Source organism: Puma concolor, chromosome E2 (genome assembly GCF_028749965.1).
Source record: "Puma concolor isolate L17-30 chromosome E2, mPumCon1.1.hap2, whole genome shotgun sequence".
In the NCBI taxonomy this organism is placed as follows: Eukaryota; Metazoa; Chordata; class Mammalia; order Carnivora; family Felidae; genus Puma; species Puma concolor.
Genome location: NC_141681.1, coordinates 53,362,971 through 53,428,742, shown reverse-complemented (window position 1 = coordinate 53,428,742; position 65,772 = coordinate 53,362,971). Strand labels below are relative to the sequence as shown.

Genomic DNA, 65,772 nt, shown 5'->3' with positions numbered 1-65,772 from the left:
TTTCATGAGAAATAGGAAATCTAAAAAAGAACGTTTTTGACTTGTCGTTCTAGTCTTTGAATGCTGGTAGAAAGGACTATCTTTGAAATGGGCTTACTTGTCTCGGGGGAGCAGCAGAACCCGCTGTGACTGAGCTCGGGTGGTGGCAAGCAATCCCTAAGGTGCAAAGCGATCATGGTTATGACACCAGGTACAGGGGATTACTTACTAATCAGATCCTTGGGAGAGGTTGACCAGAGAGACCAGTGGTTGACCAGGTGGTGATAAATGGATCGTAGGTTTCTCAGGAAGAAAATCAACTCACTCGCTGTTCTTTACACGGAAGAGCTAAAAGCGCCAGCCTTCTACCCAACTTCCAGGCACCAGTCGGTTCACAGCCTCAGTGTCCCTTGAATGACGAGGAAGCTGGACAACCATGAAGCCACACGCTGCTGTAACACCACGGGGATACACTCTCAGCCTTCTTGGTAGACTTCCCCAACTGGGCACACCGCTCAGTGTTCGGGAGAAAGGGAAATACACAGATCTTTCCAGGGGCTCCTGAATACCGGTTTTGAGTGCAGATTGATTTTCAAGGACTCAGACTGACCACTGGGATCCAGTAATCCTAGTCGAAGATTCTAGAAACACGAGACAGAGTCGTGATTTAAGTTCGCTTCGCTGTTGGCTCAGTGTGCTACCAAACACGCCTTGTAATGACGTCCCCAGGTCCCGGGAGTGATAGGGTTTGGGTAAATATTTTCAGAAAGGCTCACTATTCACATTGATTCCCTCACCCTTGGACTGTCAGCCTTTACAATAGGGGCTTTCCTCTGGTAGCTAGTCATCTAAAAACATCTCATTACTGGACACCCTGGTCTTGAGTAAGCAGCTACTTTGACAATGTCATTCCATGGCCCCATCTAACTGCAGAAGAAGCTGGCAAATACAGTTTGAGTTTCTCGAAAATGCTGCATTGTCACTGTCTTGCTCTGCAACTGCTTTGAGAAGTTTGAGGCCAGCCTGATGAACTTGCTCTTCTGTTTGTCTTCCAAATGTTTCTTTCTTTTTTTTTTTTTTTTAAGCAATCGCTACAACCAGCGTGGGGCTTGAACTCGCAACCCTGCGATCAAGCTCTACTGACTGAGCCACTAGGCGCCCCAGCTTGCTCTTTTAAATTATTTGATCTCGGGCACCTGGGTGGCTCAGTCATTAAGCATCTGATTTCGACTCAAGTCATGATCTCATGGTTTGCCAGTTCGTGTCCCACATCAGGTGAGTCTGAGACCCGCATCGGGTGAACTTGAGCCCTGCTTCTCTCTCTCTCTTTCCCTCTCTCTCTCTGCCTCTCGCTCACTTGCACCCTCTCTCTTTCTCAAAAATAAATAAATAAATAAATAAATAAATGGCGCCTGGGTGGCCCAGTTGGTTGAACTTCTGACTTCGGCTCAGGACATGATCTCAGGGTTCCTGAGTTCAAGCCCTGCATGGGTCCTGTGCTGACAGCTCGGACCCTGGAGGCTGCTTCCGATTCTGTGTGTGTGTGTGTGTGTGTGTGTGTGTGTGTGTCTTTGCCCCTCCCCCACTCACGCTCTGTCTCTCTCTTTCTCAAAAATAAATAAAAACGTTAAGGGGCACCTGGGTGGCTCAGTCAGTTGAGCGTCCGCCTCTTGATTTCCGCTTAGGTCATGATCTTGCAATCTGTGAGTTCGAGCCCCACATCTGGCTCACTGCTCTCAGTCTGTCAGCGCAGAACCCGCTTTCGGCCCTCCGTCCCCCTCTCTCTGCCCCTCCTCTACTTGCGCTCTCCCAAAAATAAATAAGTATTTTTAAAAATAAATACATTAATTAAAACGTTAAAAAAGAAATAACAAATCATTTCATTTTTTTTGCTTTGTGTGTTCTGAGGGTATTTTCTCTACCCTGAAAGCCTAAAAACTATACGACTATACGCTAGAAATCATTATTTCCAGGTAAGTTTTTCCAGGTAACTGGTGGGTCCTTTGACCATGTAGATTCCGATCTTTGATTTTTGCAGGTTTTCTCTGACTATATCTATAATATCATTTTTCTTCCTTTTCTTTGTTATTCTTTTTCAGGGACAGGCATCATATATGCGGTTCCTTTCTTTCTATCACAGTCTCTATTAGTCCTTTGAAATTTTTATCTTCTTTTCACCTTCCTGGATGTCCTGGCGCCTTTCTCAGATGACCCTTCTTGAGTCTGCGTTTGAGCCTACTCTCTCCCTCCCTTGGCCAGATTTTAATTTAGTTGTCACTTTGGATACTTGTAAACTTTTTCTCCATTTCCTGCTCGAGCTCAGTATTGTTCTATTTTTCCCTATTTAAAAAAAAAATCATTGGAGTTCTTTTTGAAATTTTTTAAAGTTTTTTTTAATGTTTATTTATTTTTGAGAGAGAGAGAGAGAGAGTGACTGGAGGAGGGGGAGAGAGAGAGAGACACAGAATTCGAAGCAGGCTCCAGGCTCTGAGCTGTCAGCACAGAGCCCGATGCGGGGCTCAAACGCACAAACTGTGAGTTCATGACCTGTCTTTTTGAATTTCTGATTCAAGATGGTTTTCCTATCTCCAAATACTTGTAGCATTTTGCAGACCAGGGTTGATGGTTTCTAGGATTCATAGCTCAAGGGCTCCCTCTGCCGTCCACATAGTGGGGGGGACAGTTTCTTTCCTGGCTGGCTTTGGGGGGGGGGGGGGACATGGGTGGGTGCTTGATGGCGGGAAGGTTTATGGTTTCTTCCACTTGGCGGGTTCTGTTTTATTTTACAGTGTCCTAAAGTGTGCCATTCTTTTCTCTCATCAACATCCAGCCTCCAAAAGATTTCTCCTTTCTGCTTTACCCTTGTCTCCTACAGAAGTGATGTTTTCCACTTTGCAGAGTAGCTTTGCCTTTTCCAGAATATCACATAGTTTGGATCATACAGTACGTTGCTTTTTAGGAATGGTTTCTCTCACTTAGCGACATGCATCAAAGGCTCCCCCGATGGTTTTTATGTGGCTCACGATAGTTCATTTCCTTTTATCACTGAATAATATTCCATTGTCTGGATGCACCAGTGTATTTATCTACTGACCTACTGAAGGGCATCTCGGTTGCTCCCAAGTTTAGGCAGCTATGAATAAAGCTTCTGTAAACCTCTGTGTGCAAGTTTTTGTGTGGACATCAGTTTCCAACTCACTTGGGTCATACTGGGTCATATGATAAGGGCATGTTTAGTTCTGTAGGGGACCGCCAAGCCCCTAAAGTGGCCGTACCATTTTGCATTCCCACCAGCAATGAATGAGAGCTCCTGTCACTCCATACCTTCCCCAGCATTGACGTTGTTGGTGTTTGGATTGGGGCCATCTTCATAAGAGTGTAGTGGTGTTTCGTTGTCTTAATTTGTAATTCCCTAGTGACATGTGATATGGATCAGTTTTCCGTAAGCTTAGTTGTCGCCTGTATATCTCTCTAGTGAGATATCTGTTCAGATCTTTTGTTCATTTTTAAAATTGGGTTGTTTCTTTTCTTATTGCTGAGTTGTAAGAGTTCTCCGTCCAGTCTGGTTACCAGTCCATTGGCAGATATACGGTGTTCCAGCACCATTTGTTGAAAACACTAGCTTTTCTCCATTGAGTTGCATTTGCTCCATTGTCACAGATTCGTTGACTCTATTTCTGTGAGTCTATTTCTGGGCTCTATTCTGTCCCATTAATCTATTGGTCTATTATTTCATTAATATTACCCTGTCTTGATTGGCTTTATAGTAATCCTTCAAGCTGTACCCTTTGGCCAACATCTCCCCACTTTTTGCTGTCCTTCTACTCTTGTTTCCGTGAGTTCAACTCTTTTAGATTCCACGTGTAAGTGTGTTCATACACTTTTTTTCCATGTGCGGCTTATTTAGCTTAGCATAATGTCCTCAGGGTTGATTCACGTTGTCACAAATGGCAAGACTTCCTTTTTTAAGGATGATAACGGTCCATTATATATATGTACATTATATATAAATTTTCTTTGTCTTTTCATCCATCAATGCACACGTTGGTTGCCTCCATATTTTGGCTGTTGTGAAAAATGCTCCAATGAACATGGGGGTGAAGATATCTTTTCGGGGTGGTGACTTTATTTCCTTTAGATATACACCCAGTTGGGGCGCCTGGGTGGCTCAGTCAGTTAAGCATCCGACTTCGGCTCAGGTCATGATCTCGCGGTTTGTGGGTTCGAGCCCCGCGTCGGGCTCTGTGCTGACAGCTCAGAGCCTGGAGCCTGTTTCAGATTCTGTGTCTCCCTCTCTCTCTGCCCCTTCCCCGCTCACACTCTGTCTCTCAAAAATAAAAATAAACATTAAAAATGAAAAAAAAATACAATGAGATCTCCTCTTACACTTGTTGGGATGCCTATCGTCAAAACGTCAAAACACAGCAAGCGTTGGTGAAGGTGTGGAGGAAACCCGACCCTCATATGTTCTTCTTGAGGAACCCACTAGGGGTCAGGCTTGAGCCCATCCTTGTTGAAACTCTGTGTATAAAATTAAGTTCTACCTCAGGGGACATCATCAACCACATGCTTGAAGTACAGCCTGATTCCCTGAACTTAGTCGGTCCTGTCCAAAGAAGCTGTGTCACATGGTGGCTTAGAGCGCCTTGGAATCCGACAACTTGGAATTTGAACTCCATCCCACATTTTTCCAGCTGTGAGACTTTTGGGGCCTTGGTTTCTCCATCCACAAATTGGGCTCATGCCATTGCTTACCTTATAGAGGTTTTGTCTGGGTTATATAATATAATAATAATTCTAAAATAAAAACTTTGTTATTGTTAGCTGTAGTAACAGTTGTGGTGGTAACAGCCATGATGAAAGCAAACATATGGCACTTTGTGCTAAGGGATTGTTTTCATTGCTTTGCACATACCAACCCATGTAATCCGACACTCTTACGAATCAAGTGCAACCGTGTCTCCGATTTACACATCAGGAAAGTGCGGTGCAAAGCATCAGGGTCACAGAGCTAGCAAGTGGGACAGACAAAAGTAGAATCGAACCGTTGGACATTCACCAACAGCATTTCTAACATCAGTAGTTATGAATGATGATGGTTTTGCGCCGGAGCAGAAGTGGGAATCAAACCTAGATTTACCTGACTTGAGGATTCACAGTATTTCCCACCAAATCAAATAGCTTCTGTCTAAAATAAATACCTGTATGCTTTTTCATGCAGTGTCCCCCACCTGTCGTGAACATGAGAACATTTAGGTGTGCTGACGATGCCTTGTGGCCCCCACTCACGTGGCATTGCTTGTCTTAAACAATGTGCCAGGGATGGTCACTGGACGTTGTTGTCACAACTGCCTGACATCGGCTCTATGCTCCTCAGAAGCAGAAATACTCCTCTCAAGAAACCCTTAGTTACCACGGCGAGCCATGGAAAAGACTTTGACAATCACTTTCGTCTACTCTCTGCCCAGCCTGAACATCAGAAATGACTTCCCAATGACGACAAAGCAAGGCTAGTAGGGGTGGCAATGACCCCCTGTCATGATTATGTGGCTTGTGCTATGTTCTGGCCTCACTGCTTTACCCACGTTATTTCCTAGAACCCTCACACCAGACCTGTGAGGGAGGCACACTGTGGTCCTCCAACAATGGCCGTTGAGCATGTGCTATCTGTCAGGCACTGTTTTGTTTTGCTGGAGATAAAGCGATGAACGGGAGGAAGTCATGGCTCCAGAGTCTGCAGTCTAGAGGGGAGGAAGATAATAAAGTCACGAACACACGCATTGATAGAAACGGATATGCGTGTATACATGGGTAAGAATGCTGGAAATTGGGCCAGAGAGAGAGAAACACCGCGTAAAAGATTATATCGGGTAAGAGGGAGACACAGAGAGTTATGGGGGTCACTGAGTTAGAGGGAGTGACTTAGAATGGCCTTTCTGGAACAGCTGACACTGAATCACGAAGACCTGAAGAAAGGGAGGGAGGGAGTCCCACCTGATGCCTTCCAGGAATGGAGTTTCCATAGACAAACACACAATGTCAATGCCTGAGATAGCATTGTGTTTGGGGTGGTGGAGAAAATAGCAGAGAGGCTGCTAGGTTTGGGTGAGCGATGGGGAGCATCCAAGGGCAGACAGAGAAGGGACTTTGGCATTTTTCCTACGTGTCATGGAGGTCATGGGGGATTCCCCTCACAGCAGCGACATGAACTTGCTCTAGCTACTGTGTGAAGAGAAGGAAGCAGTTCACCCTCTTTCTCTTTAGTGCTTGCCTGCGTGCCACCCCCCTTCTCTGGTTCTGTCTCGAAACTGACCACTCCCGGAGAGCTACCAATTAAAGGTATCAGTTGTCTACATGCGGATACGGTTCGACTTTTCCAAGAATTGAGACCTCTTTGCTTGTTATGTTGATTTTCAAACATATGCCCGTGATCTCAGATTTTCCTATGGTTCAGACCAGCTGAGGCCATAATCTCATTTTGCTGAGATAGGTCAGGGTGTTATGGGCAGAGTTAGGTCCCTGTCCCCGCAAATTTATGCATCGATGCCCTAACACCCAGTGCGACTGTATCTGGGTGATACACCTCCTTAGGACCCATAAGGAGGTGATAAAAGTTGAGGTCAGAAATCTGGGACCTTATCCCAATAGGACTGGTGTCTTCCTGAGAGGAGACACCAGAGATCTCTTTGTCTATATACAAGCACGAAGAAAAAGCCATGTGAGGACACAGTGAGAAGCCGGTCAGTTACAAGCCATGAAAAGAGCCTTCACCCAGAAATCTAGTCAACCAGCACCTTACTCATGGACTTCTGGTCTCCAGAACTGTTGAAAAGACATTTCTGTTGTCTACACCACCCACTCTGGGGTATTTTGTTACGGCAGCCTTTGCGGGTTAACCTGCAGGGTTGCAGGAAGATTCAGGCATCTTGTCTACAATTACTCAACTCTCAGAAACAACAAATTCTGAGGAGGAGTGAATACTGGGTACCCATCCTGTGTTGTGCAGCGGTGAAACCTGTCACTAATGTCCCCAACTAATAAGTGGGAAATCCAGGATTTGAAAGTTCGTCTATCCGACACGAATGCCCACACATTCTCCGCTGGGTCTAGACTGGAGCTCGGGTTGCAAGGAGACCCTCTGAATCCAAACCCGGGGTCGATTTTGCAGAAGGTAAAATAGCCCCACATAATCCCCTCTCTGCTGGGATCATTAACGATTTCTCTCTGCGTTTGCCTGCGTTTCACACGGAAGCACTGGAATCTTAAGTCCTGCTCGGCTACTTGCTAAGTTCAGGACCTTGGTGGGTTTGGGTTTATTGTTTTTTTCTTTCCTTTTCTTTTCCTCATCTCTACCCTCCCGGCGCCATTGGCCAGATACCAACTCCGGTCCTAAAAAATATTTTATCACAGTTGGTTGAGTGCCTTGGGGCATAATGACAATTCAGTTGAGCAAGAAAGGAATAATGGGTCCCCTTTGATGTCCATGCCGGCCCTTCCAGAGGGTCAGGTGTTCTGGGTCCCGCTCGGAGAGTTCCAGACATGCCTTTAGGGGGTAGGGTGAGGTGACTCTCCAGAATGTGCCTCACGAGCACTGTACGTATTGATCACCATCTCCGTGACCTCGTGAATATTCAGGAACATAACTTTCCATGACCTTCAGGAGAAGTTATCATGAGAACCAAGGGCATTTCTTAAAATGTACCCCCCAGAAAGAGAGCAACAAATCAAAGGTGCTCTCTTTCCTGATAACCAAAAGCTCAAATATCTGCCACAAACGTTAGCTTATTAAATAAGAGGTATGGAGAACTGGTCTCACATTCCCATTGATTTTGTTTGCGTGCGTCCTGGATAGTGATGGTTATGGATCAGAAACAATGGTAAATAATTAACTAGAATTAAGTCAAAAAGAAAGGAAGGGAGGAAAGAAGGAAGGAAGGAATGAAGGAAGGAAGGAAGAAAGGAAGGAAGGGGAGAAGGGAAGGAGGGAAAGGAAAGGGAAGGGAAGGGAAGGGAAGGAAAGAGGAAGGAAGGAAAGAAAAGAGGGAAGGGAGGGAGGGAGAGGAAAGGAAAGGGAAGGGAAGGGAAGGGAAGGGAAGGGAAGGAAGAAGGAAGAAGGAAAGGGAGAGAGGAAGGGAAAGAAAGAAGGAAGGAACTACTCATGGGGCTCTCCAATGGGATGTAGGTAGCCCCAAGATTTCAGAGATCTGGTGTGCAAACTCAGAAAGCAAAAGTAAGTTCCAGGGTCACTCAGCTAGCAAGTGTCAGAAACAAAGCCAGTTCTGCCTTTGGACCAGGAGAGAGCAAGTGTTGAACCGTGTGGCTCTGAAGAGACCAGGCTTCTCTTCATCTAGGAGCCCTCGCTGGCTAAAATGGCGGGGTTGAACAAGAAGGCTTCATGTCGGGCTGCCTGGAGTGAACCTGCACTCTTCCACTTGTGCCTCAGTTTCCCCAGATGTCAAGCCAGGGACAGGATTCCCACGACAAGAAGCTGTGTGAGACCCCTCCTAGCTTAGGGCCAGCCATGTTGCTTCCTTGGGGCTGACAGGTGACCTCCTTCTCTGCAGAGAGGCCAGAGGCTGGGTTGACATCCCTCTATTTCATCAAAATAACAAAAAGCTAAAGCCTGCGTGCCAGGGAGGTGAAACTCAACTTCCCCAGGCTCTGTGCTTTTATCAAAATTTCTTCACCTGCCTCCAATTCCATTTCCTCGTCTCTGTTTGGAAAGGGCAGATGTGTTTCTAACCAGTAGCTGGTCCCCACGGGTCTGCTAATGGGCCATACTTGCCTCTCTTATAAAGTGCTCTCGCCTCCCCCACGCTCCCCAGATCCCTTTCAAGATGGTGGCTGGGAAAGGCATTGCAAAGTGGGCCAAGCCCACACGTCGTCCTCGGGACTGGGGTTAAGATCTGACCTTCACACGTCCTGGCTGCCCACAGGCGCGACGCTTGACCTCTCTGAGCCTTACCTACCCCGAGGCGGCTAAAACTGGCTTTGCCCATCTCCCTGGACTTGTATTTAAAACAAAAACAAAAACAAAAATGAAGGGGGTAAGTGGTACGAAATGGATGTGGAAAAATCAAGCAAGCTACAGAGGAGGGGTTCCCAAACTTCAGGGGACATCTGATCACCTGGAAGGCTGGTTACAATGCAGGGGGCTGGTCCCATCTCCAGAGTTTCAGTGGGTCTTGTGTGGGGGTTAAGATTTTTTTTTTTAATTTTTTTAAGGTTTATTTATTTTTGGGAGAGAGAGAGAGAGAGAGTGAGTGTAAGTGGGGTAGGGGCAGAGAGAGAGAGGGAGTCACAGAATCTGAAGCAGGCTCCAGGATTCAATTTCTTTTTTTTTTTTTTCTTTTTAAAAAAAATTTTTTTAACATTTATTTATTTTTCTGAGAGACAGAGAGAGACAGAGCGTGAGCAGCAGAGGGGCAGAGACAGAAAGGGAGTCACAGAATCGGAAACAGTCTCCAGGCTCTGAGCCGTCAGCACAGAATCCCTCTCCGGGCTCGAACTGGTGAACTGTGAGATCATGACCAGAGCCCAAGTCAGAAGCTTAGTAGACTGAGCCCCCCAAGGTGTTCCTAAGGATTTGCATTTCTGACTCAGGTGCAGGTGAGGGGGGTGGAGGAACCCAGTGCAGGGAGCACATTTTGGGAACGCTGCTGCAGTGCATTCTCGGATGGATGTTCCTGATGCTTCTATGCACCCTGTGATTTAGGGCGCGGGAGAGCCTGCTGTGGAACCAGTTCTTGCCCCAGGAGAGCAGCTCGCATGGGAGGAGTGGGAGCAGAGAGTATAAATCAGAGGTGTCATTCGCTGGGGGGGGACAGGCTGTGTGCGGGTCACCGGAGGTGATGAAAACTCTAGCGAGCTGGCTGTCCCTGGCTGTCTGTATGAGTGCACTGAAAGCAGGTGAGATGGCCAGGTGGGTGACAGAGGGGAGCAGGGGTCATGACAGGGAGGGGAGACCCGGGAGGAGGCAGGTTGTGGGCCAGGAGGGGGGCGGTGAGGAGGCGAGGGAGGGGACTCACTGTTCAGCAGGTGCAAAGCTTGAGTCGTGCAGGAAGGGGGTGTTCTCCCTGCAGGGGGCCGTCCTGTCTTGTGCACTTAAACTTGGGTTCAGAAGGCAGATGTATTGCAGAGTGTCCTTACCACGATTTTCTTTAAAAAAAAAAAAAAAAAAAAAAAAAGGCAGGGGCGCCTGGGTGGTTCAGTCGGTTAAGCGTCCGACTTCGGCTCAGGTCATGATCTCACGGTCCGTGAGTTCGAGCCCCGCGTCGGGCTCTGTGCCGACAGCTCGGAGCCTGGAGCCTATTTCTGATTCTGTGTCTCCCTCTCTCTCTGACCCTCCCCCATTCATGCTCTGCCTCTCTCTGTCTCAAAAATAAATAAACGTTTAAAAAAAAATTTTTTAAAGGCAGAAAGAAGAGAAAGAGGGCACTTATTTTTTCAACATTAAATTTTTTTTATTTTATTTGAGAGAGAGAGAGAGAGAGCAGAGGGGAGGGGTAGAAGGAGAGAGAGAGGGAATCTTCAGCTCCACACTCAGCAGGGAGCCCAATTCCCCTAAGAGGCAGATGCTCGACTGACTGAGCCACCCAGCTGGAACCCACTCCAGGGTTTGGGGTCTGGTTAGGAGACTTGGGGGAGCTGGGTCAGAGAACCCGGAGACAACGCCTTTGAATGCCGCCGGGGAGGGGAGGGGGACTCAGTGCCTGGGTGTCCACAAACCCCCTCTGTGGAGGAGGCAGACCAGAAGGAGGAGGAAGGCATAGTGGGACGAGAAGCAGCACCCAGAGGGTGCCCGGCCAGCTCAGTCGGGTGAGCGTCCCACTCTTGCTTTCGGCTCAGGTCACAATCCCACAGTTCGTGGGCTCCAGCCCCCGCCTTGGGCTCCACGATGACAGTGTGGAGCCTGCTTGGGATTCTCTCTCTCTTTGTCTCTCTCTCTCTCTCTGTGTCAAAATAAATAAGTAAACTTAAAAAAGCACAGCCATTTGAGCCAATGGGGAGGCGGAATTGGTAATCTGTGGCACAGTGGCCTTGATTTTGCCGGTGCTTACGTGAAATTCCACAGCGGTCTTGCTTTATCTCACTGTCCCAAGATCCCAGAATAAGCCTGTCTGAGGTCGTGACTCTGGGAGCTGGTCGTGTCCAGCAGGAGAGTGACATGGCTTAGCCAGGGGGGTCGGGGGCGGGTGTTCAGGTTTTCAACTGTGTTTTCCCTTTCTTAGAACATGGTGGGTACACTGCAGGCCTTCAGTCAGTGTCGGTGGTGGTTTCTCATGAGCTGCAGGGAGAGGAGGAGGAGGCGGAGGGGGAAGGGGGAGGTAGGCGGGGTCAAAAACATTTATCAAATGGTAAAAATAGTAACGTTTGGCCGGAGTTAGATGTGACAATGACCTAAAGCACCATGACAGCAGATCTGTAAGGACTTCGTCGTGTTCGGCAGAATCGGTGGATGAGAATGGGCAAAGCCATTTCTGGGGGCACCAGGGTCTGAAAGAAATAGCCTGTTCCCTGGACACAGACCGAGCCGGACGTGAGCCCAGGCTGCAACCATTCTTGACTGTAGACAATGTTTGGGTGAAACTGTCCCTCTGCTCTCTCACCTGTAAAATGAGAAGGCTGTGGGGATTACAGACAGCGGAGAGGAGAGGTGGGTGAACATTGGCCACCACGTTGGCAAAGCCAAGAGCACGGTGATGGACGAAGCAGAAAACTCACCCAGCGGCAGCTGGCGTTTCTAACAGAATGTCGGCACCCGTCTTTTTATCCCACAATTTTCCTAAGTCACCAAGAGCACTCGCGGAGTGGGGGGCAGCTTTGTGGCAGCTCCTAAAAGGGTTTCAGGGGTCAGAAATAGTGGCCCCCCAAAGGCAGGATCATTTTAGAGGCTCAGTTTCTGGAGCCTGAGTACCAGAACTGTGTACTTTTGCGGCTTCGGAAGTGATTTCCCTCTCTTAGCCTCCATTTCTCATATCTACAAAATGGAGGTCGTCAATAGCCAATAAATATAATATATGATAATCCCAACCTCATAGGATCACTGTAAGCATCAGTGTCAGTGAGATAAATGGCATAAGGCACTAAGTAGAAAAGTGGGTGCCTAAAAGGCTACCCCAATAGCCATTTATTTAACCCACGCCCTCAAAAATGTTGACATCTTGGGGGCGCCTGGGTGGCGCAGTCGGTTAAGCATCCGACTTCAGCCAGGTCATGATCTCGCGGTCCGGGAGTTCGAGCCCCGCGTCAGGCTCTGGGCTGATGGCTCGGAGCCTGGAGCCTGTTTCCGATTCTGTGTCTCCCTCTCTCTCTGCCCCTCGCCCGTTCATGCTCTGTCTCTCTCTGTCCCAAAAATAAAATAAAAATGTTGACATCTTGTTGACTGCTTTCTGAAGAGCAGAGCCGCGATCCCCTAACCCGGATGCCAGACGCACCACACAGTGGCTCCCGATTCAGAGCCTCACTCAAACCCACGAATTAGCATCGTTGTATCAGAAAGAAAGTGGGCCTCGTGGGGTAAGTCACTTGCAGAGGGAAGTGACGATCCCAAGATAATGGCACGTTCAGAACACAGCCTCTGAAGTCAGATTTCTCGGAGTTTGGACCTGGTTCCCACCAGTTGGTGGTCACATGATTCTCTGTTCCTGTTTTCTCATCAGTGAATTTGGGGGGGGAATGGCGAGAAAGAGAGAGCTCCAAATCATAACCTCTCCTAAGGCTGTTCCACGGGATCCAGTGACTGGATCATAGCAACGGAGCATTAGACATCAGCCGATGTTATTGGTTAACAAGGCTTCGTATTTCCCTTCTAGCCTTTAATGACGTCTAACCTGGCTTTTATGGTGGTGGTGCTCCTGGGACCCACACTCCCTAGAACAGGCTCAGAGCTGATACAAGAGCAAAATTTTCAAAGGAGTGAAACACAACAAAACAAAATCACTACCAAGCCTGCACTGAACACACAGGTTGTTTTCCTGAAATGTTGACACGTGGGCAAAAGCTAGAAGGTTCCCTCCGGCCTTCAGACTTGTGGAATTTCATTCCCATTGGTTAATCCCCTTGGTTAATGCGTGGAAGTTGAGTGATACTAGATTTACTTGCTCCAAGAAAGACCTTGGAAAGAGTTGGAGCTCATACATGACTTTCTTGGGTAGATGTGAGACAGCCTGCTCCCATCAGAAGTGATCGTAAGGCATCCAAAATGTGACAGCACGGATTTTTCGGTGACATGAGGATGGTTGGCTAGATGTACTTCAAGATACTTTTTTCTTTTACGTTTGTTTATTTTTGAGAGAGACAGAGCACGAGTGGGGGAGAGGCAGAAAGAGAGGCAGACACAGAATCCAAAGCAGGCTCCAGGCTCTGAGCTGTCAGCACTGAGCCCTACACGGGGTTCGAACCCACAGACTGTGAGATCATGACCCGAGCTGAAGTCTGACGCTCAACCGACTGAGCCACCCAGGCACCCCCCCCACCGCCTTTTTTTTCCTCAAGATACTTTTAATAGTCATTAGTGTAGGAATGGAGTATTTTAGGAGGTGGTCTAAATTTTACCCATTTTTTTCTCTTTCAGAATTTATTTCCCGTTTGCATTATCCGATTCAAGGTGGGTAGACACGTCTTTATTTGTCAACATCTCAAATGTTAGCCACACCCATGAAACAATATCATATTCCTGAAGTTCCTCGCACTTCCCGCCATTTTGCTCTTTCTTTTTTTTATTTAAAAAAAAATTTTTAATATGAAATTTATTGTCAAATTGGTTTCCACACAACACGCAGTGCTCATCCCAAAAGGTGCCTTCCTCAATAGTTCTTTTGCTGTTCTTTTGCACAAAAGGCTCTCCCTGGTCATGACAGCCAAATCATACATCTCAAGATCTGGTTCAGTCTACCTCCCAAGATTTCCTCCCACCCTTTCAGAAAAGAACTCTCTTCTATATTGGAACTAACGCCAGCATTTGTGGGTTCTCTTGTTTATTTCCATGTAGAGGCATAACCTACATATCATAAAATTCACCCCAGTTTAAGTGTACCCTTCGATGATTTTTAGTAAATTGACAGAGGGGTATAAACATTACCACAATCCAGTTCTAGGACATTTTCATTTCCCTAGGGAGATTCCTTGTATCCATTTGCTATGTCCATTCTGATCCCCAGGCACAGGCAACCACTAGTCTACTTTCCATGTCTATACATTGGTATTTTCTAGACATTTCATATCAATGGAATCCTACATGTGATCTTTTGCCCCTAGTTTTTAAGTTAGAAAGTTAATCATGGAACTCATACATGCTCACCATTGATAACGTTGCTGCAGTGTCTCAATTCTTGGAAGAGTTGGGCCATTTCTGCATGTGGATAACTGCATTTTTCAATTTCAATCTCAACCTACAGCCCTCATGAAAGTGGGGGCTTTGGGAGAGAAATGGAGATGTGGGAACGTTTCGTAGGCTAGTCAAGCCAATGAAAGGGAAATTTTAGTCCCAAAATGTTGTTGTTGTTGTTGTTGTTGTTTCTAACTACTTCAATCGCCAACCACTTGTTTGGGAGTTGAACCAACATGGCCTGGAGTATATGCTGGAAAATGTGACCCTTCAGCCCTCTTGGCTTTGGGGTCAGAAGGAAGTTATTCTCAGAGCAGTGGGCAGCAGGGTCTCTGTGTGTACAGATTGCATGCTGAGGACCAAACCTGACCTGACTGTAGCAGGAGCCTAATGACAGAACCCAGTTCACTGGACTGATGTGGGAATATCATTAAATGCATTAGTGCTGGTAAGCTGTGCACAATATGTTCAGCAGAAAGTAAGCTATCTTATATAAATACATAATAATAACAAAAATGAATTAATAATCAACATCATAATGAATGCTAAGTAATAAAAATTGCTAAATAATTGAAAATATTAAATACTAGGGATGCCTGCGTGGCTGAGTTGGGTAAACGCCCGACTCTTGGTTTTGGCTCAAGTCATGATCTCACAGTCTGTGGGTTTGAGCTCCGTGTCGGGCTCTGTGCTGAGCCTGCTTGGGATGCTCTCTCTCTCTCTCTCTCCCTCTCTCTCTCTGCCCCTCCCCTGCTCACTCTCTCTCTCTCACTCTCTAAATAAATAAATAAATAAATAATCACACAATGAATATCATAATGACAAATAATATAGTTAAATAATAAAATAATACAAGTGCTAACGTAATTGTTAATAAATATGATCACAGTATTCAATAATAAATGTAAATAACATATATCAATAAATAACTTCTAAATAATAAAGATAAGTGAATTTTGTATCAAAATTACTTCAGGCTTATGAAGGGCCAAGCAATATTTGCTTGCTAATTCTCTATTATGTGCCAGTCCCTGTCAGTGGACATCATGGGTCTAGCATCGAACAAGATACATGGGGTCATTTCTGGCAAATGAGAAAGACTCTGAGCAAGTCATTATGCATTAAATAATTAGAAGAAATGGGAACCTGTAAGAACGTGCAACATAACTGGATCTAGCACAGTCTGCATGTTCAAGAAAGTTCCATGGAGATTCACATCTAGGCGGAACCTAACAGGAGGGTCATTAAGCAAAGCATGTGTGGCATTGCTGGCAAGCAGAGGAAATCATGTCAGTAAGTCCCCAAGACGAGAAAGATGGCCACACATTCGAGACACCTAACAAGGCTGGCGCAAGAGCAGACACTGGAAGGGGGGTCCAAGGCGAGGCTTGCGGTCCAAGCTCAAGCAGAACCATAAGCCTTTTCAGTGCTGCTTCTCATCCAAGAGCAGTGGGATATTAATAGGTTAGGGGCAGAGGCAGGCTAGTATTTGAGAAGGAACATTCTCCCTGCAGTGTGGAGAACAGACAGAACAAATAGGTTGGAGGAGGCATCCAGAAATATGCTTTTGTCATAGTCAAGGGCAAAGCGCAAATCTAGGGGATGACAAAGGTGCAGAGGGAAGCGGATAGCTTTGAGAGATACTCGGGCTAAGAGATTCACTTTTATAGGAGAAAGGAAAGAAAGGCTCCAGAATTTCAGCTTAGGAGATGGGGTGTGGGACCTCTGGTCACCTATATTTTGTGTCACACCTGGGGAAAGAGATCGCGAGCCCAACCACATGTGGACACGGCGGTAGGTGGGCAAGTGCCGTGTGGAGAGGTGGGACAGACGTTAAGAAGGCCAATTTCCTTTTCAAGCTCGCCCCCCACACCTGGCGTGTTTCCTCTCTTCCAGGGTTTGTTAACAGTACCTGTGTCTTTCCATTTATTTATGGTGACGTCATCCACTACAACTGCATTTCCATCCACAGCGATTATGCCTGGTGTTCTCTCGACAGGAAATTCCAAGGCAGATGGCGGTACTGCACCGGGCAAGGTGAGTGAGCGCCACCATACGGGCTGTCTTGGATGCCTGGAATCCGCGAAGCGACCCACGGTAGCAGACTGTGTGGCTTCTGGTGTTTGGGATAAATCTGAGTCCAAATCTGGACTGTCCTACATGTGTCGACCACTCTGAAAACAGTTCAGGGCGGTAGAAAAAGCATGAGTGGGGAGGTTAGCAATGATTGATGATAAAACTTGCCATGTTTGTATGTCCCCTCCCGCTCCTTCCTTTGTCTGCAGACCCCCCCAAATGCACCTTCCCCTTCCTCTTCGGAAAAAAACTCTTCCACAAATGCACCAAGGAGGGCTATATTTTGAATCGGAGCTGGTGCTCACTGACGAAAAATTATAACCAAGATGGAAAATGGAAGCAATGCTCTCCTCACAAGTAAGTTGGCTGCAGAAGGAGGAGTGGAGGTGAGGGATCTCTGAAAGTGGAGAACCTTCTAGATTAATGAAAAGGGAAGCTTGGGGTCTACATTTTGCAGTGATGGCTTAGATTGGGGGTCAGCAAACGCTTCCTGTGAAGGGCCCATTCATAAGGATTTTAGATTTCACAGGTCTTACGGTCTCTCCCATACTCAACTCTGCCAAGTATCACAAAAGCAGCCACAGGCAATTAAAAAAAAACTGAACTTAGGTGTATGCCGATAAAACTTTATTTATAGACCCTGGAATTTGAAGCTCGTGTAATTTTCAGGTGTCACAAAGTATCAGTCGCCTTTTGACGTTTGTTTTCAGTCAACCACTTAACAATAAGAAAACCAATAGCTCACAGGTCATAAAAACAGATGACAGGTTGGATTTGGCCTCTGAGCTCTAGCTTGCTGGCCCCTGGATTGAACGATCTGTCCTTCATCCCATGAGGATAAAGAAATGAGGCTGGTTTCCATGGAAAAGAAGACACAGGGAGGAGAAAAGCCTGGTCAACAGACCTCCAAGAGTTCACCCATCTCTGTGCTCTTGAATTACACTGAGGGTTTTACTGAGTGTCCAATAGTATCTCAGTTAACCTTCGCAATGATTTCAAGGAGTGATTACAGGTGTTATTAGGCCCACAGAGAAACCAGGAAACCAAGGCTTAAACAGCTAAATTATACCCAAACACAGTGTCAAATCCTATCATCTCAATGAAGTTTTGTGCAGAGACCACTTATTAACTGGTCCCATCAAATGAGCCCCTACAATACGCTCAGGTATGAGCTTTCCCCATCAAAATTGCCATTTCATGGTTGTGGAAACAGGCATTGAGAGCCTGGGCACCCAAGCCAACAACTAGTAAGAGATAAAGCCTCAAACCTAGCCCGGACTCCGTGGTGGCCAAAGTCGGCATTCATTTCTACCCCACAGCTCCATGCTTTTATCAAAACGTGTACAACCATTAATTTGGAATTGTCTTTGGGGTCATTGTCCACAACACCAGTGACTCACAGATGGAGACCCATGTGGGGCACTCCATTGGAATCTAAGCTGAGCGATCACTCTTTCCCTATCCACGTTGTCACGCTTGTAAGTGATTGGGTTGACGTTTCTTGTCGGGCTTCCAGAAAAGTCACAGCCCTGTTCGGGACCCACGCACAGCAACCATGTGGGTTGCGGCTGTGTGCTATACACACAACAGATCCCGCTGTTTCCCCCAACCGACTTTGCTGATCCTTGAACCTTCTCGGGAGCTAGGCCAATAGTTTTTAATTCCTAGGTTCGTCGATAGCTTCACTTCTTGGTAAGATGCCAGGAGGGCTCTGTGGTTTCCACACTTGGCTTTTAATTGCCTGTTACTCACTCGCAGCTTTTGGTGACTTTATAATAGGACATCAGTAGTGTTGTACTACAGCGATCCAATTCCATTGTTTGTATAATTGCTGCTTCCTGGGTCTTTCCAAGTTCCTGGCACAATGAACCAGCTAGTGTATGCCCCTCCACTGAGATATGATCCCAATTCAACTCCAGTGAGAACTTTATTTTTTTTTTTTATTATTTTTTTATTTTTTTTTCAACGTTTATTTATTTTGGGGACAGAGAGAGACAGAGCATGAACGGGGGAGGGGCAGAGAGAGAGGGAGACACAGAATCGGAAACAGGCTCCAGGCTCTGAGCCATCAGCCCAGAGCCCGACGCGGGGCTCGAACTCACGGACCGCGAGATCGTGACCTGGCTGAAGTCGGACGCCAACCGACTGCGCCACCCAGGCGCCCCATCCAGTGAGAACTTTAACAATCAGACCACCACCTTGCACCAGAGGCTACATGTTGTTCACCCCCAAGGAATGATGGGGGTCCCCTCGGCATCCCGGGCTAGGAGTGATCTGGCTCCAAATCCCCATCTTAATTTAACACCTGCTTTGTGAGACCACTCCCAGGACTATAACAGGTTGGGTTCTCAGAAACAGGTGCTTCATCTCTCTCTCTCTCTCTCTCCCCCCCCCCCTTCTTTTCTCCCTCCTTCTTTTCTTTTTTACTGCCGTGGTCCAGAAAGTTTAAGACAGCTAACAAAAATAACTGGCTTTACGGTAATAGAATTAATCAATTAAAAATCAAGGAAAACTCAGAATAAGACAGCAAGAGGTAAAGTTAGCACTGTGCAGGCTGCTTTCTTATTTTACCAAATGTGCATTTAATGGAGAACCATTCGTTACCAATCACAGTGGTTATGGAGATGGGCATACTCGTTGGACTTACCTCGCAGGGGGTTATGAAAGCAGGGAGGTCAAATCACTTGGATTGTACAAAGCACTGGGAACAACGACTAATACAGAGTGAGGGTGTTTGTATTTTCCATCCATTTCTCTTTCTTCTCCGTCTTTCCTTTGTTCCCTCCTTCCCTTACTTTCCAATTTTTTTTATATAAAAATAGATTTCAGATGGAGTGCATGGCCAAGTAAAATAATATTAATTACAAGTAGGTAAAAAAAAAAAAAATATGCAGGATGAGTGGGACGGAGTGTTCTCTGGCACTAACAGATTAAAGGAGAACAGGTTGGGGCAGCTGGGTGGCTCAGTCAGTTGAGCGTCCAACTTCGGCTCAGGTCATGATCTCGTGGTTCTTGAGTTCAAGACCCACGTCAGCCTCTATACTGACAGCTCCAACCCTGGAGCTTGCTCCAGATTCTGTGTCTCCCTCTCTCTTCCCCTTCCCTGTTCATGCTCTCTCTCTCAAAGAATAAACATTAAAAAACAATTTTTTTTTAAGGAGAACACAGAGGGGCGCCTGGGTGGCTCAGTCGTTTAAGCATCCAACTCTTGATTTTGGCTCAGGTCATGATCTCATGGTGGTGAGATCTAGCCCCATGTTGGGCTCTGTGCTGCCAGCATGGAGCCTGCTTGGGGCTCTCTCTCTCCCTCTTTCCCTGACCCTCCCCCATTCACACTCTCAAGTGCTCCCTCTCTCTCTCTCAAAATAAATAAATAACCTTTACAAAATAATTAAGTATAATTTGCTCGTCTTTTATGGGTACCTCCTACATTGATTTTTAAGCGAGTGTGTAAGGGCTGGCTTTTTAAAATTATTGTTATTAGAATAGTGGAGTGGAATCACTGGGTCAAAGGATATGTACATCTCAAGTGTGTGTTTTACACATTAGGTTATTCCAAATTATCCTCCGTCAACATTATTCAACTGCCCATTTTTAACTTTCTGAACGCTGGAAATTATCAATTTAGTATTTTCTTCGAATAACAGACTATGTGACTTGTGTTAAATAAGCAAGAAATCAAAATGGCCAATAGTGGCCCATTGAATCTGAGAGTGAGAGACAAAACTTTAAACTCTCCTAAGGCTACCAATCCGCAATGTTCCTCCATCCTGTTCCACCTACTCATGCTATTTCGCTTCTAGGGGTAGACCAGATCTCCCATCGGAGAGGAAACCGATGATCTTGTCTTGGAGACTGACAGACTGTGATACACTCCTAACCTCTGGTTTTTTGTTTTTTGGTTTTTTCCCACAGTCTTTAGATAAGTCTTGGTCCTGGAAGGCGCAGAAGTTATAGGCTTCATCAACTGCCTCTCAAAATATATCCTTTCCCGGATCGTTGTGACCAATAAAGATTTGATGTCTGTTCCATGTGGATGACTCCTTTTGTTGGGAAAAAAGTCTCGGTCAACGCTCAATGGCAATCAGCGCCACGCTGACCGTGCTGGGGTGGGGAACCGGTAGGACATTTGTGGGGAAGAGCTGGCATTCAAATCAAGACCCTGGTGAACTGCTAATTGTAGAAGCTTTGGCAAATTAGGTAAATTCTCAGACTCAAGCTTCCTCTCATACAATTTTTCAATTACAGTATAACATACACTTGCAACGTTTTGAGGTAAAATTTGTGACATAGCATCCCCCATTGTAACGTGAACAATTCAGTGGCATTGAGCACCTTCACAATGTTGTGCAACCATCACCTCTGTCTACCTCTAAAACATTTCACGGGTGCCTGGGTGGCTCAGTCGGTTGAGCGACCGACTGCGGCTCAGGTGGTAATCTCACGAGTTTGAGCCCCGCATCAGGCTCTGTGCTGATGGCTCAGAGCCTGGAGCCTCCTTTGGAGTCTGTGTCTCCCTCTCTGTCTGCCCCTCCCCCGCTCACACTCTATCAAAAAGGAATAAACATTAAAAAAAAAAAAAAACCCACCATAGACCCATACATGGCGGTGGCTTATAAACAGAAATTTATTTCTCACGGTGCCAGAGACCGGAAGTCTGAGATGGAGACCGGAAGTCTGAGATGGAGACCGGAAGTCTGAGATCAGGGCGCCAGCATGATCAGGTGAGGGCCCCCTTCCCAGCGGCAGATTTCTGCTTGCCTCTGAACAGGGCAGAAGAGGGGAAGCTAGTTCTCTGGGGCCTCTTTCCTAAGGGCCCATTCATAATCCTTCATCCTCCAGACCCCATCACCTCCCAGAGGCCCCACCTCCTAATCCCATCACTGTGGGCATTAGGTTTTCCCCACATAAGAATTTGAAAGAGGCGCAAACTTCAGCGCATAGCACTGGCAGAAACGCAACATTGTAAGTCACTCTGGAAAGTGGGCAGCCTCTTCTCAAGTTTTGTGCTCCCCGGAAGTTCAGTGGCAAAGCAACATTTTGTGCCTGGCCCCCTTTGCTCATCACCACGTTCCTGAGATTCCAGCTCATGCACAGTATCTCACTGGGTGCATGTACCACAACTTATTTAATCCATTATCTTGCTGACGGGCATTTGGGGAGCTTCTCGTTTAGGTTTACAATTCTTTTTCTTGTGTGTATGGTTTTAAGTTTATTTTTCAGGACGCGGAGTGGGGGGGGGGGGGAAACGAGTGGGGGAGGAGCAGAGAGAGAGAGGTGGGGGGAGAAAGAGAATCCCAAGCAGTCTCTGAGCTGCCAGCGCAGAGCCTGATGCGGGGCCTGGGCTCACAAACCATGAGCTCATGGCCTAAGCCAAAACCAAGAGGAGGACGCTTAACTGACTGAGCCACCCAGGAGGTGGTGCCCCAGGTTTATAATTCTTAACTCACGTTTGCCTGTATCTTTTTGCACATCTCCTGGTGAACGTATCTGTGGGGTATACACCCGAGGGCTGGAATCGCCAGACCCTAAGATGTGTGTCCACAGTTTTGCAAAGCGGATTTAAGTTCCCACCAGCCATGGTTCCAAATCTTTGCCACATCAGTATTTCCTAGCAGTGTGGTTTTAGCTTTAAATCATACTAACGGAAACAAATACAACATTATGTTACCTCTGGCTTTTCTCGCATTGAACGTGGTGCGTCTCTCCCAAGGTCCCAACCCAAGGTCCAACTCGGAAGCGGTGGTGTGGGGGTGCCCCCTGGTGGCCTCCAGGCATCGCAACAGGTATGGGCGCACCCCGTTTCTCTCCGTCCCCCAGGGCGTCCCTGAATGAACCTCAGGTTTGATTTGACCTGTGTCTCTCCGCCTGTGGTTTACCGTAACAACGACCTCAAAGCTGCGCTCCTTTAGAGTTATTTCCTGTTAGGCATTTTATTTCGAGGAATTTCAGGTGAAGAGTTAAAAAAAAAATGGTTTTAATTAAAAAAAAAATTCCAAGCAAAATTGATACTGTGTTCATTTACTATAAAAACAACAACCATGAAAAAAAGCTTTATTTTGGTGGCACTTGATTTTTTTTTTTTTAGATTTTAGCAAAAGGGACAGTTAGATACAGCCATTCTGCTTTGTTTTTAATTTTTTTTAATGTCTAGTTTTGAGAGAGAGCACATCAGCGGGGGAAGGGCAGAGAGAGAGAGAGAGAGAGAGAGAGAGAGAGACACGGAATTTGAGGCAGGCTCCAGGCTCCCAGCTGCCAGCACAGAGCCTGACACGGGGTTTGAACCCACGAACCGTGAGGTTGTGACCTGAACTGAAGTCAGACACTTAACCAACTGAGCCACCCAGGCGCCCCAGATACAGCCACTTTGAATTTTCGTTTAGTGAAATAAAGTCTGTATGGTCTTAATGCTAACGGCAATATTTCAACTCCCTGAGTCTGTTTACTGGGCAGGGACTTGACTGAGAACAGATCTCAAGCTGTGCACATGAGAATCCCCTGAGAGCCTTTTTTTTTTTTTTTTTAAGTTTATTGATTTTGAGAGGCAGGGGGATGAACACAACAGGGGCAGAGAGAGAGGGAGAGAGAGAGAGAACCCCAAGCAGGCTCTGCACTGGCAGCACAGAGCCTGAAGCGGGGCTTGAACTCATGAACCATGAGATCACGACCTGAGCCAAAACCAAGAGTCAGACGCTTAACTGACTGAGCCACCCAGGCGCCTCTCCCCTGAGAGCTTTAAAATATAGGGGCGCCCGGGTCCCACCCCTAGAGACACTGCTTAACTGGCGGGGGGTATGGGAACATTAAAAGTCCCAGGCGGCCCTAATGGGTGGCAACGTTTGAGAGCCATGATTTCGAGCAGTGGTTCCCAAAGCGTGAGCATCACTTGGGACGAGAAGCCAGCACACCCGGGTCTCAGGTGACAACTGTGTCCGACTCAAGCAGTGCCTCATCCTCAGCATCCCTGAGAGACTCAGTTTGTCCCCTCTGGGAAATGGGTTCCCTCTTCTCTTTTCTCCGATTCCTTGTCTTTTCATCCGAGAAATGGAGCTCCGTGGAAACCGAGACTAGACATTGGCGATCATTCCTCCAGACCCCCGGACAGTGGCTGTGCTCTTTGCATCTTTCCCACACTTTGCTCGTCCAGGACAACGGGGCGTCTTGTGTCTCTGGGGCTGACTATATCCTGCGCCGTTTTCCCGGATATCTCAAACCGGGTTACCCCTTTGCCCGCTGATGCAGACCTCCCCCAGCCCCCATCTGTCCCTTCTGGCAAATGGCCCCCTCCTTCCAGATCTTGCCAGGTTTCCTTCTCCCTTCCCTCCAGTCCCCGCAAGAGAAACACCCGTGTACCTGCACCACCTCTAGGGACAGAATGAAGTCTCTTAAACGCAACCCATTTGTGGAAGCTACAAACAGTGAACTCTTCTCATACATCCTGAGTTCTCTTCCTACATACGCTGCGGCTCAATCTAAAAGTCTCACCTCCTCCAGGGTAAGACACACAGGTAGGTTCTTACCTTGCCACGAATACCCACGGCCCTGTGAGGATCACCACGAAAACCACCAGAGACGGATCACTCGGGATCCTAGGGGTCACCATGGGTCCCAACAGATCAACCGTGTTGACTAGCCATATAGTTGGAGGGTTTTTCATTTTTTGATTCTAACAAATATTTTTAATGTTTATTTTTGAGAAAGAGAGTAAGCAGGGGAGGGGCGGGGGGGGGGCAGGACAGAGGATCTGAAGCGGGCTGTGTGAAGCCAGCCAGATGCAGGGCTCCAACTCACCAACAGTGAGATCGTACCTGACCCAAAGACAGAAGCTCAAGTCGGACACTCAATCACCAGACGCCCCAACTAGCCATATATTGGAGTGATTAACAGTGCCCTTTTTTTTTTTTTTTTTTTTTTTTTTTTTTTTTTTTTTTTGCAATAGGTAGGGAAAAAAAGAAAGTCTTGCTCTGGTGCTTTCTTGGGGGACATAGATACAGGGAAGTCCCAAGACCCGCCTTTGAGATGTTACCGCCCACCCCTCTCCTTCCTTAGCTGAGCGGAAAGTCCAGATGCTTCCACTGGGGATGGTGCTGGACACAGCCTGGGGATGTGTAGAGCCTCGGAAAACTTCCTTGGGGGTGACAAAGTTCGCTGGTTTCAGAGGGGGCAGGGCTGCTGGGGCCGCTTAGATAAAACTAAAAGGGAATTGACAAGGTAAAGACGGGAGGGATCAGTGTTTCTTAATCCACTCACTTTCTGGGCAGCCGGTCCGGGCAAAAGCAACCTGTCTCCATTGTTATGAAATGCATCCGGTTGCCAATCGGTGGCTCCGGGGGACACCAGCCTCCCTCCCCCTGCCCGGTGGGTGAGTCTGAATCTTACCTGACTCCTCCTACCCCTCCATCCCTCGCCCCACCTCGGGAAGTCCTCAGGGACTCTCAGGAAGTCTCAGCTCCCCCGTGGGCTGGGATGGACGCTAAGTTAGATTTCTCCCTGCATTGTGTCCGGGGACGACTGGGTTGGGGTGTCGGTGTCCGATAAGGAGGGGTTTTCACTACATCCTGGCCGGGTCTCCACGACCCCCACACTCCCCTCCAGGGCCTGACACAGGAGCACCCCTCCCCCAAATCTGATCTAATTCCCTCTCTGCTCTGCCGAGGCTGGTCTGGCCTAAGAGGATTGGAGCATTTGCTAAATGGAACCAGGACGGGGTCAGAGAAGCAGCTGGGTCAGAGAAGCAGCTGTGGGGAGACCCCCGGGGCCAGGACGGCCACGGGGGGGGGGGGGGGGGGCAGGAAGAAGTGGAAGGGAGGGGGAAGAGACAGGGGCAGAAAGGAGTGAGGGGGTTTCTCCGGGAGAGTTGGGGGGGTGGGCTTCAGTATACAGAAGGGCATAACACCAGCCGGCTCTGCAGGAAAACGTTTCCAAGGTGACCATGAACTTTATTAATTTCCAAATTATCAATCCACAAACAAGGTCCTGGAAAACCATCAGGATTAAAAATACCGAACCAGGTGCCTGGATACAAAGTAACTACAGCAGTGAATTCTACATACAGGACAAACGGATTTAAAAACAAGTGTTTACATATCATCTGAAAAGTCAGGCTCCGTGAAGATAAAAAATGCTACAAAATCACCCTCCAGAAAGATGCACCCGAGACCTCTGCGGTTAAATAACATTTCGCGGAGCGTCTTTGCAAACCACCAAATGAACGAGTTGAGTTCTATGCTCAGGTTGGAAAGCCCCCTGTTGGAAAGATGTCGGTTCGTCCTCATACCATTTATGGATTTGATGCGATTTCGATTAAATTCCCAATGAGGTTGCCCCAGGCCTGCAGAGGAAGCGCTCCGAGCATCCGCGAAACAGACGCTGGGAGCAAGGAGTTCCACGCCAGACCTGGGAACCCACCGAAACGCCCACGTGCGCCCTAAATGCGGGGACACCTGAGCCGCGCGATGTTCGGTGGCCACACAGTGACCACAAGATGCCGCCTCCACAGGTGGGATGACAGGAGGACTGATGATCCGATGTGCAGCCCGACCCCGCCGGCCAGGTCCGCACCCACGTGGACGCGACGGGCGCGCAAGCCGACGACACCCTAGTCCCCTCTGGCCCCGTGGGAACTGCAGGGCTTTTCGGAGACAGATTCGCCTATAAATTCAGTAGCAGAGTCCGAGTCTGTGTCCTCTGCAGGGTCTTCTCCCTCCTGGGACTGGGCCATCAAGGGGAAAGGGGATCCCTCCAAGGGGTCTTGGGGGGAGACGACCGCTGTAAAATTGGGAGCTAGCACGCAGCCGGCGTCTGGCCAGATGTCTGAGCCGGAGCATCCCTGAAGCCGGGCGGGGGCGGGAGCCTGGGCCGGGGCCGGGGTTGGTGCGGCCTGGACGGACCTCTGGGAGCCCTGCCGGGCCCGCGGGGCGGCGCTCAGGCTGCAGGTGCCGGGCTCTGCCGCGGGGGAGGTCCTCCGGGGCCTGTGCGGAGCGGGGTGACAGGCGCCTGGGCCCCCAGGGAACGCAGGGCCAGCAGGGACAGGGACCCCGACCGGGGCGTGCTCAGGGACACGGGCGGGAACAAGGACGGGGGGAGGGGCAGGAACACATTGGGGGAAGCCGGCTCCGCGGCCCCCGGGCGTCGCTGCGCTGGCTCCCCGACCTCACCCTTTGGGCAGCCTGGAGTGCTTGGCCCGGCGGTTCTTGAACCACACCTGGAGGGACCGAGGGGACAAGGCGGAGGGGTAAACGGGCTAGGCAGGGGCACCTCCCCGCCTCTGTCCCAGGTGTGGGGGGCTCAGGAGACACGGCAGCCGCAGAGCTCTCCCTAGGGCCCCTGGAGCCCAATTCAAGGTCCCCCGAGGATGCAGGGGGCAGTGGGGACGGGGCTTGGACACCCGGGAGCCCGGGGGCCAGGAAGGGGCCTGCCTCAGAGGGTCCCCCGCCTTCGCAGAGGCCCTGAGCTCTGGTGCCCCGACACCCAGCGGGCCGTCAGTCTGGGCGGGCTCATGTCGGCGGGTTCGCGCAGCACAGGGTGGCGGTGAGCCTGGGGTCCGGCCCTGAGTCCCCACAGGGGGCCCCTTGCTAGCCCTGTGACCCAGGGGAGCCCTCGGACCCTCTGGCGTGTCTTCTCCCCTGTAGCCCGGGACAGACAGCAGGTGGTCCAGCCGGAGGAGTGCCACCTTCCTGGTGCATTCTGTGGCCAGTGGGGACGGAGGGGGCAGGGGTCCTACCTGCACTTGGTGCTCCTCCAGGTTGAGCCCGGCTGCCAGGGCCACGCGTTCCTGGTAGCTCGGGTACCGGTTGGCCCAGAAGTGTCTCTCCAGCTCCTGCAGCTGCTCCTTGAGGTACACGGTGCGCTTCTTCCGGGGCCTCGGGAGCGTTCGGGCTGATGGGGGGCCTGACCCGAGGAGAGACGGGCTCAGACAAGCCCCACAGACGGCCCCCCGCCCCCCAAAGACCCTCCCCCTGCCCGGGCCAGGCCCCGACGAGCAGGTGGGAGGCACGGCTATGCATGAGAGGTGGCAGCTGGACCCGACGCCCTGGGGTCGGGCCCTGGCTCTCGCGGTCCAGCCCAAGTCTCTGTGCCCTGTGTCGGGGCCTCAGCGGGCACACCTTTGAAATGGGCGCAGTGACGGCTGTCTTGTGATTCCAGCACCCACGGCCGTGGAAGGCAGGCAGGCTGAGCTCCCCAGGCCCAGCCAGGCCGCTGCCCCAGGCAGGCGGGCTCCCACCTCGCCTGGCCCCCCAGCCCCTCCCATCCAGGGCCAGGGCCACCCTGACGCTGCTCACAGGGGGCGGCCGTGCACCAGGCCCTCTGTCCCGGCCCCACGAAGTCCCCACAGCCCGGTGGGGGACGCCCTCCCCAACACCGGGGGCCTCCTCTGGAGGCCCGGAGGCCTCCCCAGCCTCAGCCCCGGCCCCTGGCGCAGGCCCAGGCGCACCCTCAGGGGAGCCTGGCTCTTGCATCCTGCCCGCTGGTCCGCCGCCTGGCCTGCGTGTGGGGTCCTGCCCACCCCACCGGGGCCTTAAATCCCACCTGCCTGCCGTGCCCACCCAGACACACCCTGAGGGTCCTGGGACTCTCCCTCTCTCCCCACCCTCAGCCCCGCCCCCGGAGGAGTCCCAGGAGGGAGTAATCCTTTCCTTACTGAGCAGCTTCTGGATACCCAGGCCCTGGGCTGGGGCTGGGGCCTCAGTGGCCAGAGAGTCTTGGTCCCACCCTCGGGGGGCTCTAGCCCAGGGAACCCCGCATTGCCCCCTGTGGGGGTCCCCAGCCCAGGAAAGGGCCCCTCCAGCCAGTGCCCCGGGCGTCGTCCCCTCCCCCCCCCCCGGTCCTGGGGGCCCCTCCCCCGCCTCCCTGTCCAGCCCCCTCCTCTCCCGCCTGGTCGGTCCAGCAGCCTTCCCGCTGATCCCCAACACCACGCTCGCCCTCTGGTCCCTTCTCCGAGTCTCCCCCCAAGTCCTGGACGGGGCGGGTGCTCAGACACGTGGCCCCGGTGATGGCTCGGGGTCTGTGCCGGTCTTCCTATGGGATGAAGGCCGATGGGGGAGCAGGTGGATGGCTGCCCCCGTGTCTTTGTGAATGAATGAATGAGCTGGGGCTGCCTTAGGGGCTGGACTCAGGAGCTGGGGTCACAGGGGCCCAGCCCCCCCGCCCCCCCAGCTGCATAGACCCACATCTAGACCTCAGGCTGAGCTCCTCGCTGGCCGGGGGTCTGCTCAGGACTCGAGTCCGGGAAGCACGCAGCTTACAAGCCTCAGTTCCCGGGCAGTGAGGGGCCTCTCATGATCATCAGTGCTAGATGAAGGTTAACTAGGCGATCGCGCACCGAATCATAGGTGGCAGAGGGGTCGCGTTGTTCAAGGTTGACCTCGCTCTCCTGAACGGCCCGAGCATCTCACGGTGCCATCACAGCGTCAGTGCGCCTCCGTGCTCCTTCCTTTCCGGCAACATTCCGCCTTCACTGGACGTTGTTTCTCCTTCTTGGGCAGGTGGGAACACAGGGGTCACCAAGTCGAGGGCTCTGCAGTCAACGAGGGATCCTCTAGCAATGTCCTTGGTCTTTAAGATGTGCCCAGAGGCCGCCTTCTCTCTCATTTTTAATAGAAATTAAATGTACCATTTTGTTGATGAGATTGGCCCAGATCGAGAAGAGGGGTCGTGCCTGGGTGTACCGGTGGCATTGTGACGGTGCTCACGTGGGTCTTTCTTTTTCCTCTCCTTTTTTTTTAATGTTTATTTGTTTTTGAGGGACAGCACAAGTGGGGGAGGGGCAGAGAGAGGGGGGGAACAGAGAAGCCAAAGCAGGTTCTGCGCTGATGGCAGAGAACCCGATGGGGGGCTCGAACCCACAAACCATGAGATCATGACCTGAGCCACCTGGGGGCCCCTCACACTGGTCATTAGGGTTAACTTGCTTCCAGCGTCTTGCTTGCTGCCTACACCCCATAGTTTGTAGCAGAACTAGCCTACTCCCCTCGGGATCCTGCAGACCGCTGATCTTGAGGCACCACGGACCAGACTTTCCAGAAGATACACTGGAAAGCGGCCACCGCTAGCCCTGGTGTCCTCAGTGATGGGTTCCCGGTGCAGGGAGGTATCTGGATGGGGCTTGTTTGGGGCTGCGGGACTAGCCTTTCCTCGCAGACACCTGAGAGCCTTGATTATTGACAGATTATTAGAAGAATCGGGAAGCCTTGTATGGACAAATGATTCGCTGTCAACCGCAGGCTTCTGCTGCACCATTTTCCTCACCTTCCGCTTTAAATTTTTTTTTTTAATGTTTATTTATTTTTGAGAGAGACAGAGACAGAATGCGAGCGGGGTAGGGGCAGAGAGAGAGGGAGACACAGAATCCGAAGCAGGCCCCGGGCCCCGAGCTGTCAGCACAAAGCCCGACGCGGAGCTCGAACTCACGAGCTGTGAGATCATGACCTGAGCCGAAGTTGGACGCTTAACCGACTGAGCCACCCAAGCACCCCTCACCCTCCCCTTTAAACCCTCCGGCTCCCCCTGGATGGAGGAAAGTGGTCTTTGAGATATTATCCCACCATCTTTCCAGGTCACTGGCTTCCTCAATAAGGCAACCTTTTCCTTTCCCACCAACACTTGTGTGTTGAGTACTGGCTTCCTAGCAGCAAGCAGCAGAACCCGAGTCTGGAACGGGTCCTCTGTCCGGTAACAAGAGGACAGAGAATCTGACCTTCTCATGCTTTGGGGGTGTAGGCTGGTTTTGGAAACAGACTTGATGATAGCAGTCAATGTCCCTCAGCTGAGGACACCAGGAGTTGAGCTAATGTGGGTTTAGCATCCCATTGCAGGGAGCGGGGACACACACCATGGAAACCCTGGGGTATCTCAGTAAGAGGATGTTTGAGAGGACCTATATAGGACGAGGGCTTGTATGAGATGATCTGGGGGAAGGTTCCAAGAAAAGTGATTTTTATGCACAAAAGAATTGAAGTCAGGGACTCAAGCACATACTTGTACCCATATAAGCATATCCCCATAGGCCTGGAGACAGAAAGCAGATTCCAGGGGCTGGCAAGAGTAGGGAATGGGGACTCAGTGCTTAATGGGGACAGAGTTTCGGTTTGGGATGATAGAAAAATCCCCAGAGATGGATAGTGGTGATAATTGCACAAATCGTGAATGGAGTTAACAGCACTGACTTGTACATTTAAAAAATGGTAAAGAGGTGGGGGGGGGGGCGCCTGGGTGGCTCAGTCGGTTAAGCATCCGACGTGGGCTCAGGTCATGATCTCACCGTTCGTGGGTTCGAACCCCGCGTCGGGCTCTGTGCTGACGGTTCGGAGCCTGGAGCCTGCTTCGGATTCTGTGTGTGTCTCTCTCTGCCCCTCCCCTGCTCATCTCTGTCTCTCTCTGTCTCTCTCTCAAAAATAAATAAATGTTAAAAATTAAAAAAAAAAAAAAAAAAGCGAGGCTTTGCTCCGGGTTGGATGATGTCAGGAGACAGGGGTCGTTCTGTGATTGGCTGTCACGTCTAGAAGATGGGGAGGTTGGAGAGACTGGAGCCAGCGTTTGTATGGGTAATGTCACCCGTGTTAGTCTGCGTGGGGAACATCGTCTCTTTGGCGGTTTGGACCATGTGCGTGTTTCTCTTAGCGATCAGACACGATTACGGAGACATGATCACTTCAACACAAAGACTGACCTTCTAGGCAACCGGAGGGAACCAAGTCTTGGTTGTGAGCACCTGGCCAGCTCCCGGCTGTTGGGAGCTCCTATCTAGTTCCCCTATTTAGCAAATCCCTTGAAGTCAACATGCCAAATGCTGTGACTGAGCAGTTGGGAATCCCCGGAGGTCCTTACCATCATCAGTTGCCTGACCTTGAGCAAAGACCTCCTCCCCCCGCAGCCTTGATGTTCCCCACCTGTACAATGGGACTATCCCAGGGTCTGTCTACACGTGCATGAGAGCTGAATGCTGCTGACATCTGCTCAGGAAAGAACCTGGGAGATCCCACTCCTGTCCCTGCAGATTTGTCCCCAGGGCAAAGCCACTGGTTGTCTGCGAGGTCTCCACCCTGCAGGTGACACAGATCAAACACTATAATTGCCTGAAGAACCAGCCTCCCTCCCTAGCACCTCTCCTCAGAGATTTTCAAATTCTATGCAGCATCAGAATCCCCTAAAGGGTTTATTGAAACCCAGACTACCAAGCCTCCCCCTTCCCGACTAGTTTCTGATTCAATGGGTTCTGGGGGTGGGACCCCAAATTTGCCTTTCTGACAAGTTCCCAGATGATGCTGATTTAGCTGGTCTGAATCGGGACAAATCAGGGACCACCTCTGTAGGTGAATGCCTCCCTCCTCAACCTGGGCCCCTACCCCTGGCCTTGGTCCCAGACCTTAGCTTCTTTAAGGGGAAACATTAAAAAAAAAAAAAAAAATCAAAGGGAACGTTTCACTGAATATAACATTGAGAAAAATGCAACAAGTTATCACAGAGAACACCCCTACATCCGCTGCCCAGAGAGAAACAGAATATTCCCAGCAACCTCCGAGCTCCCCTATGCTCCACCAAGCAAAGATAATCACCATCTTGTCTTCTGATCCTATAGGTTCGTTTTGCCTGGTTTTAAACTTGACAGGCATAGAATCACAGAATGCGTCCTCTTTTGCATTTGCCTTCTGTCGCTCATCATCGTCTGCAAGAGCCCCCCTCCCCCGCCCTGCCCTATTGCCTGTGGACCATGGTCTGTCTGCATTCTGATGTCTGTGCGGTTTTCCATTGCATGGTATGACACGGTTGGTTTATCCATCCTCTCGTCCGTGTGCATTTGGTTTGGTTCCAGTTTTGTGTTATTACACTGACACTGTGAACATTCTTGTGCGTGTCTTGCGACACACAGGCGTGTGCATTTCTTTTGGTGTCTTCCTAGGGGTGGAATTTCTGAGCCATACAGCCATGGAATTTCCTGAGCTCAGCGCCAGTGGATTGTGCTTGATCGATTTCTAAAGTGATTTTACCAGTTTATACTTCCGTTTCGTCCATATCCTCCCCCAAACTTAGCATTGTCTTTTAATTTTTGCCACGCCAATGGGTCGGTAGACAAAGATCACTGTGGCTTCATTTTTTATTTTCCTGACGGCCGATGAAGTTGAGCGCCTTGCCCGTTCATGATGGTCTATTTCAGTCCTTTTGGTTGATGTTTTATTGTATAGTTTTCTGTGTAGCCATCATGCACAGATTTTGTTAGATACTTCATGCCCATCAGAGCCCAATGTAGAGCTTGAAACAACAGCCCTGAGATCAAGTCCTGAGCTGAGATCAAGAGTCAGACACTTAACTGACTGCAACCTAGGTGACCCTAATTTCCTTCTTAACTGTTATGTGAAATTCCTTGGCAAAGCCAAATGGGCATGGTGTGTTCTTTGTGTGAAAAATGTTAATTATGGATTCCTCTTCTTTTTTATATATAAATAAATAATGTACTTGTGTTTTATTTTTTTTAATTTTTTAAAAATGTTTATTTATTTTTGACCAGAGAGAGACAGAGCATGAGCAGGGGAGGGGCAGAGAGAGAGGGAGACACAGAATCCGAAGCAGCTCCAGGCTCTGAACTGTCAGCACAGAGCCTGACACGGGGCTCAAACTCACAGACCGTGAGATCATGACCTGAGCCGAAGTCGGACGCTCAACCGACTGAGCCACCCAGGCGCCCCCTTGTGTTTTATTTTTTATTCACTTACTTTTAAGTAAAGTCTACACCCAATGTGGGGCTCGAACTCACCACCCCAATACCAAGAGTCATACCAACTGAGCCAGTGGGGGCACCCCTGGATTATTCTTTAATAAGACTATTCAGATTTTACATTTTTGTGCATGCTTGCTTTGGTAAGTTGTGTTTTGCTAGGAGTTCGTCATCTGAATTTTCAAATTTCTGGGCACACGGTTGTTCACAATATCCTTTCATGATCATTGATATCTTTTTTTTTTATTTTTTTTAACATTTATTTATTTTTGAGAGAGAAAGAGACAGAGCATGAGCAGAAGTAGGGGCAGAGAGGGGCGCCTGGGTGGCGCAGTCGGTTAAGCGTCCGACTTCAGCCAGGTCGCGATCTCGCGGTCCGTGAGTTCGAGCCCCGCGTCGGGCTCTGGGCTGATGGCTCAGAGCCTGGAGCCTGTTTCCGATTCTGTGTCTCCCTCTCTCTCTGCTCCTCCCCCGTTCATGCTCTGTCTCTCTCTGTCCCAAAAATAAATAAAACGTTGAAAAAAAAATTTTTTAAGAAGTAGGGGCAGAGAGAGAGAGGGAGACAGAGAATCCAAAGCAGGCTTCAGACTCCGAGCTGAAGCACGGAGCCCGACGCAGGGCTCGAACTCATGAACCATGAGATCATGGCCTGAGCTGAAGTCGGACGCTTAACCGACTGAGCCACCCAGGCACCCCGATCATTGATATCTTAATGTAGGACTCTTCATAACGCCCCATGTTCATTCTTGGTATCTTTGTGAGTATTTTTGTACTGATTTCCATAGCCTTTAGCAAAACAGCTCATGTCTTTTTTTTATTGTGTATTTTTTATTTTATTAATTTCTGCTCTCATCTTTACTATTTCTTTCCTCATTTTTAACTTCTTGAGATGACATTAAAGGTGGTTGGCTTTAGGCTTTCTTCCTATCTGGGCCTGATATATCCTTTAATGCTACGGACAAATCCAATGGAAATTAGAAGATCATGAACAAATTTATGCCAACACGTTTGACAACGTAGAGAAGAATGGACCAATTTGGGGGGCGCCTGGTCAGTTCAGCATCCGACTCTTGATTTCCACTCAGGTCATGATCTCGCGGTTCGTGAGTTCAGGTCCCGCGTCGGGCTCTGCGCTGGCAGTGTGGAGCCTGTTTGGGACTCTCTTTCGCCCTCTCTGTCTGTCCCTTCTCCGGTTGTGCACACCCTCTCTCAAAATAAATAGATAAAAACAAAAAAACAAACTTAAAAAAAAAAAAGAATGGATGGATTCCTTGAGAAATACAACTTTCTGAGGTTGACCCAGGAAGAAATCTTAAAATATGAACCATGATATATCTGCTGAATAAACTAAGTGCATAGTTAACCTTCCTACCCAAAAACTCCAGCCCCATAGACTTCACTGGAGGATTCTACCACCTTCTTAAGGAAGGACGCACAACTTGCACAAAGTCCCTTCCTAGCATCTGTCTGGGCTTCTCTTTTCCTACCTAATCCCCTCCTCCACTGTCCTTTCTATTCCTCCTTTTCCCAGTGCACTTGACTCTCCGTGTTCACCTCCTCTGGATGCCCCCCCCCATCTCCTCCATACTCTGAGGGGCTGGAAGCACCATCCCTGAAGTCACCTAGCAGAGGTCATGTTTGCACGCCGTGTGGCCAGCCATTCCATTCTCCCCTCCCAGCCTCTGTTCCATGTTTGCCCTGAGAAGCACCGGGAAGGCTGAGACTGGATCCTGTTTGCCTTGGGAAGGTTCCTTAGCCCATCCTCATCCATAAAATAGGGGAGCTGGGGGATGGCGCCCACCGCATGAGGCTGGAATGAAGATTCAGGGAGGGAGAAATACAAGGAAAGTGTCTAACAGCTCCTGGCACATGGTAAGCGCCCACTGGAGAGTTTGGTTGTGATCTCATTAGTACCACATGTCCTAGGCGTGATCTGCCACGGAGGAAGGCGTCCCGCAGTTAGAACTCATTTGTCTTCGCGGAGGGCTCCGCCCCTCCTCTGCCTCCCCCAGGGATGGGGGGGGCGGGTCATGTGTCTGAACCTAATCCCTGCTAATTCCCAGCCATTCTGCTGAGGCTGGACCATCATAAGAAGATTGGAGCATTTGCTAAATTAGTCCGGTTCAGGGACAGAGGAGACAACCAGGGAGGGGCCCGGAGACCAGGAGGGCCGGGGTGGGGGGTGGGGGGGGAGAGGATGCAGACACATACCTGAGGGGACGGAGGAAGGAAGGATGAGGGAGGACCACAGTCGGAGGGGAGGGGAGAAAAGCCAGGGGGTCCCAGAGGGTCCAGCAAGATGAATATAAATCCCAGCCCTGCCTCTTCGTATTTGTGAGATCCTAGGCAGGTCGCCTGACCTCCCACTGCCTCGGTTTTCTCATCTGTGAAAGTGGGATGGTCACAGCACCGTCGGATACGAACAGCACCTCTCGCGTGGGTCATCTCTGAGAATTAAAAGAGTTTGGACTGGCTTTCTCCGGGGTCTGGCACATAGTGTGTGCTCAGTGGGTTTTTCCTTTTTGCTTCCAATTTATCGACGTCTCGTTTATATGGTATAAAATTGGCTCATTTTAACAGTACGGTTTGAGGCATTTGGACGATCACATAGAGTCATGGAACCACTACTCTTATCAAGACGTAGAATATTCCCCCGGGGCGCCTGGGTGGCTCAGTCGGTGAAGCGTCCGACTTCAGCTCAGGTCACGATGTCACAGTCCGTGAGTTCGAGCCCCGCGTCGGGCTCTGTGCTGATGGCTCAGAGCCTGGAGCCCGCTTCGGAGTCTGTGTCTCCCTCTCTCTCTGCCCCTCTCCCACTCATGCTCTGTCTCTCCTACAAATAAACATAAATAAATAAACAGACAAATAAACGGAATCGTGTAATACGTGGCCTCTTGTGTCTACACGGCCTCTTCTGTGAATGTACTTAAAACCACCGAACTGCACACTTTTAAGATGATAATAATGGTCAGTTTCATGTGCGGGATATTTTAGCACAAAAATAAATGTTTATTGGACGCTCACCAGGTACTTGGTATAATGATCTCGTCTCATTCTCTCGAGGTAGGTCTTCTCAGTGTTACAGGTGGGGAAACTGAGGCGGGGAGAAATGCCCAGGGTCACGTGAGCAGAAGTGGCTGACCCCGGCTTGGACGGCAAGTCTGTCTGTCCCCACCAACCCTGGGTCCCCTCCCCAGGGACCCACAACACACACATCCTAACCTGGGACTCAGGGATTGAGAACAGGGGCAGACAGTGGTGTTTTACAGTTGGAGAGACAGAAAGCCGGGGACAAAAAAGAAAAGAAAGAGAAAAGCAGAGATGAGAGGGACATGGCTGGGGCGGGGGGGGGGGGGTGGGGAGACTGAAGGTGGCTGATAGGGAGGGCTTGAATCTTTACACGGGCCACCAAGGCAGGAAGCATGGCCATCCCCTCTTCCTCGCAGAGGGGGATGGGGGGGGGGGTTGGTGCCCAGGGAGGTCACAGCAGGTGGGAGAAGCTAGCCGTCTGGAGTCCACATCCCTGCTTAATTGGCTTTAGGGAGAAACCGAGGAAAAGTCGGCGACCAGACCGAGAGAGCACGTGGACAGACCCATGACCCCAGAGATACAGGTGGGGGAGAGAGGAAAAGGACAGAGCAACCCCCTGTCTCCACCACCCCACCCCCCCCCACACCGCCTGCCCCGTCACAGAAATTTTTTAAAAAATCACCCAGACTTCAAGCGAGAGTCAACATTTTAATTGTTGTCGCTCCGTGAGCGGCTTTTCGGGAAGGGGACTGGAGTTCCAGTGAGTGGAAAAAGGGATACAGAATGAGGGGGCCTCCTGACCTCTCAGCCCCGGTTAGCCTGTGTCTGTGGCCCCCAGCCCCTACCCCTCTGTGTATCCTTTGTGCCCCAGGCTGGACTCTGAGCCACTCCCGGGGGTCTAATGGCCCAGAGGCCAGCGTGGCCCAGGCCCCTGAGAGACGTTCACACGGCGTGCTTGAGTAAACCAGCTTTGTGGCCTCTAGTGACCCCAGTGTGCAGGGGTCTCGGGGGTCTAGGCTGTGCGCACCTGTCCTGGCCTGGACCCAGAAAACTCATCTGAGCCCCCCCAGCCTCTCTGCACACCGTGCCCGCCTCCTGACACCCCTTCCTGCACCAGGGGCCTGGGGCCAGCTCCTACCGGCTCGTGAGCCCAGATGGCACGCGTCCCGCTCTGGGTCCGCGAGCCCAGACTGGCGCCTTGAAATCAGCCATAGTGGGAGGATTCACACCACAGAAACCGGCCAGCGAGGCACCTCGGAGATTCTCCGCTTCTCCTACCTCCTCCCACCCTGTGCCTCGTGGGACACCCCCCCCCCCCCCCCCCCCCCCCCGGTGAAAGGCTCGTGGCTGCCGATCACCCAGGCCCAAAAAAAACGAAAGGGAAATTCGGACTGAGGAAGCAAGGCCAACGCGCCAAACTCCCTCGAGTGTCAAAACGCCTGACTCCTTCTCAGAATTCTTCCAGTGCTGCTCTCGGACGCCGTGGGTCGGGAAGAAATGCAGCGCTGCCCCAGGAAAACTTCCTCGGGCCAGGCTCTCTCGTCCGGGTCCGCAATCGGGGCCCCAAACAGACTCTAAGAGAGGGACCGTATATCTGAAACGTGGGACTTCCTTCTAATCCGTTTCTCCCCCCCTCCACCCCCACGTTTAACAGACGGGAATCCTGGCACCTGCTCTTTCTTCCTGAAACACCCACAGCTATAGTTAGGACACCCCAGGCAATGCCAAAATTCCTCCGATGTTTGGGTGAAAGTCACCTTTAGAAAATCCTGACACAGGGCTGCCTGGGCGGCCCAGTCAGCGGAGCGTCGGGCTCTTGGTTTCGGCTCAGGTCTCGATCCCAGGGTGATGGGACCGAGCCCCGCGGGGAACAAGGAGCCGGCTTGGGATTCTCTCTCTCTCTCCCCTTCCCTCTGCCCCTCCCCTGCTCGCTTGCTCTCTGTCTCTCTCTCTCTCTCTAAAATAAAATTTAAAAATCCTAAAACAAAAAGGTTAAAAGGAGACAGGAAACAGGCGACTTGCCTTCCATTCTCCCACCAAATATGCCCATTCGAATGATGACACAGTCGTCATTAGTTAAGAAACTAAGAAGAAAAAAAATAGATCCATAGATCAAACAGCCCCCTAAACCTACCATGTAAACCCAAGGTTCGTGAGATCTGCCAAATGGACGTTTTTAATTTAACCATACGACTGGCCTAAGCTTCCATGGTGGGGCTTCTTAAAGTCTGTCTTTGGATTTTCTAGAAGGATCTCTAGCCATATGCTAAGGAAGTGTCCCACACGGAAGGTACAGAATTGAGCCTCCCTCCCTGGGTGGTCGCGGGCCTCTTGATTCTGACCTCACCAGTACCCCCCTCCCCCGCCCCCCTTGCCGAGTGCCTTTGAATTTCGTCTCGGGGCGAAATTCTCACCAAGACAATTTCTGGAGTCTGGGGCTCGCGGTTTCAAAAGGCAGCTAAGAATCCACGCGAGCCGGGGCTGGGTTGAGGGTTACTAAGACCTACTGAAGTGTGCCCCTCGCCCCCACCCCTGCCCCCGGAGAGCGAGGAGACCCTCCCGGGAGGTGGGGGTGGGCCGTGGTGAGTGAGCCCTGCGCACACACACGAAAGCCAGAGAGGCCCCAAGCTCCGCCCTGCTTCCCCAGGGACGCCCTCCCGGGGCCGGTTCAGACGAGGCGCGGAGACAGAGCTGGCTTCTACAAGATCTGAAACTTCCAGGCACTCTGATCCTTGTAGTCCAAGGGGTCCGTGGGGTTGTAGGTGAATTTCCAGGTGCCTGTGGGGTCCCTGAATTCCAAGCTGTCCACGGGGCTGTAGGGACCGTAGCTCTGGCCTGACAGGGAGGTGGGGGACTGGGCCAGGGAGGGGCCCACGGAGGGGCCGGAGAGGGGGCTGAGGGCCGGGCCCCCCAGCTGGGGCACCATGGGGGAAAGATAGGGATCCAGGCCACTGAAATAGGAGCTCGGAGACCCGTAGGCCGAGGGGGAAGAGCAGAAAGCAGAGGCGGGGGTGTAGGTCATGGCGTAGGGCGCGGAGGTCAGAGGGGGCCCGGCCGCCACCAGCCCCGCCCTCTGGGCCTCGGGCAGAGGGGACTCCGAGGCGGGACTCCAGATGGACACCGTGGCCACGGCCGAGGTGGGGGAGACCGAGGGGCCGGGTAGAGGGGGGCTGTAGGAGTCTGAGATGCCCAGGGGATCTGGACAGACGTCCGAGGAGGATCTTGGCGACATGCCTGCCTTCCGCTTGGCCGGACGGGCCTTGGTTTGTGCCCCAGGGGGCTGCGGCTGCTGCTTCTGCTGCTGACGCTGCTGGCGGCATTTGGCCCTGCGGTTCTTAAACCAAACCTGGGGGTGGGAGGCGAGGAGAAGGGGTGGGCGAGTGGGGGGGAGCCCCGGAGAGTCACAACCCCCCGGTTTTGGTCGGTCTCCGGGACACTCTATCCATCCACCCGACCGCCCGTCTGTCCGTCCATCCAATCACACACACACACACACACACACACACACACACACACACGATCGTACAAACACACACAGATACACTTATCCATCCATCCATTCCATCAATTCACAAACATGCGTGAACTCTGGGGATACGTCTGTGGAGCTGACATTCTTGTTGAGAGTGACAGATTATAAATAAACAGTAGGTAAGTACATTGCATGGCATTCCAGAACCTTCTAGAAGGTGATAAACACTATGGAAGAACCAACTGAGCGGGAGGAGGGGACAGTAGCGCGGGGAGGGCGAGGGACATTGCGAGTTTACTTGTTTTTTTTTTTAATGTTTATTTATTTTTAGGAGACAGAGAGACAGAGTGTGAGCGGCGGGGAGGGGCAGAGCGAGAGAGGGAGACACAGGATCCGAAGCGGGCTCCAGGCTCTGAGCTGTCGGCACCGAGCCCGACGCGGGGCTCGAACTCACACACTGTGACATGACCTGAACCGAAGCCGGACGCTTAACCAAGTGAGCCACCCAGGCGCCCCTAAACTTATTGCAACTTTAAATGCGAGAGTCCGTCTAGGTCTCATTGATGGACGTGGTGACCTGATTGGTTGATAAGCAGACTTAAAGTGATGGGGAAGAAACCTCCCAGGTGGGGGGGGGGGGGGGCGCCTGGGTCCAGCTTCAGCTCAGATCATCATCTCGCGCTTGGTGAGTTTGAGCCCCCCATCGGGCTCTCTGCTGTTAGCGCGGAGCCTGCTCCAGAGCCTCTGTCCCCCTCTCTTTCCGCCCCTCCCTGGCTTGCACTCTCTCAAAAATAAATAAACATTAAAAAAAAAAAGTCCAGGTAGAGGGAACAGCAGGTGCAAAGGGCCTGTGGCCAGAGTGTGCATGGCAGGAGTGCTGGGGGAAGAAGCAGCAAGGAGGGTGGAGGGAAGGGTAAGAAAAATGGGGGAGAAGGGTTATGAGGGCTCCTTATGACTTTGACCCCCCGACTCCCCCTTCTCCCTTCACGCTTGGGTCCCAGGAGGGGCTGGGGCTCGGGGTGGGGGAGGGGGGCGGCCAGAACATCCCACCTGAACCCTGGACTCGGGCAGGTTGATCTTCAGAGCCACCTCCTCGCGAGCATACACATCCGGGTACTGAGTCTTGGCAAACAGGGCCTCCAGCTCCTCCAGCTGGCTCCGGGTGAAGGTGGTCCGCTCCCGCCGCTGCTTTCTGGGGGCGCCTACGGCCGAGAGGGGACAGCAGGGCCATCAGGTGACCTGGGCCCCCCCCCCCCGTTCTCTTCGTCCGCCCATAGGAGGCCCTGAGGCTGCCAAGAAGCCCTTTCTGGGTGCTCGTCTGGCCCAAAGAAAGGCGCGCCCATTCCCTGACCTTGTAGACCTCACTCCGTCCCCCCGGGAAATGGGGCTTCTCTTTGCCTGTTATCTCGGGGCTCCTGCCTCACCCCAACAACTGGCTGTAGCCCTGGAAGGAGGCTTATCCCCGTTTCTAACATTTCTCATGCCCTTGGGGCGCCCGGGGGGCTCAGTCCGTGAAGCGTCCGACTTCAGCTCAGGTCATGGTCTCACGGTCTGTGGGTTCGAGCCCCGGCGTCGGGCTCGGAGCCTGGAGCCCGCTCCGGATTCCGGGTCTCCCTCGCTCTCTCTCTGCCCCTCCCCTGCTCACACTGCATGTCTTTCTCTCTCTCTCTCTCTCTCTCTCTCTCTCTCTCAAAAATAAATCAACGTTAAAAAAATTGAATAATAAAAATAATAAAATAATTAAAAATAATAAAATTAAATATAAAATTTAATAATAATAAATAATAAAATTTAATAAATAAATTTAATAATAATAAAATAAAACAACAAAATTTCCGATGCGCTGAGACACGTTCGGGGAAAACATTCCACCACTTGGGAGTGTATAAAACTGCCAGGTGGGGCTAGAGGGCGCCACATCCGAAAATGCCATGACCATCCAACGCGCTCGGATGCCCCGAAGTCTGGCGCTTGCAAATGACCACAGACAGCTGATGCGTGGCTCTGAGGTCGCCCCGGGAAGTCCCCATCTTCTTCTCCCTGAGGACGAAGGACCCCAGGGACCACCGAGAGCTGGGCTGGCCAGGAGAAGGACCGTACTCACTTGGGTAGGACACAGCTTGGTGCATCAGATCCACACTGGGACCACTCAGGGCCAAGGCATTGACCGAGTAGTGGGGCCCCGGGTTCATATACGCCATCATGATCTTCGGGGACACTGCGGCCCAGGTCGGCGGGCCTGCAAGAGGAGACGGGGCGTTCAGACACTCCCCCCCCCCCCAGTTAAAAAAGAGGGGGGCGCACCTGAGTGGCTCAGTCGGTGAAGCGTCAGACTTCGACTCAGGTCACGATCTCGCGGTTCGTGAGTTCGAGCCCCGCGTCGGGCTCTGCGCTGACTGCTGGAGCCCGGAACCTGCTTCGGATTCTGTGTCTCCCTCTCTCTCTCTGCCCCTCCCCCGCTCGCGCTCTGTCTCTCAAAAATAAATAAACATCACGATTTTTTTAAAACTTTAAAAGCATTCCCCAGTGACCGCGTGGTGACAGGCAGGCCCACGTCCAAGTTCTGCCTCAGGCTCTCTTTAGGTGTGTGACCTTGGGCACTTATCTCTCCGGGCCTCAGTTTCCACACCTGTACAACGGCCCTCCGCTTAAAGTGGGCAAAGCTTCACCGAGACCCTGGCTGCCGCTCCCCTCCCGCAGCTGTTCTCGCTATGAGCCCAGAAAAGATGTGCAGCCTCGCACAGAATCACAGACGACCGCAGGGTGACCCGCTGTCCCGGCCTGCTCGGGGACAGAAAGGTTTCTAGAGACGCAGGCCTTTCCCCACAAAACCTGGAACAGTCCCAGATATAGCAGGACGGGAGGGTGGCATGGAAACGACAGGGAGGGATGATCGTCCCTCCAAGACCACATGCGACCTGCCTGGTGGGCTTACTTTAAAAAAAAAATTTTTTTTTAGACGTTTATTTATTTTTTGAGACACAGAGACAGAGTATGGGGGGGCGTGCGGGGGGCGGACAGAGGGAGAGGGAGACACAGAATCTGAAACAGGCTCCAGGCTCTGAGCGGTCAGCACAGAGCCCGGCGTGGGGCTCGAACTCACGGACCGCGAGATCGCGACCTGAGCCAAAGTCGGACGCTTCACCGGCTGAGCCCCCCCCCCCCCGGTGCCCCATGTCTGGTGGGCTTAGTGACCCCAGTGGCGGCCTGGGCGTGGAGGAGCAGGCTCCGCACCGTGTCCGGGCAATGGAACAAACAGGAAGCATCTATCAAAGCGACATGCCATCTTCCCTCTCCCCAACCTCCCACCCCACCCCTGCCCGGGGGGGCCACAGCCTTCGGGGTGCCTCAGTCCCCCTCATGGGAAAATGGGAATGAAAAGAGCCTTTAAGTCTTTAGATGGTTGTGAGGGTAAATGCGTGATGTCTGTCAGCCCCTTAAACTAGCACCTGTTACAGTCGGTACCTGGTACGTCGCAGCTCTGGGCCCTCGCTGTCATATGCGGGGACATGTTTGCAGAGACTGGACGCTGGGATTTCTTTCTTTTTTTGAGACAGAGAGAGAGTGCAAGCGGGGGAGGGGCAGGCGGGGACAGAGAGCACCTGAAGCAGGTTCCACCCTCACCGCAGAGCCCGATTCGGGGGGCTCGACCCCACAACCCTGGGATCAGGACCTGAGCGGCGATCAAGAGTCCCACGCGCAGCTGAGAGCCGCCCAGGCGCCCCATCCTGGGGTGTTGAATAGAACCTCTCAGGGGCGCCTGGGCGGCTCCGTCGGTTGAGCGTCTGACTTCGGCTCAGGTCATGATCTCGCGGTTCGCGAGTTCGAGCCCCGCGACCGGCTCTGTGCCGACAGCTCGGAGCCTGGAGCCTGCGGATTCTGTGTCTCCCTCTCTCTCTGCCCCTCCTCTGCTCATGCTGTTTCTCTGTCTCTCAATAATAAATAAACATTAAAAAAAAATTTTTTTTAAATCCTTGGGGCTCCTGGGTGGCTCCCTCGGTTAAGCATCCGGCTCCTGATCTCAGCTCAGGTCGTGATCTCATGGTTCATGAGCTCGAGCCCCGCACTGGGCTCTGTGCTGTCAGCACAGAGCCTGCTTCAGATTCTCTCTCTCTCTCTCTCTGTCTCTCTCTGCCCCTCCTCCACTCACACGTGCACACACTCCCTCTCTCTCTCACACGCAAAATAAATAAAAAAGCATTTTTAGTTTTTTATATTGTTTACAAAATTTTTTTAATGTTTATTTTTGAGAGAAAAAGAAAGCACGGAGCAAGGGAGGGGCAGAGAGAGAGGGAGACACAGAATCCGAAGCTGGCTCCAGGCTCCGAGCCGTCAGCACAGAGCCCGACGCGGGGCTCGAACCCACGGACCGCGAGATCGTGACCTGAGCCGAAGTCGGACGCTTAACCCACGGAGCCACCCAGATGCCCCTGAGTAAGCCTTAAAAAAAAAAAATCCTTGATCTGTGCTTATTACGTATATGGCTGAGAGCCACGTCTTTTAATTTTGTTAAAATTGCACTTTGACGATAGAAGCGTGCGTGGGCTACATATCGTATATTAACGAAGTGTATATTTAATACATATCGTACGGCATATACATATGCGATGTGTAGGCTTCGGATTCTGTGTCTCCCTCTCTCCGCCCCTCCCTCGCTCACGCTCTCTCTCTCTCTCTCTCACAAATAAACAAACATTAAAAAAATAATTAAAAAAACAAACACACCAGAAGGCATTTGCTTTAGCTCCTTCCCCTCTGTCCTTCTCGTCCCCCACTTGGGGGACCGTGTTCTATTTCCATAAATTGGGGCCCTACAGCCTCGCGGGATGGAACTTCTGGGAAAATGAAACGAGGTAATGGGGTGGTGGCGGGGTCTGGGGTGAGGGTGAGGCCTCTCATCTAGATGGTCAGGGAAGACCTCTCTGCAAGGAGATGACCCCGGAGGGGCGTCTGGGTGGCTCAGTCAGTTAAGCGGCCGACCCTGGATTTCAGCTCAGGTCACGATCTCACGGTTCATGGGTTCGAGCCCCGCATCGGGCTCTGCACTGCGCTTGGGATTCTCTCTCTCTCTCCCCCTCCCTCGCTGGCTCACTCTCTCTCAAAATAAATAAATAAACATTAAAAAAAAAAAACTTAAAAGAGGGGGTGACCCTGGCGCTGAAAAGCGAAGGCTCAGTCAACTTGGGAAGGGGCCTCCAGGCAGAGGGAACAGAGGTTGCAAAGCCTGGAGGCTGAAATCGTTTTTGCCTGGTTGGAGGAGAAACAAGGGGCCGGCGTGACTGGAGCAGAGCCCGTCCGGGTGGAGAGTGAACCGGGTGGTGTGGGACCCGACAGGAAGGTGGTGGGGAAGCTCAGGGCTGACGGTTTCAACAAAAGCAGAAACCACTTTAAATCGGAAGAATCAGACCCCCCTCCTCCTCCCCGCCCAGTAACCTTCACCCTGGCATTCGCTCCCCTTGGGTTGTCCCCACAGCCACTAAGGGCACCGCAGAAATGACAGGGTGGCCTCCAAGGCTGCTGCCGCTCTGGGGGAAGCCTCGGGACCGAGCCGCCCCCCGCCCCCCCCCCCCCAGGGGAAGGTCAGGGCCAAAGCCTCAGACGAGCCTGCAGATGACTCAGCCTTCTGGTCGACCCCTGACTACATCAGCGCGAGCGTCCTGAGCCAGAATCATCCAGTGGGGCCCCCCGGATTCCTGTCCCCCAGAGACTGTATGAGACCGTAAATGCGTGTTGTTTTCAGCCGCCGAGTGTTAGTGTAACTCGTTACACAGCTGTGGAGAACTCAGCGCACACGAGCCTTACGTCCTCAGCACAACCCTGGGAGGCAGGCGCTGCGTTACTGCTATGCCCCCATTTCACAGACGGGAACATCTTGAGGCTCGGGCATGGTTCCTGGCCCAGGGTCATGCGCAGGCCGCCAGCGGGGACTCGGGGTTCCAGCCCGGGAGGCGGAGGTTCCCGAAGGCTGTTCTCCCAGCACCTGGCCCGGGGCTCCCTCTGTCCCTTCTCTCTGTCCTCCCACGGGGCCATGATGCTACACCAGAGGTTCCGGAGAGCCTGGAAACGGGGAGGCTTGTAAGAACCGCCCCGCCAGGGACCACGTGCAGGGCCTGAACGAGAGCATCCAAGGTCACTGTCCTCCCCACCGACTCAGTGCCCCCCGCTTAACCAGGCTCAGAGGTTGGCCTTCCAGGAAAGCCCAGCCTTCTCGCATGGGGATGATCCAGCCTCCAGACGGGGAAATCCGAGCCTGGGGTGAGGAAGGTGCTCGCCCAAGACCAAGGAGCTGATGGTGACAATGACCCCCAGAACTGAGGGTTTGCCTGCTGCTCAGATAACCAACAAGTAAGGGCCTTGTGTTCAAGATGGCAGCAAAGAATAATAATGGGGATAATATCGACACCCACTGACATTTTTCTCTGTGTTTGGCAACGAAACGAGGGACCTCACAACCTCAGGACGTCCTCGCTCTGCACAGGCTTTTCGCGTGAGCTTCTTCCCCAGGAGCACAGACAGCAATAACTACAACATCTACTACCTTTGGCTGAGAATTTTCGAGAAACCGGACCGCGCTCCTATCACCCTCCTGCCTGGTGAATTTCAAGGCAATGGTGCCTCATGATCCCAAAGATGGGCTGAGGGGGACCCTTCTCCCTGCCCCGGGGACCAACCTGTGGGACCCGAGGCTGGCGCCCGGGGCCCCTGATGTTCAGCGGCCACAGGGTCCAGGGTCCCATCTGGAGCAGGTAAGGCTCACACCCACCTTGCGGGTAGTCAAGGAGAGAATCCCTGTAATTCTACAGGTGGGGAGACCAAGCCTGAGGGGTGCAGAGGAAAGTGCCCACCCCTCTTGACAGCCATAAGGACTTCCAGCGGGGATCCCAAAACAGCTCAGACATTTCACTGAGGGCCTCTGGACTGAGATCTCGGGGAACAATAAGCTTGTGAAAACTTCCCACAAGGTAGGTCCTCGTATGATCCTCGCTTCACAGAGGAGGAAACCGAGGCTCAGGGAGGAGTAGAGTCCCCTGCTCTTGACCCCCAAATCTACCCCAGATCCCCCAAAGCAGGATGAGGCCAACTCCCTCTCCTGGGTCTCCAAGCCTGTGACACGGGCTCCCCATGGCTCATCCGACTGCATCGTCATGGCGCCCCATCCTTGCGTCCGCATAGCAGACGGGGAAACAGAGGACCAGAGAGGTCACGTGAATGGCCCAAGGCCACACAGCGAGGCTTCAAGCCCAGACTCAGGTGGCCCCACATCCGCCCCCGGCAAGACTCCCCGAGCTCAGCCACGTTCCAGGTCCTCCCTTGCTGGATCTCCGCCACCATTCGCCCGGCCACCCTGTCCGACAGGAGCTGAACTGTGCATGCTCATGACCAAGGTTGGACAAGCAGGAGTCTCTAGGGCAGGGAGGCCCCTACCTTAGTAATCACTCCACCAGCATGGGATCCGAGAATCCCGAGAATCCCGGCATTCCTGGCCCCATGGGGCCATCCCAGAATCTACACTTCCTCCCTCCTGCTGTCGGCAACGTGGCTCTTAGCACTTTATTTTTGTCATTCAACCCCCACTCGACAGAGAACCAGGCACCCCAGCCACACGCCCGGGCACTGGGAGAAGCCAAGGGGGCAGCGGGGAGACGGGTGGGCTGTCCGTGAATAAACGCACCAACGAAGAGAGTTTCAGGCAGTGCACGTTTCGAAGAAAACACAAGATGATGGGCTAGGAAGTTGCCTTGGACCAGGAGCGAGAAGCCCCCAGCCCCGGACACGTCACCAACAGGCCACTCTGAGCCCCACCCACCCCCCACGCGCGGTCCACCCTTCGTTCCTCCTGCTGCGCTCACAGCCCGCCCCGCACCTCCGAACACCGGGACTGAACCTCTGTTCCCCGTAGGTCCCTGCACCGCACATCACACACGCCTGTACCGGGTGCTGAGAACCCAGGTGGGGAGAAAACATACCCAACTTCTGCCCCCTGTCCCCCCCGCCCCCCGCTCCGCTTCCCTCCGTCCTCTCTCCCCTCTGCCACTCCTGCACGCACCTTCAGAAACAGGGACGGGGCTCTCCCGGTGGCCCGGGACCTGGGCGGGAGTTGTCAGATGGCAAAGCCTGAAGGAAACAGGTCCCCTCACATGGGGAGATTTTAAGCTCCGGCTGGGAGTGATGTCATTTGCGGTGGCCTGGATCTCGGAGGGTAATCCTGGCCCCGGGTGGGGGACTTGACTGGGCGCCAGGAGGTGACATTGGCTGGGAGGGGGAGGGGCACCCGCCTGCCTAATCCCCTTCCCCTCCCCACGACATCTTGGCAATTAGGGCTGATGGGGACGGGAGGCCCCAGCTCCTGCCTGTGACCAGGAACCACCCCCCCACCCCCCCCCACCCGCCCCCGGCCACCATCGCCCCACCACTCCTCAGGGAAGTTCTTCCTTAGGTCTAGCTGGTGTCCTTCCAGCTTTGGTGTCCCATTAAAGAGGAAAAAGAGAAAGGCCAGGTGTTGCTGAGAGGTCGCTCGACACATAAAGGGGTGCGGGTCTTTCTGCCCTTCTCCCCCACACTCTGCCGGCCAACTGAAACCTGTAGGGCCGCATCGTTCACGCTTGCTGCCTCCGTTTGCCCATTTCTGTCCGTGTGCCTCTCAGCCTCTACCGCTGTCAGGCTACGCCACTCCGGCCACGTTGCCTGCGCGCCCCCAACCTCGTTCTCCATCATCGCGTCCCTGTGTCCCTGTCTGTTCACCTGTCCCTGCAACCCCAGCCCCACCCCACCCCCCACCCCCCAGCCCCACTGTGTTCCTTGCTGGCTTTCTCCTCGGTTTCCCCTGCGTTTCTGCCTTCGCCTTATCTTGGTACCTCTCTCATTCTGCACTTTGGATCGTCCTTGCCTCTGTCTCCCTCCCTGGGTCTGTTCGTCACGACACACCCGACAGGCACACATGATCGTGGGGGAGATGGCGGTAATCCTGCCTTGTGGCTGGGTCATTGTGTCTCACCATAAGGGGCTCTTTCTTTCTCCCCGCCCCCCCCCCTCCACCACAAACCCCCTGCCGAGGGAGATTAAGGCCAGCAGCCTGGCTGGGGAATCAGGACAGGTCTCATTAGCTTGAAGAGAGAGGGAGGGGCTGTCTGACCCTCAGGGACCAGTCAGGAGGCTACTGATGGGAGAATACAGTGCTATACCGGACGGTCCTGGCCCGCGGGAGCAGGGAGAGGGAGAGAGGGTCCTTACAGGCCCGCAGAGAAGAGTGTCGGCCTCTCTACATCACTGCCTCCCTGGACTGTGCACCCATCCGCTGTCAGGCCCAGAGTCCCCTGGGGTGGGAGGGCGTGGAGAGGTGAGTCTCAGAAGGTCAGGCTCATGGCCCTAGGGTCAGTTCAGTCCAAATCGAGGCCCTTATTCTGCCCAGCTGGATCCCCTGGGGCAAGGGGTTTTCTTTGTCATCTACACCCAGTGACTCAGGAGGAGTGCCTGACATTTAGCCTTGACCACTCCCTTTTCCCTCACGTCCCACGTCCGATCTGTCCCTAAATCCTGTCATCTCCTCCTTCAGACAATTGTCCCGCTACAAACAACAAAGCAGTGCTGGGAGAAGGTAAAGGAAACCCGAGTCGGGGCGCCTGGGTGGCTCAGTCAGTGGAGCATCTGACTTGGGCTCAGATCACCATCTCACGGTTCATGAGTTCGAGCCCCGCTTCGGGCTCTGTGCAGACAGCGCAGAGCCTGCTTGGGATTCTCTCTTCCTCTCTCTCTGCCCCTCCCCTGTTCATGCTGCTCTCTCTCTTTCAAAACAAATGAATAAACTTTAAAGGAGACCCAAGTCAATAGTGAAATATACCATGGGTTGGGGGACTCCATATTGTTAAGACATGTCAATTCTTGGGGCGCCTGGGTGGCTCAGTTGGTTAAGTGTCGGGCTTCAGCTCACTTCATGATCTCACAGTCCGTGAGTTCGAGCCCCACATCGGGCTCTGTTCTGACAGCTCGGAGCCTGGAGCCTGTTTCAGATTCTGTGTCTCCCTCTCTCTCTGCCCCTCCCCTGTTCATGCTCTGTCTCTCTCTGTCTCAAAAATAAATAAAAAAAGTTAAAAAAAAATTTTTTAAAAATTGAAAAAAAGAGAGAGAGCGAGAGAGAGATCACTATCCCCAGTATAACCTTTCCTTACCACCTAGACGACCTGGAGCCCCTCCCGAGGCTGCGGAAGCCCCGCCCTTCCCGCAGCCCCGCCCCCCTCTAGCAGGTGCCGGAGCCTCCGCTCTGGATACCGAAGACCAAAGCCTTAACTGGGGCCACACCTGGAAGAATAATCCACCCTGTGCCCAGCTCTGTGTGATCTGGTCCCTCACCACTCAGTCCCCTTCTGTCCCTCCGGCTTCTTCCTGTCCCCAAACTAGCCAAGCACAGGGAAGGAGCCCAGAGGAGACAGGGTCCTGGGGCAGCTGGGGGTGACAGACACTGGGGGAGATCAAACGCTGGGAGACAGAGAGAGAGAAAAGGAAGAGCTATAAAGAGGAAATCGATATTCACTGGTTCATGATTGAATGGCCAAGAGAGATGTACAAAGGACTGCCCCAGGCCCATGGTTGCCACAGGAGGGAGTGGGTTAGAGTGTGGGGGCCTCTCCCCCTGCACCCCCATAGCTCCCTAGCACACTCACGCCTGCTTGATTTTCCGCAAAACGCTTACTCCCGTCTTGTTTCTTCTCCGCCCCTCACAGGACCTGAGCCCCGGGGAGGCCTGAGACCTTGTCTGCCTGGTTCTCAGCTGTATTCTCGGTGCCTGGAACAGTCCCAGCACACGGTGGGTGCTCAGTAAAGGGACGGATGGAGGGCCAAGTGAGTGGCAGAGGGGCAGAGACAGGTGGATCCACACACACAGGGCAGAGGTGCGGTGTGGTTTCACCGACGGGGCCACGGGCCTGTGGTTTCAGCAGGAATCAGGGAGGTCAGACTTTGGAGTGCCCCACGGTGTTTGGGGATAAGCACGATGCTTCAGGGATCGCATTATTGCCGAATTCACCGGTTCAGGATCTAACTGTCCCCACAAAGCCAGGTTTTCTCTGAGTCTCACGTCGGGCAAGGTGACATCCACCCCAACTCCTCGTCCCCCACTGGACAGGGGAGCCACCAGGGATGCAAAGTGAGGGTGAACCCAGCTACGTTGGGGGCGTCTTGCCAGGACTGATGTCGAACCACACGAGTCCGGGTTTAAAAATTTTTTTTAATGTTTTTATTTATTTTTGAGACAGAGAGAGACAGAGCATGAGCAGGGGGGCGGGGCAGAGAGAGAGAGAGACACACACAGAATCCGAAGCAGACTCCAGGCTCCGAGCAGTCAGCACAGAGCCCGACACGGGGCTCGAACTCACGGACCATGAGATCATGACCTGAGCCGAAGTCGGATGCTCAATCGACTGAGCCACCCTGGCGCCCCAAATCGGTTAGGCATCCCCGAAGCAGGCACTGTGCCATCAGCGCACAGCCTGACACGGGGCTCGACCTCATGAACCGTGAGACCAGGAGCTGAGCTGAAGTTAGATGCTCAACCGACTGAGCCACCCAGGCGCCCTAAAACGATGTATTTTGGGGGCGCCTGGGTGGCGCAGTCGGTTAAGCGTCCGACTTCAGCCAGGTCACGATCTCGCGGTCCGTGAGTTCGAGCCCCGCGTCAGGCTCTGGGCTGATGGCTCGGAGCCTGGAGCCTGTTTCCGATTCTGTGTCTCCCTCTCTCTCTGCCCCTCCCCCATTCATGCTCTGTCTCTCTCTGTCCCAAAAATAAATAAACGTTCAAAAAAAAAAAAAAAGAAAATTTAAAACGATGTATTTTGAAGTGGAAACATAAGCATATTTTCCGAAACGAGAAAAGTTCACTAGAGGAGCGGCTCTGGGTAAGGGTCTTGCAAATCCCCTTAACGTTGGACCAACTAGAAGACAGCTGGGTCCCCACCGCGGCCTCTCTGTTCATTAGGACTGTTCTTCGGGTGCCTCACATCTTGTAGCTTCTGGAGAAGCCCCCTGTGGGCCGGCCAGAGAATGAATGAAAGGGGCTGATTCTCCCTTGGCATTATTATGAAAATACTTTCCATCAGGTGAGCCTCCCCCTGTAGGGTCTTGGTGACCCCCCCACCCCAGAGGTCCCCGGGCCACCCTTTGAGCGGCCTTTCCTCAAACACAAAAGCGATGCATAATGAGACCCACAAAACAAAACACACACAAAACACAGAAGAATCTCACAACTCTTAACACTGAGCAAAGGAAGCCAGGCAGTGGGGTCCCCCGGGGGGGGGGGGGCTCAGTCGGTTAAGCGTCCCACCTCAGCTCAGGTCATGATTTCACGGTTCATGAGTTCGAGCCCCAGGTCTCATTGACTGACATGGTGACCTGATTGGTGGATAAGCAAAGTGATGGGCAATAAACCTCCCAGGTAGAAGCGGGCGCCTGGGTGGCTCGGTCGGTTGAGCGCCCAACTTCAGCTCAGATCGTGATCTCACGGTTCGCGAGTGGGGCCCCCCATCGGGCTCTGTGCTGACAGCACGGAGCCTGCTTCGGATCCTCTGTCCCCCTCTCTCTGTCCCTCCCCCACTCAAAAATAAGTAAATATTTTTTTTAATTAAAAACAGTTCAAAGTATTTTTAAATACTTATACATTTATTTAAAATGTATTTAAAATTCTACGTGAAATGCCCTACGCGGGCACTCCAAAGCTGCCGGAGCCCTCAGGGCTCTGCGTAGATTCCTGACAGGTCAGACCCCTCTGGAACATTCCAAGTCATCTCTGAGGGCCCTGGTCGGACGCCCCCAGACCTCCACACCTATACCCCCTTTTCCCGGTCTCCAGAACCCCCTGTCACTTCCAAAGGGACAGAGCAGGGAGGGCGGAAAGGAAACCAGGATATATGTTCATGATAAATTTTCTACATGGACAGTGTTGTCACCCTCTTAACCCTTGTAATGTGGTTTCCTAAACAGCCGGCTGGTGCTAGCTCTGTTCCCCTCACCCCTTCTCTGCTCCTCTGCCTCCTTATCTCCTCTGCTGCCCCCCTGTGGCCGTCCTGGCCCCCGGGGCGGGGAGGGGGGGGGGGAGTCTCCCCACAGCTGCTTCTCTGACCCCGTCCTGGTTCCATTTAGCAAATGCTCCAATCCTCTTAGGCCAGACCAGCCTCAGCAGAGCAGAGAGGGAATTAGATCAGATTTGGGGGGGGGGGGGGGAGGGGGAGACACGTGACAGGCTCTAGGGGAGGGGAGGGGAGGGGACAGACTGTCAACATAGAATAAAAACTCCTTCTGCTTACGTGAAACCCCACGAGGAGGTCTGAGACCTCTCACCTCACGCGCTGAGATCCCAGGAGGGGACAGGGGCAGGGAGAGGGGGACACCGAGGGGGCAGGGAGGGCACCTGGAAGCTGAGACGTCTTGCTCCCCAGGCCTGGAAAGTGTTTTTCCACCTTTGGCTCTCACCTCTGTGGCCACCATAGAACCTATCGCTTCTGCCTACATTTTCAGATCTCTCCTCTCCGTAGGGAGGCTATTTTCTCCTCCAGAACCGTTCGTTCTTGGCATGCGTATTTTTACGGGACGGATGTTGGCTGTCCTCAGCTTCCTTCACAGACAGCAGGTCGGACAGCGGTTAGACTAAGGAAGGGTTTCCGGGGCAGAAGAGCCGGTAGCTTTTAGCATCCGATAAAAGTCCTTCCCGGTGACACCAGGAACTCACGAACCACATTCTTTCTGGAACCTTCTGAATAGGGCAGGGTGGGACATCAGGAGGCCGACGGCTGTCTGGTGAGGGAACCAACGTTAAGGTTCAGTTCTACCCACGTACCCGGCACTTTGCTGGGAATTTTTCGAACGCCTCCCCCACCAGATTAGACTGCAGTCCTTATCAGAGCCCCTTCCTGTAAAGCTCAGATTTGGAAGTTGACCTTTTTTTTTTTTTTTTTTAGAGTAGGTTTCGTGCCCAGCTCAGAGCCTGCCTCGGGGCTTGAACTCAGGACGGTGAGATCAAGACCTGAGCTGAGATTGAGAGTCGGACGCTTAACCGACTGCGCCACCCAGGCGCCCCATGGGATTGTTTTTTTAATTTATCTATTTTGAGAGAGAGAAAGGGTGAGTGGGGGAGGGGCAGAGAGAGAGAGAGAGAGAGAGAGAGAGAGAGAGAATCCCAAGCAGGCTCCATGCTGCCAGTGCAGAGCCTGACTCGGGGCTCAATCCCACAAACCATAAGCCGAGCTCAAGAGTCAGACGCTTCACCACCTGAGCCACCCATTATTTACCATTTTACCACAATTTTTAAAAGCATAAAAATACCCCCCCCCCCAAAAATGTGGCACTAAATATTCCTCCAAAGGACACTCGTTTACGGTAGAAGAGCTGAAAGGAAAAGGCAGCCGGAAACAACGCGAGGTCCATCACGCGGATTTGTCACCACTCTGCACTTGTCTGGGAACAACCAGGAACACGTGGGGAGGATCCGTTTGGGGGTGGCAAGTTTTAGCAAATAGGCAGAAACGCAAATACGGAAGCCGCGAAGGATGAGGGTGGAGTGTATTTCAGACACGAAAGAGGAAGCGGAGAGCAAAGTCTCGAGACACAGAGAGGAACGGCCATCACAGGAAGTTAGGGCAGAAGGTTCTAGAAGGCAGAGGCCAACTCCCTCAACCCCATCTGCCTGTCGCTCCAATGTTGTCTTCAAAGTTCAGCTTGCTCTTCTCTGACCTCCCCAGGGGACCTCCCCACCCTGGGCCCCCTCTCCCTCAGGGAGTGAGGCCTCTCTTTGCATAGACAGTAGGAAGGTGTCTGGCTATCTGGGAGCATCCTAGGGGCGGGAGGCCGAGGTGAGTCAACCACACTGAGTGGACTAAAATCAGGGCTTGCCTGGAAGGGACTTGCAGAAGAGATAAGGCATTAACGGCTGGGGAGGAAGCCATTGTTTCTGTTCTAACCGAATCAAGATAAATGGATTAATCCTTTCTTCTTAGCACCGTTCTCCTCCATCAACTCCCTTCTCACTTCCTTCCCTTGTGGCCCAAGCAGATTCTGGGCTACAGACAACCTCCCCGTCCGTCCCTCTGAATCTGGGAATTGGATGGCAGTCTGGGAAGCCCAACGAGGAACCCCAGGGACTCTTGCCCCACCCCTCCCCAGCTGTCCCAGGGGGGCTTGGCACCCACCGGGTTTCCACCCAGCCCTGCAAGGAGTCAAGGTTCAGAAGAACAGAGGGCCAAGCATCGATGTGTCCTGTGCAGCATCCGAAGCCAGGAATGTTCCTTGTTTTTTCTTCTTGTAAAATAAACAAATAATAATAATAACAACAAGTGGAAATGAGAGGAAATGAACATTTGACATTCTCCATAATCGCTGGGTTATTAATCAACGGCTGGGTGTCTTACTGTTGCCAGTCAACATATTATATACACATATATATATAGATATAGATATAGGTATATTGATCAATTGATATTGATTATATATATAGATATATAATATATATTGATATATATATCATATGTATATTGATATATATATCAATATTGATATATTGATATATTGATATATATATATTGATCTTTTCAGTGTGCTTAAGTACTTGCATTCTCAAAATTGAACAATGTGCCTGAGACATTACTGGATGTCAGCAACTGTAGGCTCGTCCCATCATTTAACGTATTATTAGTCATCAACTTTGTGCCTTTCTAACTCTAGAAGAGAGGACTCCATAGCAGAAACAAAAAACAAAAAAAACAAAAAAACAAAAAACAAAAAGACCTCAACTAAACAAAAAACAAAAAAACAAACAAAAAAAAAACCTCAACTGAACAGAAAACAAAAAAACTAAACTAAACAAAAAACAAAAAAAAAAACAAAAAAAAACTAACCTAAACTAAAATCCCAACAAGGACTCCATGTTTGGGACACACGTACTCTGCAAAAAGAAAACAGACCTCCACCACTCGAACAAGATAAAAAATACACTAAAAATCACCAACCGTTACTAAAAGTTCCACCCCTGATTCCTTCTCACTGTTCATTAGCATTCCACGGGTCGGAGGTTGTGGAGAATTTTTTCATCATTCCCTTTTTCGCGCTCATGAACTCATGTAATTAACTCAGTTACTTGAAATCGCAAATAGATACATTTGTGCGTGTTCACAGCGGGCAAACGTTCTCCCCGGGATAAACCTCTTAGGATCAAACCACTGAGGCAGAAGGGCACTGTGCTCATTCGATCCTTTCTCGCATCCTTAGTGGCATCAATTCAGGCTCCAAAATCTCCAGAAATTCTTTTCTGACCGACCTCGACTCCTGCGATGGCAACAGAAAGCCGCGTTCCCTGCCCTGCGCCCCACTAGGTCTCGATAAAACCTGTCGCTCAGATCTGCGTCGAACCAGGGGCAATATAATAAACATTTCATTAACGTATCCACATCGTATAAAATTCCCCCATTTAAGGTGTGCAATTCAATGTGGGTTTTTTTTGTTGTGCATACATCACCGGAACTAATGTAGGACATTGCATCACCCCAAATAGAAACCTGGTACCTATCACCCGGTGGCCCCCCGCAACGGTCCCCACCCCCCAGTTCCCGGCAACCTCTAATCTACCTTGCGTCTCGATGGATTTCTCTATCTTGCACATTTCATGTAAATGGAATCGCACCTCTGTGACCTCTTGGGTCTGGCTTTTTCACTTAATGTAATGTTTGCAAGGTTCATCCATGGGGTAGAATGTGTCCTTCCTTCCTTCCTTTACGGTTAAATGATATTCCGTTGTGTGAATATATGCATATTACGGCATTGTGTTTATCCCTTCATCGGTTGACAACATTTCGAATGTTCTTTTTCTTTTTAATGTTTATTTTATTGATTTTTGAGAGAGAGAGAGAGGTAGAGAGCAAGCAGGGGAGGGACAGAGAGGGAGAGACAGAGACAGAATCCCAAGCAGGCTCCAGGCTGCCAGCAGAGAGCCTGACATGGGGCTTGAACTCACAAACCGTGAGATCACGACCGGAGCCGAAACCAAGAGTCGGACGCTTAACCGACTGAGTCACGGTTGACAGACATTTCTACCTGCTGCCACTTTTTTGCTATTCTGAACGGTGGTGCCATAACTCTCCTGTATTTAAATGCGTATTTTCACAGCATGGGTGATCGTGTCCTTCCGTTCACGCCCCTGTTGGACAACTCAGTTGCCACACAGCAAAATCGCTGAGGGCAGGGGCATCGCTTTCCGGGTCACCGCTGTGTTCTCAGTGTATTTACGAAGTGTCACATCTGGGGCCCCTGGGTGGCTCAGTCGGTTTTGAGCTTGATCTTCTGCATAATCTCCGGCTCCTTGCGCTGTTAGCCTGGTCAGCTGGGCTCTGCCCTGACCCACCAGGGACCTGACTCGGGACACAGAGTCACCCAGACCCAGGGTCTGGACAGAACAGATGCGTTTCCAGCGTCCTCGGCTGAGGTCTGAGGCTCTTCTGCTGAGGGGTGTTGACAGACACGGACAAATTTGTCTCAAAAACCAACCTACGTTATCAAAGCGTGGGAAAGTCAGAGTCCCCATCCCCTCCCCCGCCCAACACCAGGCACGACCCCTCTTCTCCATCTCTCCCAATCTCATCCGCAAAACGGTACACTCATTTATTTTGAGAGAAAGGGTCAGTGGGGGAGGGGCAGAGAGAGAGAGAGAGAGAGAGAGAGAGAGAGAAAGAATCCCAAGCAGGCTCTGCACGGTCAGCGTGGAGCCCAATGCGGGGCTCGAACCCCTGAACCGCGAGATCATGACCTGGGCCGAAGTCAGCCGCTCAGCCGACTGTCTCATTTTTTAAAAAGAAATTAAGTGAACTTTAAAAAATAAATAAAAATTAAAGTAAGAGAGAAGGCGGCCTCTGGGCACATCTTAAAGACCAAGGACATTGCTAGAGGATCCCTCGTTGACTGCAGAGCCCTCGACTTGGTGACCCCTGTGTTCCCACCTGCCCAAGAAGGAGAAACAACGTCCAGTGAAGGCGGAATGTTGCCGGAAAGGAAGGAGCACGGAGGCGCACTGACGCTGTGATGGCACCGTGAGATGCTCAGGCCGTTCAGGAGAGCGAGGTCAACCTTGAACAACGCGACCCCTCTGCCACCTATGATTCGGTGCGCGATCGCCTAGTTAACCTTCATCTAGCACTGATGATCATGAGAGGCCCCTCACTGCCCGGGAACTGAGGCTTGTAAGCTGCGTGCTTCCCGGACTCGAGTCCTGAGCAGACCCCCGGCCAGCGAGGAGCTCAGCCTGAGGTCTAGATGTGGGTCTATGCAGCTGGGGGGGCGGGGGTGCTGGGCCCCTGTGACCCCAGCTCCTGAGTCCAGCCCCTAAGGCAGCCCCAGCTCATTCATTCATTCACAAAGACACGGGGGCAGCCATCCACCTGCTCCCCCATCGGCCTTCATCCCATAGGAAGACCGGCACGGACCCCGAGCCATCACCGGGGCCACGTGTCTGAGCACCCGCCCCGTCCAGGACTTGGGGGGAGACTCGGAGAAGGGACCAGAGGGCGAGCCTGGTGTTGGGGGTCAGCGGGGAGGCTGCTGGACCGACCAGGCGGGAGAGGAGGGGGCTGGACAGGGAGGCGGGGGAGGGGCCCCCAGGACCGGGGGGAGGGGACGACGCCCGGGGCACTGGCTGGAGGGGCCCTTTCCTGGGCTGGGGACCCCCACAAGGGGCAATGCGGGGTTCCCTGGGCTAGAGCCCCCCGAGGGTGGGACCAAGACTCTCTGGCCACTGAGGCCCCAGCCCCAGCCCAGGGCCTGGGTATCCAGAAGCTGCTCAGTAAGGAAAGGATTACTCCCTCCTGGGACTCCTCCGGGGGCGGGGCTGAGGGTGGGGAGAGAGGGAGAGTCCCAGGACCCTCAGGGTGTGTCTGGGTGGGCACGGCAGGCAGGTGGGATTTAAGGCCCCGGTGGGGTGGGCAGGGCCCCACACGCAGGCCAGGCGGCGGACCAGCGGGCAGGATGCAAGAGCCAGGCTCCCCTGAGGGTGCGCCTGGGCCTGCGCCAGGGGCCGGGGCTGAGGCTGGGGAGGCCTCCGGGCCTCCAGAGGAGGCCCCCGGTGTTGGGGAGGGCGTCCCGCACCGGGCTGTGGGGACTTCGTGGGGCCGGGACAGAGGGCCTGGTGCACGGCCGCCCCCTGTGAGCAGCGTCAGGGTGGCCCTGGCCCTGGATGGGAGGGGCTGGGGGGCCAGGCGAGGTGGGAGCCCGCCTGCCTGGGGCAGCGGCCTGGCTGGGCCTGGGGAGCTCAGCCTGCCTGCCTTCCGCGGCCGTGGGTGCTGGAATCACAAGACAGCCGTCACTGCGCCCATTTCAAAGGTGTGCCCGCTGAGGCCCCGACACAGGGCACAGAGACTTGGGCTGGACCGCGAGAGCCAGGGCCCGACCCCAGGGCGTCGGGTCCAGCTGCCACCTCTCATGCACAGCCGTGCCTCCCACCTGCTCGTCGGGGCCTGGCCCGGGCAGGGGGAGGGTCTTTGGGGGGCGGGGGGCCGTCTGTGGGGCTTGTCTGAGCCCGTCTCTCCTCGGGTCAGGCCCCCCATCAGCCCGAACGCTCCCGAGGCCCCGGAAGAAGCGCACCGTGTACCTCAAGGAGCAGCTGCAGGAGCTGGAGAGACACTTCTGGGCCAACCGGTACCCGAGCTACCAGGAACGCGTGGCCCTGGCAGCCGGGCTCAACCTGGAGGAGCACCAAGTGCAGGTAGGACCCCCGCCCCCTCCGTCCCCACTGGCCACAGGGTCCACTAGGAAGGTGGCACTCCTCCGGCCGGACCACCTGCCGTCTGTCCCGGGCTACAGGGGAGAAGACACGCCAGAGGGTCCGAGGGCTCCCCTGGGTCACAGGGCTAGCAAGGGGCCCCCTGTGGGGACTCAGGGCCGGACCCCAGGCTCACGGCCACCCTGTGCTGCGCGAACCAGCCGGCATGAGCCCGCCCAGACTGACGGCCCGCTGGGTGTCGGGGCACCAGAGCTCAGGGCCTCTGCGAAGGCGGGGGACCCTCTGAGGCAGGCCCCTTCCTGGCCCCCGGGCTCCCGGTGTCCAAGCCCCGCCCCCACTGCCCCCTGCATCCTCGGGGGACCTTGAATTGGGCTCCAGGGGCCCTAGGGAGAGCTCTGCGGCTGCCGTGTCTCCTGAGCCCCCCACACCTGGGACACAGGCGGGGAGGTGCCCCTGCCTAGCCCGTTTACCCCTCCGCCTTGTCCCCTTGGTCCCTCCAGGTGTGGTTCAAGAACCGCCGGGCCAAGCACTCCAGGCTGCCCAAAGGGCAAGGTCAGGGAGCCCACATGGCGCCAAGGGACCCTGGAGCCCCCAACTCCCGCTCTGTTGCTGCCCCTGTCGACGAATCCGCCCCTGTCCCCGAATCCGTCCCTGTCCCTTTTCCTGTGCCTGCTCCTTTCCCTGCCCCTGTCCCTGCTGGCCCCATGTTCCCAGGGACCCCAGGCGTCCGCAGCCCCGCTCCGCACGGCCCCTCGAGGATGCACCCAGCAGCAGAGCCCGGCACCTGCAGCCGGGACCCAGCCTGGTGGGCCCCAGAGCTGGGCTCCCAGGAGTCCGTCCCCGCCCCCACCCCCGCGTGGCCTCAGAACTCCTTTGGCGCGGACTTTGTGCCAGACCCCTTGCTAGCCCCCAATTCCACAGCGGTCTTCTCACCCCAAGACCCCCTGGAGGGACCCTCTGACCCCGTGATGTCCGGATACCAAGAAGAAGAAGGCCCTGCAGAGGACGACTCGGAGCTCATGACGTTACTGAATTTATAGGGGAATCTGCCCCCCAAAAGTCCTCGAGTTCCCGCGGAGCCAGAGGGGACTAGGGTGTCCCGGGCCCGCCCACCCCGCGTCCACGTGGGTGGGGACGTCGCTGGGGGGCGGGGGGTGGTCAGGCCGCGCAGCCGATCCCTCCCCTGCGGCGGGAACACACCTCGTTCCATCCCACCTGTGGAGGTGGCACCTGTTCCCTGGGTGGCCCCCACGCGTGGCGCTGCTGTGAGTGCCCCCGCAGCATGTAGGGCACACGTGAGTATTTATGTGGGGTCCCAGGGGTGGCATGGAACCGATGCCCCCCGTGTCTGCTCCCTGGATGCTCCGAGAGCCTACTCCGTGCCTTGACCAGCCGGGAGCACTCCTGCTCACAGCGTCCTCCTAAAACAGTGAGGATGTGACAGCTTTGGATGGCAACCTGCGAACTGAGGCTTTGCTGTGGTTCCAACATTCATTTACTGATCAAGAAGTGAGGCCCTCGCGCGCGTGTTCGTTGAACATTAGTACTCACAACGTGAGTTTTTGTTTTAAGGGTTTTTTGTTTTTATTTTTTGAGAGAGCAGGGGAGGGGCAGAGAGAGGGGGAGACAGACAATCCCAAGCAGGCTCGGGGCGCTGTCGGCTCAGAGGGCAACGCAGGGCTCGAACTCACCACCCCTGAGATCAAGAGTCTCTCGGTGCCCTCCTGGCTGAGCCGGCCAGGAGCCCCATTTTTCCTGGTCTTTGACCCATTTGTGCTCCCTCCCTTGTTGACAATTTAATGTACCACAAGTATTTGTTCCTATTTGTATTTTGCTCATACGCAAAAAATTTCTCAGTTTTAATGTCATCTATTTTCAGTGCTTTCCGTTATCTGTTACGGGCCAGTTTCTTCCTTCTTCCTTGCTTGCCATCAGTGTATCCAAACGCTGTAAAGCAAAATAAAGTTATTTAATAAAAATTAACAATGCCTTTCACAAGGCAGCCTTCATTTTCTTTCTTTTTTTTTTTTTTAACATTTATTTTTGAGACAGAGAGAGACAGAGCATGAACAGGGGAGGGGCAGAGAGAGAGGGAGACACAGAATCGCAAACAGGCTCCAGGCTCTGAGCGGTCAGCACAGAGCCCGACGCGGGGCTCGAACTCACGGACCACGAGATCATGACCTGAGCCGAAGTCGGACGCTTAACCGACCGAGCCACCCAGGTGCCCCGGCAACCCTCATTTTCAAGTTGACGGGAAAGTTTATAAAAGCTGGCCTCCAGGGTGTCTCCTCGCCTTGTCACAAACCGGAGACGGTTTACCGAAGTCTGAGGTCCCCAGGGAACTGCTTGGACTATAGCTCGGGTTTGCTTTGGTTTGGGTTACTTTTCTGCTCTAAGATAATGCCTTTTATTTTTGCTTTCTTGTTTAAGAAACCTTTATCTAGCACTTGGTTATAAAGGTACTGTTTTATTCTCTAAAATATTCTTAGTTTTGTCTCATATTTAAGTCTTTTTTTTTTTTTTAATGTTTGTTTTTGAGAGAGAGAGCACAAGCAGGAGAAAGACAAAGAGGGAGGCAGAATCCGAAGCAGGCTCCGGGCTCCTAGCTGTCAGCACAGAACCCAGCTGCAGGGCTCGGACCCACCAACCATGAGATCATGACCTGAGCCAAAGACAGACCCTCGACTGACTGATCCACCCAGGCACCCTTCTTTAATGCATCCAGAATTGATTCTGTATGGTGTGAGGAAGGGATTCACATTTCTTCTTTTTCCTCGGGGGTTTTTAGTTAGTTGATGGAGAGGCTGGGAATTTCTCATACATCAAGGGTCCATTCATGGATGGGTCAGTATCTAGAAAGTCTGTACTTGGGGTCCATGGTCTCTAGATCCTTCCAGTTACGTGCCCCCTCTTGTCTCCTGTCTCCAGTTTCTCTGCTGCCCCCAGTGGCCACCCTGGCCCCTGCACTTCTCCAGAGCTAGCTCTCTGACCCTGTCCTGTTCTATTTAGCAAATGCTCCAATCCTCTTAGGCCAGGCCAGCCTCAGCAAAATATAGGGAGAATTAGTGGGGATTTAGAGGGACATGTGACAGACTGGCATGGCGGGGGGAGGCAGGGGGGGGCACCACTGCCAGGATATAATGAACCCCCTCCTTCTCAAAGAGCTGCTGACAGGGACGGACACAGAAGGACACAATGAGACCCCGCAAGGAGACTGAGGGGCAGAGAAATGGAAAGATATAGGGGGAGAGAGGGGAGAGATGGGGGGGGGCGCGCAGAAAGAAGGGGAAACTAAGGAACTGGCATTTCGTGCTCTCAAAGGCAGAACAGGCGGGCCCGCCCTTCCCCCAGCACTTCCCACGGGACAGCAGCTGCCGTACATGCTCTAATATCCTTATGAAAAAGGTCCTTTAAGGCAGGCAGCCTAATCCCTTGCCTACAGGAGGTCACAGCAAACATCGGATCATTCAAAGTGCCTTTCCGGGGAGACAGCAAGCCTCCGAGCGGGGCTAGCGAGCACCCGGCTGCCCAGCTGGAGGGCACAGCCCTTAACCTCCCGTGCCAGCCTGCAAACTGTACCAAGCTCATCTGTTTCTCGGACTATTCGGAATATGACATGAGGACAGCTGGACGTCCATGAGACTTTGGGTGACAAGCACACCCTCTCCGCGTGTGTGGGTGTGGGTCATAGGGAATGTGACATTTACGCACCCAGCACAGAGCCTGATTTACAGGGAGCGCCGAGGAAACGGATGGGCTCACCATTCGGCCATCAGACTAGTCTCCCGTCCCACGATCTCTTCCCGTTTCTGCCACCTCTCTGCCCTGCACAGACCCTCGCTTCCCCCTCCCTCCTCTTCTCTGCTCTCCTCCCCTCCCCTCACCCTCTCAGCCCCTGGGCTTCTCCCCAGCAGGTTTCCTGGGCCTTGACCTGACTTGCCACCCGTCCCCACCCTCTTGGGCCAAGTCAACATCTACAGAATGTCAGCCAGGTCAGAGGAGAGGTGACGGGGACATGGGGACGTGTCGGCAGACGATGGCGAAAGCCTTCTCAAGGGCCTGCCCGCGTCTGCTCACACTGCTTTGGAGGCTGTGAGGCTTCGGTTACGGCAGTGGGTGCCGACAGGGGGTGTGTGGGGGTCCCTCCCCGACACAAGACCCAGGAGATTCGAGATGCTCTCTGGCGAAGCGGCAAAATCTCCCCTCCTTGATTATCCGCGATGACCAGGCAGTGGACACGACGCGGTGCACAGACATAGTTGGCTGAACTCATACTCTGAATCAGAAAATTAAGTTGGGGCGCCTGGGGGAGGCGGGGGGGCTCAGTCAGTCAAGCGTCCGCCTTCAGCTCAGGTCACGATCTCACGGTTCGTGAGTTCGAGCCCCACGTCGGGCTCTGTGCCGACAGCTCGGAGCTCGGAGCCTGCTTCGGATTCTGTGTCTCCCTCTCTCTCTGCCCCTCCCCCTCTCGTGCTCAGTCTCTCTTTCTCTCTCAAAAATAAATAAACATTAAAAAAAAAGTTAAAAAAAAATCCCTGTCTTCAACAATGAACCACAGGGATCTACCCCGAAAACCAAGAGCACACTTTACACGCTGTATGTTAACCAATTTGACAACACATTAAGTAAATAAATAAATACTTTTTTTTAATTAAAAACAAAGTCCATCTCTTCAAAAAATCTTGCCCTTCAGTAAGGTAAAAGCCTGATACTCATAGTTGACTTCCCGTGGAAGGCACACACCCAGAAGCCACTGGAAACTGATAATGCGCATCTTGCAAGGTGCCGGGATGCAAAAACCAATGAACACAAAATGAGCTGTATGTCTATACAGTAGCAGTGAACGCTGGGAAAAGGCTATTTCCAAGCCAATACTTGTGGTGCAAGCCCTGAGAGTTGTTTGGGTTTGGTTTTGGGGTTTTTTTTAGTGTTTATTTATTATTGACAGACAGAGCATGAGCGGGGGAGGGGCAGAGAAGGAGAAGGAGACACCGAATCCAAAACAGGCTCCGGGCTCCGAGCTGTCAGCACAGAGCCCGACGCGGGCCTCAAACCCACAAACCGCGAGGCCACTGACCTGAGCCGAAGTCGGACGCTCGACTGACTGAGCCAGCCAGGTGCCCCGGAACGGTAAGGTTTTTTCGTGTGAGGAGTTCTTGGTGAGAAGGAAGGACCTGAGAGGGATGAAATGAGGCAAATCAAAAAAGCCTTTTTATTATTATTATTATTTTAAGTAGACTCCACGCCCAGCACGGAGCCCCATGCAGGGCTTGAACGCAAGACCCTGAGATCAAGGCCCGAGCTGAGATCAAGAGTCGGACGCTTAACGGACTGAGCCACCCAGGCGCCCCTCAACTCGTACAAATCTTAACCGAGCCCGAGCGTAGTAAATGCTCAACAAACGGTTAATGACAGCATCGTGTAAAGACTTCTTCGTGTCTTTCTCGGCCTCTGTCTCTCTCGGTCCCTCTGCCTGCCCCACCTCTTTCCTGCCTCCTTGTCTGGGTCCTCAGGCTCCGCCCGCCTCCTGAGGCTCTCCCTCCTCTTTCCCCTCCTGCCTCTTGGACTCCCATCTCCTGTTCTCTGTGTCCCTGTCACCCTGAGCCTCTGTAGGGTAGAGTAATGCAGAGCTGGACCAGATCCCGGCAGCACCAGGAATCTGCTGTGTGACTTGAGGCAGGTAACCGCACCTCTCTGAGCCTCAGCAACGTCCGCTGTACGCACAACGGGCTGCCCGTAGTGATTCCCTTCCAAAGAGCACAGCCCCGACGGGGCGCCTGGTGGGGGGCTCGGTCTGTGAAGCGTCCGACTTCGGCTCAGGTCGTGATCTCGTGGCTCATGGGTTTGAGCCCCGCATCAGGCTCTGCACGGGCAGCATGGCCCCTGCTTGGGATTCTCTCTCTCTCTGTCCCTCCCCTGCTCCTGCTCGCGCGCCGTTCTCAAAAAATAAATAAACATTTTTAAAAAGAAAAAAAGGCATTTGGCAAAACGAAGGAAAATTGAATAAATCAGGGGCTTTTAGTTAATAATAGTGTATCAGTGTTGGATCATCCGTTATAACAGACGTACCTGCTAATAGAACATGTTAATAAGAGCCAGCTAGATGCTGGATACATAGCTTTGCAACTTTTCTGGAAAGCTGAAAACCTCCCGCCCTCTGTTTCTCCCCAGTCTCTCCCCCTCTGGTGGGAGCACCCCTCCCCTCTTCCCGCGCCTTCTCTCCCGCTTCCTCTGCCGCCCCCCTGTGGCCGTCCCCACCAGCCGCTTCTCTGACCCCGACCCGGTCCCACTTAGCAAATGCCCCAATACTTTTAGGCCAGGCGGGCCTCAGCAGAGCAGAGAGAGAATTAGACGGGGTGGGAGGGAGGGTGGGGGGCGGGGGGGACACGTGACGGGCTGTGGGGGAGGGTGGCCCCACGTAACAGGGCGCC

The 65,772-nt window shown here is 52.6% G+C and overlaps 4 protein-coding genes across 4 annotated transcripts; 2 read left to right on the top strand and 2 right to left on the bottom strand.

Annotated features, from left to right (window-relative positions):
* Positions 1-9,830: 9,830 nt before the first annotated feature.
* On the top strand, positions 9,831-23,621 carry LOC147573709 (binder of sperm protein homolog 2-like). The gene is made up of 6 exons (XM_086688654.1): positions 9,831-9,888; positions 11,634-11,657; positions 16,196-16,345; positions 16,594-16,741; positions 22,098-22,170; positions 23,532-23,621. Exons 1-6 carry the CDS (start codon positions 9,831-9,833, stop codon positions 23,619-23,621), a joined length of 543 nt encoding a protein of 180 aa, XP_086544780.1.
* A 1,654-nt stretch (positions 23,622-25,275) lies between these two features.
* Positions 25,276-27,843, bottom strand: LOC147573708 (uncharacterized). Its single transcript, XM_086688653.1, has 3 exons — positions 27,609-27,843; positions 26,990-27,382; positions 25,276-26,536 (listed from the first exon to the last, which is right to left on the bottom strand). The coding sequence occupies exons 1-3, from the start codon at positions 27,841-27,843 to the stop codon at positions 25,983-25,985; spliced, it is 1,182 nt and encodes a 393-aa protein (XP_086544779.1). The 3' UTR covers positions 25,276-25,982.
* Positions 27,844-38,504: 10,661 nt separating this feature from the next.
* CRX (cone-rod homeobox) lies at positions 38,505-47,836 on the bottom strand. Its single transcript, XM_086690241.1, has 4 exons — positions 47,645-47,836; positions 41,702-41,836; positions 40,648-40,799; positions 38,505-39,471 (listed from the first exon to the last, which is right to left on the bottom strand). The coding sequence occupies exons 2-4, from the start codon at positions 41,799-41,801 to the stop codon at positions 38,824-38,826; spliced, it is 900 nt and encodes a 299-aa protein (XP_086546367.1). The 5' UTR covers positions 41,802-41,836; positions 47,645-47,836; the 3' UTR covers positions 38,505-38,823.
* A 10,748-nt stretch (positions 47,837-58,584) lies between these two features.
* Positions 58,585-60,423, top strand: LOC147573707 (uncharacterized). The gene is made up of 3 exons (XM_086688652.1): positions 58,585-58,721; positions 59,134-59,320; positions 59,839-60,423. The coding sequence occupies exons 1-3, from the start codon at positions 58,585-58,587 to the stop codon at positions 60,376-60,378; spliced, it is 864 nt and encodes a 287-aa protein (XP_086544778.1). The 3' UTR covers positions 60,379-60,423.
* Positions 60,424-65,772: the final 5,349 nt, after the last annotated feature.

Coding starts and splice junctions, on each gene's coding strand:
- LOC147573709 (XM_086688654.1), top strand. CDS start 9,831: ATGAAAACTCTAGCGAGCTGGCTGTCCCTGGCTGTCTGTATGAGTGCA. Junction 16,346..16,593: donor GCGGTACTGCACCGGGCAAG/GTGAGTGAGCGC, acceptor CTTTGTCTGCAG/ACCCCCCCAAATGCACCTTC. Junction 22,171..23,531: donor GCCTCCAGGCATCGCAACAG/GTATGGGCGCAC, acceptor TTGCTCGTCCAG/GACAACGGGGCGTCTTGTGT.
- LOC147573708 (XM_086688653.1), bottom strand. CDS start 27,843: ATGCAAGAGCCAGGCTCCCCTGAGGGTGCGCCTGGGCCTGCGCCAGGG. Junction 27,383..27,608: donor GGGCTGGGGGGCCAGGCGAG/GTGGGAGCCCGC, acceptor TCTCATGCATAG/CCGTGCCTCCCACCTGCTCG. Junction 26,537..26,989: donor GGGAGAAGACACGCCAGAGG/GTCCGAGGGCTC, acceptor CCAAAGGGTGAG/GTCGGGGAGCCAGCGCAGCG.
- CRX (XM_086690241.1), bottom strand. CDS start 41,801: ATGATGGCGTATATGAACCCGGGGCCCCACTACTCGGTCAATGCCTTG. Junction 40,800..41,701: donor CCAAGCTGTGTCCTACCCAA/GTGAGTACGGTC, acceptor TCTCGGCCGTAG/GCGCCCCCAGAAAGCAGCGG. Junction 39,472..40,647: donor TGCCCGAGTCCAGGGTTCAG/GTGGGATGTTCT, acceptor TCCCACCCCCAG/GTTTGGTTTAAGAACCGCAG.
- LOC147573707 (XM_086688652.1), top strand. CDS start 58,585: ATGCAAGAGCCAGGCTCCCCTGAGGGTGCGCCTGGGCCTGCGCCAGGG. Junction 58,722..59,133: donor CACCGGGCTGTGGGGACTTC/GTGGGGCCGGGA, acceptor GGCTTGTCTGAG/CCCGTCTCTCCTCGGGTCAG. Junction 59,321..59,838: donor TGGAGGAGCACCAAGTGCAG/GTAGGACCCCCG, acceptor TGGTCCCTCCAG/GTGTGGTTCAAGAACCGCCG.